General features: G+C 47.8%; 5 protein-coding genes and 1 pseudogene across 6 annotated transcripts; 4 read left to right on the plus strand and 2 right to left on the minus strand.

Annotated features, from left to right (window-relative positions):
- The first annotated feature begins 955 nt into the window (after positions 1–955).
- Wfdc8 (WAP four-disulfide core domain 8) lies at positions 956–14,798 on the plus strand. Its single transcript, XM_021156543.1, has 6 exons — positions 956–1,069; positions 1,166–1,283; positions 3,994–4,134; positions 6,904–7,071; positions 13,708–13,848; positions 14,659–14,798. Exons 1-6 carry the CDS (start codon positions 956–958, stop codon positions 14,796–14,798), a joined length of 822 nt encoding a protein of 273 aa, XP_021012202.1.
- On the minus strand, positions 12,020–12,091 carry LOC115030431 (U6 spliceosomal RNA; annotated as a pseudogene).
- Positions 14,799–23,003: 8,205 nt separating the features above from the next.
- Positions 23,004–28,105, plus strand: LOC147005735 (eppin). The gene is made up of 4 exons (XM_021155590.2): positions 23,004–23,162; positions 24,845–24,976; positions 27,159–27,326; positions 28,037–28,105. Exons 1-4 carry the CDS (start codon positions 23,072–23,074, stop codon positions 28,048–28,050), a joined length of 405 nt encoding a protein of 134 aa, XP_021011249.1. The 5' UTR covers positions 23,004–23,071; the 3' UTR covers positions 28,051–28,105.
- Positions 28,106–31,217: 3,112 nt separating this feature from the next.
- LOC110289401 (WAP four-disulfide core domain protein 6A) lies at positions 31,218–37,470 on the plus strand. Its single transcript, XM_021155589.2, has 4 exons — positions 31,218–31,375; positions 32,416–32,547; positions 36,613–36,780; positions 37,209–37,470. The coding sequence occupies exons 1-4, from the start codon at positions 31,255–31,257 to the stop codon at positions 37,226–37,228; spliced, it is 441 nt and encodes a 146-aa protein (XP_021011248.1). The 5' UTR covers positions 31,218–31,254; the 3' UTR covers positions 37,229–37,470.
- A 5,891-nt stretch (positions 37,471–43,361) lies between these two features.
- Positions 43,362–46,845, plus strand: Spint3 (serine peptidase inhibitor, Kunitz type 3). Of its 2 annotated transcripts, none has more exons than XM_085828897.1 (2): positions 43,362–43,441; positions 46,662–46,845. In XM_085828897.1, the coding sequence occupies exons 1-2, from the start codon at positions 43,362–43,364 to the stop codon at positions 46,843–46,845; spliced, it is 264 nt and encodes an 87-aa protein (XP_085685023.1). The 2 variants fall into 2 exon arrangements, with proteins under 2 accessions (XP_085685023.1, XP_021037661.1); XM_021182002.1 differs by having other exon boundaries at positions 43,362–43,437; positions 46,655–46,845.
- A 1,357-nt stretch (positions 46,846–48,202) lies between these two features.
- Positions 48,203–54,058, minus strand: Wfdc2 (WAP four-disulfide core domain 2). The gene is made up of 5 exons (XM_021156271.3): positions 53,908–54,058; positions 53,271–53,417; positions 52,519–52,674; positions 50,789–50,935; positions 48,203–48,363 (listed from the first exon to the last, which is right to left on the minus strand). Exons 1-4 carry the CDS (start codon positions 53,984–53,986, stop codon positions 50,790–50,792), a joined length of 528 nt encoding a protein of 175 aa, XP_021011930.1. The 5' UTR covers positions 53,987–54,058; the 3' UTR covers positions 48,203–48,363; position 50,789.
- Between the last annotated feature and the right edge of the window lie 15,270 nt (positions 54,059–69,328).

Below are 69,328 nucleotides of genomic sequence, written 5' to 3' on the forward strand. Positions count from 1 at the left end.
TCTGATGAATCCAGGTGCTGCTGTCTTTGGTGCCCATAGGACATCAAAAGGTGGAGAAGGGGGTGGCAGCTTCTATAGATTGTCATATGGTCGGAGGTCCAGGGGATATGCTCCAAGGCATGGCCATAGCTCCGTGGGCTCTGAAACTCTCCAGGAGGATTCATCCCAGCATATACTGCATGAGGACATCCTTCTTTCCCTCTCCTCCTTCTCACTGCTTCTGAAATGTATTTGCCTAAGGAAAGCTACAGACATCACAAGGTCATCTCATCTTGAAATAAAAAACAAACAAACAAATATGTGGAGGGCCTGGCTGAGCAGCTAAGGGCTCCTTCCTGAGTTCTACCCCTAGTATTCACAGTGGAAGGAGAGACATAACTCTCTCTCTCTCTCTCTCTCTCTCTCTCTCTCTCTCTCTCTCTCTCACACACACACACACACACACACACACATACACATACACACACACACACACACACACACACATTTAAAAACATATGTGGGACAGGAACAGTTTGTCTAGATGAATCATAAGATCATAGAGTTCTATGGAGCCGGAAGAAATTAGAAGAATCTCATTGTTAACAGGTCATGAGTGTGTTTGTGTGTGTGTGTGTGTGTGTGTGTGCATCTGTGTCTGCATATGTGTTTGTCTGTGTGTGTCTGTGTCTGTGTCTGGGTTTGGGTCTGGGTCTGTGTATGCATGTGTGCCTGGGTGATTCTGAAACACCAAAATCCTGTAATGTCTGCCCAGGTCTCCAGACAATCTCCATCCCTGTCATCAGTGGAGCAGAGCAAAGCCCCCACTGAATCATGTCTGCAGTTTCTTCAGACAGAAGCACAGGAAAGTCACCTGGGAACTGTTCCAAATGCAGCGCTGTGATGATTCAAGTGTGACCTCTTACCCAGGAGCGAGACAGTGGGGAAGTGACCAAGAAGGACCAGATGCAGCGCAATGGCCAAGTGTGGGGTGCCACAGAGAGTCCCGGGTAACTGCTTCAGACCTGTCTCAACTCACCACCGCGGGCAGATCCCTTCTTGCTTCTCCATCTGTTTCCTCACCCATGAAGTAAGGGGGCTGGGGACCCTCCCCGGGGCATCTGCTCAGACCGTGCTCCACCCCTCTGGATGAGCCTAACCGGGCCCCTGTCCTTGGCTCACATAGGCGCAGTCCCTCCACGCCCTCGCCCACTCCTGGTGGAGTGGAGCTCTGCTGCTGCTGCTGCTGTTTCTCATCCTCTCCTTGGAGCAGACCTCAACATCATACAATGCCAAGATCAAACGTGCGTCCACCCTGCTAAGCCATTCTTCCATGGCAGTGCTCTTGGGGACCGAGGGTTGCAGTGAGAGCCGAGGGTTAGGGGTTGGTTGGCGCTGCTGGGTCACAGAGAGCTACCTCTATTTACCAGTCGGTGGCTTCCTTCACCTGTTTACCCAAACTATTTCCCTAGCTTTCCTCAATATGTGCCTTCAAGGTTTTTTGACTTAACTATTCATTGGGCATCCAGAGAGAGGCGAGCAATGGTGGGAAGCCAGGCATTACTTGAAGGGAGTGGCAGCCGAGGGAGGGGAGAGAGAGAGAGAGAGAGAGAGAGAGAGAGAGAGAGAGAGAGAGAGAGAGAGAGAGAGAGAGAGAGAGAGAGAGAGAGGTGAAGGATGGAGGGGGGAGGGAGGGGGAGATTCAAGAAACAGAATTGACCCAAATCCTGGTTGAGTCGGAATCTGGGATTGTGGGGAGCAGAGAAAACCCGTTCTTCAGTGCTTTCCGTAACAGGACTGTCGCTAAGTTGAAGATCAGGATGAGGTCATAGGGTCAGGAAAGAGAACAGACAGTGGGAACATGCTCCTTAGACCTGGAAGATACTGGTTCTGTCTTAAACACATTGAAACAAAGGGCTCTTGAGAGCCTCTTGGATGGCTTTTCCTCAGGTAACTGTGAACAAAGGTCTTCAGCTCAGAGGAGAGGGTGGACTTGGGGGAGAGGCACCTGAACTAGTCAGAATCGTGGGAAAGGATGTGTGAAGCCAGAAAGAGTCCAGAAAGCTCAGGAGACACCTGAGACCAGGAAACGTGGACGAGTCCCTCGGTGTGTGCACAAAAGGTAAGTGGCTAAGACGAGCCATCCGTGGAGGAAGGAGGGCTCAAAGGGCAAGGTAACAAGGTGGGCAGGACACATGATAACAAACCCACACTGAGGTTGACGTGTCCCTGGGAAGCAGGAGGGAGACGAGTCAACAGTACTGAGAAGGGGGGCTGGACTTCATAATCTTGAAGCTTCCCTGTCTTGATCACTGTGAGGGGATCCCACGTTACCGGTTTAGCTTTTCTTGGCTTCAATGTAGCCTCCAGGTGCCTGCTTCAGAATTGCCTATGTTATCTCTAAAACACAGCAGCTCCTAGCCCTTACATTACAGAGATTCTGACTTAGTCATAGTCCACAGTTTCTGAATGATTCACAAATGATTTCAGTGTTCGCTCCAGATGAGAACCTGGCTGTCCTTGCTGGGTCCCTTCCAAAGTGGGACTGGGCTCCTGAAGTGGGAGCCTTGTAAACCCCAGACTCCACCTAATTCACTGTCTTATCCTGCCTGATCTAATTCCCTAAACTTACGAAGCCAGGAAGCTAGAACTGATATGTGGATCTTCTAAAGTTGCATAGTTCCAAAACCCAAGAAGAGCTGCACTCTGTGATTAAAGCCTGATTACATGTGCTCAGTTCAGAGCCATGGAGCACTGTATTATCTGCCTGCTGCTACAGAACCTCCATGAGGAGGTCAGAAATCTGGTGTGGTGCATCTAGATTTTCCCTTAAGATTCACACCAGGCTAAGAGCAAAGTGCCAGCCGGGGCTGCTGTTCTCATCTGGTTCCTCTTCTCAGATCACGTGTAGTATAATCATGTTTTTATAGTTTTAGGCCTGGGGCTCTCGTTTCTATAGTGATGCCAGATCCTAGAAGTCACCTCACTTCCTGGCTCTTGGCCATCTGCCATGGACAAAGCTGCAGAGACAGTCTGTTGGAACCTTCCCACAGTTTGAATCTCTCTAACTCCTCTACCAACCATGAAACCCTGCTTTTAAAGGACCCTGTTGATAGGGCTTGAATCATGCTTATGAGGTTCCTCTTAGCAGTGTCTCAATTAGTGCTTGGTTCAATAACAAGGACAGGAGTATTTAGGCACAACTTTAGAATTCTGGCCACCATAAAGGCTGAAAGTCATGTCTTGGGCTTAAAAGGGAGGATGTGACCTCATAACTGGCTTTGACCCTGTGCCCGGCACTGTAGGGTGTGTATTATAGGCATCGTCCCACAAAATTTCAACAAGCAGACACTTAAGACGGATTGACATTCTCACCTTACAGTTGGGAAACTTGTGAATCTGACAAAAAAATATTTTTTTCAAATATTATTTGTCTAGTTCCTGTTGGAGCCAGGCTAGCAAGACCAGATCTGTTGGACTGCACACCTCTGCCCCACACACCATGTCTTTCTCTGCCCCACACACCATGTCTTTCTCTCCTACCACTGCCAACTCAAAACCCTGTAACTGAACCCAGACTGGTCCTGAGGTCATGAAAGATGTCAGGGACCAAAGTCGGGACTCCTGGCTCCATTCCATTGCTTTTCCTCCACTGTTCTTCAATGTCCTCTGCTGACTGTGGTCCTGGAGGCAGAGGAGTTAAGACACTAAAGTCATCAGGTCACATGGAAATAGCTCTTCTGTTTAAGACAAACAGCATTGTCTCTGCCTAGTTATCTGCTTTGGAACCCAAGATGGCTTTCCTTTGGCTACCTGAGCTCGGATTCTAGATTGTGCTCCACTGGAAGGGATCAATCGTGCAGAGTGACAGATGTGGCCGCTAAGTATAAGCAAGGGAAGAATGGAGAGTCAGAGGTGGATGAAAAGGCAGAGATCCTCACCGCTCGCCTCTGCCGTGGAGGAAAGGGGCTGAAATGCTTAAGGATGTGAGCTTGGCTGTTTCTTTCTTTGCAGAAAAAGTGGGAGTGTGTCCTAGGCAGCGGTTGGAATGCAGAAACGAGAGTTTGAGCTCGTGCAAAACAGACTTCAACTGTAAGGAGCATTTCAAGTGCTGCCAGTTTGCCTGTGGGAGGAAATGCATGGATCCCTACGAAGGTACCGGCATAGAGGTGGGAGGAGGCAGGGGCACGTTTTGAGGTCACCCACGTCTTGCTACATCCAGAACTAGTTGAATAACCCTCTTAGAAGACCAGACCAAAGGGCCAGAGTTTATGCCTTCCTCATTCCATAATTCAACTCTCTGCCTTTAAGTCCAAGTCGTGAGTCCAGATGGAGTGGATCCAAGCAGTTGATATTGATGCTAGATTTTTTTTTTCCATTCGACCATTCACAAATACCTAGTGCCTACTCAATGTTCACTATGTGTAAGGCTCTTATTTGCAAAATTAAACTTCATTCAAATTGTAGTTTGAGAAATGAAGCCTCCCTCAATCCAGATGCTTGGATCATTTTGGACTCTTTGGCCTTTTTTGTTTGTTTGGTTTTTTGTTTTGTTTTTTGTTTTGTTTTTTGTTTTTCAAGACTGGGTTTTTCTGTGTAGCCCTGGCTGTCCTGGAACTCACTCTGTAGACCAGGCTGGCCTCAGACTCAGAAATCTGCCTGCCTCTGCCTCCCAAGTACTGGGATTAAAGGTGTGAGCCACCACTGCCTGGCTCTCTTTGGCCTTTAAAAGGGGTTTCCTAGAAACCCTAAGTATTCAGCATCCTGTATGTCAGGGACCAAACATTTAACAGAGAGTCATTCATTTCTTTCTTGATTTCATACTTAATTAATATATTAAGATAGGGGCCAGGTAGAGTGGCACGTGACTTTAATTCTAGCACTTGAGAGGCAAAGACAGGTGGATCTCTGTGATTTACAGGTCAGTTTGGTCTACATAGAGAGACTATGTCTCAAAAAAGCAACACACACACACACGGAGTGTTGACTGTATCTCAAAATTAAAAATACAAGGAGGACATGAGAGGAGACATGGAAGCAGAGGCTTGCTTGGACAGAGAGACCGTGAACCTGCTGTCTAGAAGGGTTCTGAGAGCCCAAACTCTCTGTTAACTCAGAGCCATGTGAGGTGAGGTTTTGCTTTCCTTGGCATGAGACTGACATTCCAGTTTATTGTTCATGGCCATCACAGAGACGACTCACCACAGACAACCACGAGGCATCTAGCTCAGTGAGAATCCGTTTGAGCCTGTGCTAGGATTCAGGTTTGTGTTGGCTGACTCAGAGAGGACCAGACAAGTAAGGGTTAGCCTTAAATTAGATGTTGTCCAAAAATGGATTCATTCTGTGGTTGAGCATCTATCGCAGTGACTCTTGTCTCTAACAAGGACATATAGGATTGTTGCGGCCTGCCCGCAGTCCACAACACGAACGGTTCAACTGAGAATGGCAGTTCGAACTGAAAAGAGAGGAATCTAGACGGGGCGGAAGAAACAATGGAGCCAAGACAACAAACATTCTGATCAAGGCTCAATTTTACTAATTCCAGACACTCAGTTATAAAGGAAGGGGGAGGGAACCCAATTTCCTGCCAAGTAACTCAGGGTCCAGTAGCAGGACGAACACGTGTGTGCCTCCAGGCAGCAAAGGCAGGTTCCAGCAGTAGGTAGGCGTGACAGGACGAATGAGCCGGTAGCTCCACCTTTGAGCAAGCAAGTTCCAGGCTGGGGGAAGGGAGGCCACATAGGATGAGAAGAAAGCCGTAGTCAGTGAAGGAATGTTAGCTACACACTTTAGCTAGAAGTTGGAAGCCTTTAGTATTCTTTGAGTTTCTGTTGTCTTGCTTTTGTCTCCCTTTATCATGATCTTAACGGCCCACCTATGTCTTTTTCCCACTGGCTTTTTCTGTGACGAAGAAGGCTTGTGGCTAGTAACAATGGTGTGAGTTGTCCTAGGAGGTGTGTGTGTGTGTGTGTGTGTGTGTGTGTGTGTGTGTGTGTGCTGAGTCGGGGAACAATGTGGTCTCCCTGTGTCATACTCAGCTTTAGACATCAAGGACTATGCTTGTTCTCCCTGTATCCCAGGTACTTTGTCGGGTACTCTGGCTACAGTTCCTGAGCACATCTTGCCCTCTCAAAGCTCAAGGCCATGTGGAAGAAAGATTTGCATCCAAGTGTTTCTGTGTGCTGTTCGTAATGCATTTTTGTAAGAAAGAGCAGTGCTCAGAAGAACTGCACAGCATCAAGCAGGGATGTAGAGCTAGAACTAGAACCTATGTCTTTTTAAAGATTTATTTATATTTTATCTGTGTGGTTGGCTTTCCTGCATGTAAGTATAAACACCATATTTGGCTGGTACCTGTCAAGGTGAGAAGAGAGTATCGAGTCCCCCAGAACTGGAGTTATAAACAGCTGTGTGCCTCCATGTGGATGCTGAGAATCAAGTCTATGTCTTTTAAAAGGAAAAACTGGCAGCCTGGAAAGATGGCTCAAGCAGTTGAAAGCACTTGCTCTTGCAGAGACCTGTGTTTGGTTCCAGGAGCTCTGACTTCCCTCTTCTGGCCTCAGATGGTACTGCACACACATAGTGCACAAACCCCGTGAAAGCAGACCACTCAGTCCATATAGAATACAGGGGGTGGGATTTTTTTTTCTTAAAAAAAACATTCTACATGTGTTTATTTTTATTTTGCTGGGACGCCTGCCATGGCATGCTTGTGGAAGTCACCTGACAATATACAGGAGTTGGTTTCTTCATTCCACTCTGTGGTCCTGGAGATCCAACTCGGGTCATTTGGGTGGGTGACAAATCCATCTCCACGGCCCACCTATGTCTTTTTCCCACTGGCTTTTTCTGTGATGAAGAAGGCTTGTGGCTAGGAACCTGACTTCCTCATTATACTCATGCTTTGCTCCCTCACCTCAGAACCCTGCATGCTACCCTCAGACAAAGGAAACTGCCAGGACATTTTGACGCACTGGTATTTCGACTCTCAGAAGCACCAGTGTAGAGCCTTTCTATACAGTGGATGTGGCGGGAATGCGAACAACTTCCTCACCAAGACTGACTGTAGAAACGCTTGCATGTTTATTGGTAAGACCTATATCCCAAGTACTGGGGGGTGGGGGTGGGGGCTTACATAACTACAAACAGTGTAATAGTAGAGTGATAGCTTTGAGGCTTTGAGACCAAACTGCCTTGGGTCCAAATCCTTGCTCTACGGTTGCTGCTTGAGAGGCCTTTGGGTAGCATTCATGACTTTTGGCTGGGCTATAAAATGAGGATGCTAACGGTGTTTCCTGATCGAGTTGTTGTGACTGGAAACTAAGCTAATGTAAAAAAATTAAGAGGCTGAGAAATGAGGAAGAGTTAGCAGACAGGAGGCCTCTGGAAATCAGGTGGTCCTGTGGGCTGCCCCTTCTTCCCATTCACTTTGGCATGCCTTCACAAGGAAGGCTTGAGGTCGGAGAATGGCAAGGAGGAGGCGTGGTCCTTCCTGCTCTGAGCCCAGGAGGTGACTCTCCAAGCTGTCTGCATCTTAATGCTTCCCCTCCCACCAGTATTCTGCAGCCTCCAGATAAACACCGAAACTCCTTGAACTTACGTCCCAGGCTATCCCTGGCCTCCAGGTAACACTGAGTAATCGCAGGGCTCTGGCCCCCTCCCCTCTTCTGAGCAACTGGGTACCCGCCTCACACTTTCTCTTCCCAACGATGGGCTTCCATACTGCTCTCCTGAACACTGGGATTCTCCTTGGCCCTTATTCGAGGATTCGATCCTACTCTTCCAGCTCTTGATTTTACACCCCAGCTGTGCTTGACTTCTTTATTCTTGAAGTCTCCCGCAACCCCCTGAAATGAGACAGTACACACAATGGATTCATAAACATTAGGCCCTGAGCCCGGGTCTAACTCTTTGGGGAAAGATGCTTCTCATTACATCAACCTGTTGAGCATCATCCTGAGGAACAATCTTTGAAGGAGGCCCACACAGGTCAGTTCTAGTAATTGTAGACCTGGGAGGTAGAGACTATGGTGAAGCCTATAGACTCTCTTCCTCTTCCTCCTCCTCCTCTTCTTCTTCTTCTCCTTCTTCTCCTCTTCTTCTCCTCCTCTTCCCCTCCTCCTCCTCTTCTCCTTCTTCTTCTCCTCCTCCTCCTCTTCTTCTTTTCTCCTCCTCCTCCTCTTCCTCCTCTTCTTCTTCTCTCCTCCCCCTCCCCTTCTTCTTCTTCTCCCTCTCTCTCCCTCCCCCTCCCCTCCCCTCTCTCTCCCCCCGTCCTCTTCCTCTTCCTCTTTAAATATGGAACGCTTCACAAATTTGTGTGTTATCTTTACACGGGGGCTATTGCCCACGCTTTTGTCCCCCCTGGTAAGAACACGCTCAGGGCAACCGGAATCTTCTGCAGCACAAGCTTTATTGCTTACCCCATCAGGAGCCAGTGGAGAAGAGAGCCAGAGAGAGAGAGAGAGAGAGAGAGAGAGAGAGAGAGAGAGAGAGAGAGAGAGAGAGAGAGAGAATGGCGGAAACCCATCCCTTTTATGGAGGACTGTCCTCCGCCTCAGACGTGTCGCTCCCTGATTGGCTGCAGCCCATTGACCGGAGTTGTCACAGGGAAGGCAGAGCACATGGGGTGGAAAACTACCCCGGCTCATGAGCAGATGGTTTGTTTACACGGGTGCCAGTGCCATCAGCGCCATCTTGTAATGGCGAATGTGAGGGCGGCTCCTTACATCTCCCCCTTTTCTTTTATTTAAGAGCAATAGGCCACCCATTTTAATGAGAGTGGAGATAGAGGTCAAATCCCCAGTGTGTAAAATAGGGGCTTTACACAAAACCTCTTCCCAGGCTCATCACCCGAAGGGGTCTTGGTTCGCTCCCGTGTCGTTTTTCCTGGGGGAAGGACACTTGGACACTCAACCTTCTTGAAAGATGACATGTCTCCCTAGAATAGGCTCATATATGCCGCAGAGCCCTTCTACTGCAGTGCTTAGCTGTGCAACTCTCTCGGGCTGCTGATGCACACTCACTCTATCCCGTGCAATGAGACTAGCCTCATGGGGTGCAAGAGCTGAGTGGCAGCGACCTATTGCTTAAGCATAGATAACCATATATCAGGGGAAGCACCATGTTCTAGTGCTGCAAGCGCCTGGGCAATAACCACCTTGTCTCTCCTAGTTTGGGCCTTAAGCTTACAGACCAACCAGAGAAGCAACACTAATCCACAGCAAAGAACAGCTCCAAATAATCCCACCCCCACCCATTCTTTAAAGAAGGAAAATGTTGGGGAGATAATCCTTGGTCAGGGACAGGTCCAAGTGTGTGGGGCAAGTCTCAATTTTCAAAGGGTCTGTTCAAATTTAGCTGTCCAATTCTGTATCTCCCAACGCTGCTCTCCCTTTGTTGTTGTCGCCCTGGACATCACCAAGACGAGGGACATCAGTATTCCCTTGGTCAGTCTGGATTTTTCGGGTGAGTCTTTCTGGTATCCAAAATGGGTTGTCTTCATCCTGTGGAAAAACACGAACAGCTCCCCTGGATCTTATTAAAATAGGATCCGGGCCTTTCCATTTGTTATTTAAAACATCTTTCCATTTAACCATCTCTTTGGGCCTATCTGGCTCTGAACAATGTTGTTCAGCCGCAGTATGGCCATGAGCATCAAGATTTAAAAAATTGAGTGTAAAGAGTGCCATAGACACAGACACTCTTGGTACTCGGGGTAGAGCCTCCTCGACTCCCCCTTTCTGTTTTATTAGATAGGATTTGAGGGTGCAGTGCGCCCGCTCAACAATACCCTGTCCTTGAGGGTTGTCAAGGATTTAAGGTAAACTTCCCTTGAGAAGCATTAATTAATAAAATACTTTCCACTTAGGAAACAATATACACTGAAAGATTAAAACTCTTGGCTTCTTGTATAGAAGCAGAAACAATAAAAATTTTTCTTACATAATGTAAAGCTATATTAGCCATACCTAGAGGCAAAATTTTCTAGTGATTACAACTAGAAGCAAAAATCTTTGAATTTAAGCATTATTAAACATCTGAATAGATTTGTAACACTCTTAAAAGGAAATTTTTTTGAACACAGGGAAAAACTTTTTCAGGCACTGTTTGCAAAACAAAAGAAAGGTCACAAGCTGCTCTGGGGCTGCCCAGAGCCCTGTATTGACTCAAACGTAAAATACCTTTTAATCTGAGCATCAATCTTAAATTTGCAATCAAACTGCAAGCTGTAGTCAATGGAACAATGGCAGTTTTTTTTTTTTTTAAAGATTTATTTATTTATTATATGTAAGTACACTGTAGCTGTCTTCAGACACTCCAGAAGAGGGCGCCAGATCTCGTTACAGATGGTTGTGAGCCACCATGTGGTTGCTGGGATTTGAACTCCTGACCTTCGGAAGAGCAGTCGGGTGCTCTTACCCACTGAGCCATCTCACCAGCCCCACAATGGCAGTTTTAACCATAATTTTTAAATTTCTTGTGCCTACAACCTTGTGAAAGCAAAAACCTAAGTTTAAAACAATTTATCATCTTTAAAATCAATATTAGAAGCATTACTATCATATTACGAAGTTTGGATGTCAATTAATACCTATGAATACCTATTAAAGCAAGCTTTAACGCTTTAATAAAGAGGCATTGCTTTAAATCTTATCTTAAATTTTACTATTTAGGATAGGAACCACATTAATCATTATTTAAATTAGAAATATCTTTAGAGACATTGGCCTGCCTTATGCCACGTGTCAGAAGGACTCTAAACTTGAATTATCAAATTTAACACTAACCATCTGTAGCAATGTAACAATATATACTCTACCAGAGCGTGAACACACCCACCCTCGGCTCGTTCAAAGACCGGAAATGCCTGTTGTATCTTCCTTTGTTTCTCTCTTGAAATGAGACACTACCTCTCTGCAGGGCTGACACACTACGCAGGGCGGGGACTCCGCATAGGGCAGAGGTGCACTATGACTTTGAAGCCGACTGCCTGGAGACCGAGCAGCAAGCTGGCCTTTGCCAGCCGCTTTTGGCTTTTTTTTTCTTGACCTATAAACTCGCATTTCTCTCTCATAACGAGCTGCTCCCTCCTCCAAGTCTGTTTTCTCAGAAGAGCTAATTTCTTTATCTGATTCACAGATACTAAGAACTGGCTCTTTAAACTCATCTCTTTTCTCCTCTTTCCTTCCAATCTCTCCCCAGGTATTCTTCCCTGACATTAACTTTTCCTTGGGTTCAAGACCCGTGGAAAGGCCTGTATACTTATTTGGCGTGCCATGCTTTCTCTTTTTTCCTGCTCTCTCTCCCCGCTTTACTTCTGATAGACTGTCTTGAATTTCGTTCAGAATTCTCCACCCTCCCTTAACCACTTGTTGACATGTGAAAAGAAATAAAAGGGCTTTTAACACTAGAGAAAGTTCAAGACCAGACATACCTTGTAAAGCTGTAACTTGCGTCCCGTCCCCACAGTTCTGGTTCCGCTCTATGTTCCCCAGCTGACGAGTTCTGAACCCACGCCGGATCCTTCTCAACAGTCTGTTTTGCGGGAACACTTCATTACCACAGTTCCCCAGCTGAAGAGTTCTGAACCCATGCTGGATCCTTCTCAACAGTCTGTTTTGCGGGAACACTTCATTAACCGCTCCTTCCCCGTGATGCAGTAGTTTGCGGGTTTCGGCGCCATTTATTGCCCGCGCTTTTGTCCCCCCTGGTAAGAACACGCTCAGGGCAACCGGAATCTTCTGCAGCACAAGCTTTATTGCTTACCCCATCAGGAGCCAGTGGAGAAGAGAGCCAGAGAGAGAGAGAGAGAGAGAGAGAGAGAGAGAGAATGGCGGAAACCCATCCCTTTTATGGAGGACTGTCCTCCGCCTCAGACGTGTCGCTCCCTGATTGGCTGCAGCCCATTGACCGGAGTTGTCACAGGGAAGGCAGAGCACATGGGGTGGAAAACTACCCCGGCTCATGCGCAGATGGTTTGTTTACACGGGTGCCAGTGCCATCAGCGCCATCTTGTAATGGCGAATGTGAGGGCGGCTCCTTACAAGGGGCCATGATAATCTTCTCTGTATCATTTCAATTTTAGTCTATGTGCTGCCGAAGCGAGCACTAGACTCATTCTTCAATGCAATGATCAGTGCCGATACTGCAGGGAGCCAGTGTGCTATGGGGTCTGTGCATCAACCTGGATTAAAATCCTACTCCCCTCTGTCCACTGCAAGTTTCATCAGCTTTCTGACTCTGGAAGAGCAAGCAGCTGAGTTGTTGGCAGGATTCTGTGCCATTGAAGATGTAAAGGGTGTGGCATGCTGGCTTTTCACACTGTGCTCATTAAGGACAAGTGAGAAGTGACTGAGGGTCTTCCGAATGCCTGTGTCAGCCCTGGGATAAATGTGCTTGGCTTAATGGCACTGTATTTCTGCCTTTAAGCTTCGTGAGGCAGGTTGAGAAATAGTCTATCATCAATACTTTATGGTTTTATTAGTTTGGTCGCATTCCATTGCCCAGGCCAACCAGGAACTTGCAGTAATTCTCCTGTCTCAGCCATCCATGATGTGAGCCACCATACCTGGCTCCATCACTAACGCTTTGCAGATGAGGAAGCAGAGTTACAATCCTCTTAGTTACCTAGGGATGGACAGCTGGTAGAGGGTGGAGCCCAAGTTTTAATTTCTCAGCCTTGCTGTGTCCAAATAGCAAAGACAGCTTCATGACCTGGCTTTGAAAAGCTAGCGCCATGTGCTTCCCTTTCTGGAGGGCACTAGAGAACCATGGAACCATAGACTCAAGAAAGTAGCTGTCAAACGCGTGAGGCATGTACACAGAACTTAGGGGGTGGAGGCAGAAGGGTTAAGAGTTCAAGGCTGGTGTTAGCTACACAATGGGCTGGAGACCAGCCTGGGCTACATTAGACTTTGTCTCAAAACACTAAAACAGAAACAAAATCAGGAATAAATTAGAAAAAAACCCCTCATGTCTGAATCTGACCTAAGAAAAAGAAAGGAAGGGAGGAGGGAGAAAGGAGAGAGGGAGGGAGGGAGGGAGGGAGGGAGGGAGAGAGAGAGAGAGAGAGAGAGAGAGAGAGAGAGAGAGAGAGAGAGAATGGATGATTGAACAGAAGTGGTCCCAGGGAGGTATGTATGGTGTTTTCTTCCATTTTAACTCAAAGGGAAATTTACACACAACGTCTGTGGCCCTTGATGGTTGTCAAATGTAACTAGAGGATGCCCTTACATTCATAGGCAGCCAGAACTCACACATGTCCCCTATCTAGGGTTAGGCTTTGGCCACAGTGACTATATGTCCATCACAAACCTGAAAATGACAGGTAGTTTCCTTTATTTCATAGAGAAACTGAACTTATTGAGAGACAGGACTGGGCCTTTTTGTTTGTTTGTTACACATACAACATTCTGCCTGCATGTATTCTGCAGGCCAGAAGAGGGCACCAGATCTCATTCTCGATGGTTGTGAGCCACCATGTGGTTGCTAGGAATTGAACTCAGAACCTCTGGAAGAGCAGCCAGTGCTCTTAACCTCTGAGCCATCTCTCCTAGGCCTGGGGCTTTGATGTGGTAAACTTCCAACATTAAGCCCACTCTATTGCATGGCGTACCCCATGTTTTTGTTTCTCCTCAGCCTACTGGCGATCACCCCTGAGGAGAAGAGCTTTCTGAAGGGCAGTGCGTGGTTAGGCTGTAAAACTCACCTCTGCTTTTGTTCCAGAGAAGAAAGGACAGTGCCCGCTGTTCCCTTTCCAAATGCGAATGGAGTGCCCAGCCTCCTGTAAGAACGACATGGATTGCCCGGAGAAGGAGAAATGCTGCGAGTCCAAGTGTGGCTTCATCTGTGCCCGAGCCTGGCTAGGTAAGGACTGTGGGCAAACCTCTCAGAGTCTATGGGCGTTTGCCACAGGTGTCACAGGGCATTTGTGACAGGGTGTTTGTCACACTTCTGTGGTGACATCAGTACCCCGTGGAATGGGTGAGGGCAGCAGCACAGAGCATGAACTCACTAGGTGGTCTAGCCTGGTCTAGATCTCACTATAGAATCAAGCTAACCTCAAACTTACCATCCTCCTGCCTCAGCCTCCTGAGTACAGCACCTGGCTGAGAGGTGAAGAAGTCCCTTGAGCCTCAAATGCCCCTTGCCCCAGTCTTTAAGGTTTCTGGGGAAACTTTTTAAAATGTCCAACCAGCACCCTCACATTGGACACATCTGGACACTTGTGGTGATCTTCAAAGCCTCTCATGAATGCAGTCATCCTCTGTGAATGTGGAAAAAAAAAAAACTTACTTGGGTGGTGGTGATGCACACCTTTAATCCCAGCACTCAGGAGACAGAGGCAGGCTGATCTCTGTAAGTTCGAGGCTAGGCTGGTCTACAGAGTGAGTTTCAAGACAGCCAGGAAACCAGAGAAACTCTGTCTTGGGGGAAAAAACCAAAAATCAAAACCCAACAACCAAAACCCTTGTTTGTTCTCTGTCTTCATTCTTCAGTGACCACAAATTGATGGTGTCTTGTGCTAAGTATGCACATATGCATACAGGTGTACACACACACACACACAAACACCCATAAAGAAAGAAAAAATAGAACATTATTGGGGTTTCCAAATTTGTGTCAGATTATTTCCAAGTATTTCAAAACCAATTGGTCTTATTTTACTTCACTAAGTCAAAACAGGTTTCTGCCCGCGGAAGCCCATAGTGTGCTCTAAGATTGATAAACCCAAGTGCCTGCAGGACATTGACTGCCCCCTGGATGAGAAGTGCTGCACCCGCTGTGGACTGAAGTGCTTGGAACCCAGATATTGAACAGTGAGTGGAGAAAATTTGTCACAGTGGTGCATTATGGGTAGCATAAACTAAGGCTCTCACTTCTGTCTTATACCCCATACCCAACTACAGTCACAAATGATGTTGCCAACTAGTCACTATGACACTTCTAGGCCTGCTGTGCTACACACACACACACACACACACACTTACTTGTATTTATGTAATTGTGTGTGTATAGATGTGTGCTTGTATGTGTGCCTTTGGAGGCTAGCAGAGGGCACCAGATTCCCTGGTACTGGATTTAGAGAGGATTATGAGCCACCTGCTGTGGGTGGTGGGAACCAAACTTGCCGTGCAAGCATCAGGACCTAAGCTTGATCCCCAGGACCTATGTAAAACTGTAAGGTGTGGAAGAGGGTGCTTATAATCTCACAGCTGGGAAGACAGGGAGGGGAGGCGCTATGGGACCGCTGACTAGCGTGATCAGTGAGCTCCAGGCCAATGAGAGACCCTGTCTCAAAAACAAGATGGATGATACCTGAAGAACCTCACCCAAGTGTGACATCTGCCCTTCATACCTGTGTGCACTCATGCACACACACACCAGCATACACAGATGTACCTGCACACACATGTACCCACATATATATGTACACCCCCCGACACACACACACGAAATATATCACATCCTGTTAACTAAAAAAGATTCAGGATCCTATCAGCTGGGCTTGATGGCACACATATTTTGCCACTCAGAAGACTGAGGCAGGAGGATTGTAAGGCAACCCAGTAGGAGAAAAGGAGTCCCAAAAGCAGTCATAGGTGTCAGAAACAGCCCCTGTTCCCTCTGTTAGGAGTCCTTGCAAAAACACCAAGCTACAGAACTATAAAACATAGGCAGAGGACCTACGTTAGACCCATGCAGGCTCCCTGATTGTCGGTTGTCTCTGTGAGGCCCTGCAAGCTCAGGTTTGTGGATGTTACAGGTTTTCTTGTGGTGTGCTTGATCACAGCTCTCAAGAGGCAGAAGCCCACACACCTATATGAGTTCCAGGCTAGCCTGGTCTATATGGCAAGATCCAGGCCAGCTAGATATACATAATGAGAGCTTGTTCCAAAACACAAACCAAACAAGAGGGAGAGAAGAGAGAGAGGAGAGAGAGAGAGGAGAGAGAGGGAGGGGGAGGCTTTACTTAAAAGACTAAGTTCCTATCCCTCTTTTTACGCAGTTTCCTGCTCTCGGCCTGGACAGCAACCAGGAAGAATTATTTCCCTGATAGACAAGAGAGACCCTTTCATCTTTTCAGTCACCTTTGGGGTGAGGTGCAGATGGTCATCCACACACTCGGTGACACAACTGTCTAGCTGCCACTTCACAGGATGCTCCTCCCACTGCATCCATGGAATCTTTGGCTTTGTCCCTGCGATGCATGGTGTGCCTGTCCAGAGGGTCCCGGGACTCACTGGTCACCATGGACTGGGCTTGAGCCATGAGCACAGGGCAATGCCTGGCACACAGCCACGCCTCTCCTCACTTCTCACCTCACAGACGCATGCCAGTCTTCACAGCTGCAGACTCTGTACCAGAACATGCGGCGAAGCCCCGCCTCATCGTGCGCCCAGAGCCCCCCCCCCCCCACCCCGGGGCTTCCTCAGCACCACTAACACACCCCTGGACCTGATGCACATTGTGTCCGCACCCCCTTGCCACTGGGTCTGGATTACTGCCAATCAATTCCTCACCTTATTGCCCGTGCACTCTTCCTGCCCTTCCTCGGATGTATTTCAGTCTTGAATAATTTTCTAAAGCTGATCCGTTTTTTCTGTATATTTCAAATGTATTAACGCTGAGGACCAGCTCAGCATCCAGGTAAACCGAGGAAGGCAGCCAGGTGTGGCATCTCAGGGGTCAAAACCTGATGATGATGACGGTTGTCTATTTAATTCTCTCTTGGTGTTCTTGGGCCAAAAGCTGAAGGCTTCTGGCAATTACCCCTGCTGATAGTAGCAGGGGATTAAGAAAACAAAAGTATCCCTCTAAAATCAGGGACTAGACAAGGCTGTCCACTTTCTCCATACCTATTCAACATTGTACTTGAAGTCCTAGCCAGAGCAATTCGACAACAAAAGGAGATCAAAGGGATACAAATTGGAAAAGATGAAGTCAAAATATCACTCTTTGCAGATGATATGATAGTATATATAAGTGACCCTAAAAATTCCACCAGAGAACTCCTAAGCCTGATAAACAGCTTCGGTGAAGTAGCTGGATATAAAATTAACTCAAACAAATCAATGGCCTTTCTCTACACAAAGAATAAACAGGCTGAGAAAGAAATTAGGGAAACAACACCCTTCTCAATAGTCACAAATAATATAAAATATCTTGGCGTGACTCTAACTAAGGAAGTGAAAGATCTGTATAATAAAAACTTCAAGTCTCTGAAGAAAGAAATTATAGAAGATCTCAGAAGATGGAAAGATCTCCCATGCTCATGGATTGGCAGGATCAACATTGTAAAAATGGCTATCTTGCCAAAAGCAATCTACAGATTCAATGCAATCCCCATCAAAATTCCAACTCAATTCTTCAACGAATTAGAAAGTGCAATCTGCAAATTCATCTGGAATAACAAAAAACCTAGGATAGCAAAAACTCTTCTCAAGGATAAAAGAACCTCTGGTGGAATCACCATGCCGGACCTAAAGCTCTACTACAGAGCAATTGTGATAAAAACTGCATGGTACTGGTATAGTGACAGACAAATAGACCAATGGAATAGAATTGAAGACCCAGAAATGAACCCACACACCTATGGTCACTTGATCTTCGACAAGGGAGCTAAAAACATCCAGTGGAAGAAAGACAGCATTTTCAACAAATGGTGCTGGCACAACTGGTTGTTAACATGTAGAAGAATGCAAATCGATCCATTCCTATCTCCTTGTACTAAGGTCAAGTCTAAGTGGATCAAGGAACTTCACATAAAACCAGAGACACTGAAACTTATAGAGGAGAAAGTGGGGAAAAGCCTTGAAGATATGGGCACAGGGGAAAAATTCCTGAATAGAACAGTAATGGCTTGTGCTGTAAGATCGAGAATTGACAAGTGGGACCTCATGAAACTACAAAGCTTCTGCAAGGCTAAAGACACCATCAATAAGACAAAAAAACCACCAACAGATTGGGAAAGGATCTTCACCTATCCTAAATCAGATAAGGGACTAATATCCAATATATATAAAGAACTCAAGAAGGTGGACTCCAGAAAGTCAAATAACCCCATTAAAAAATGGGGCTCAGAACTGAACAAAGAATTCTCACCTGAGGAATACCGAATGGCAGAGAAGCACCTGAAAAAATGTTCAACATCCTTAATCATCAGGGAAATGCAAATCAAAACAACCCTGAGATTCCACCTCACACCAGTCAGAATGGCTAAGATCAAAAATTCAGGTGACAGCAGATACTGGCGAGGATGTGGAGAAAGAGGAACACTTCTCCATTGTTGGTGGGATTGCAAGCTTGTACAACCACTCTGGAAATCAGTCTGGCGGTTCCTCAGAAAATTGGACATAGTACTACCGGAGGATCCAGCAATACCTCTCCTGGGCATATATCCAGAAGATGTCCCAACCGGTAAAAAGGACACATGCTCCACTATGTTCATAGCAGCCCTATTTATAATAGCCAGAAGCTGGAAAGAACCCAGATGTCCCTCAACAGAGGAATGGATACAGAAATTATGGTACATTTACACAATGGAGTACTACTCAGCTATTAAAAAGAATGAATTTATGAAATTCCTAGCCAAATGGATGGACCTGGAGGGCATCATCTTGAGTGAAGTAACACAATCACAAAAGAACTCACACAATATGTATTCACTGATAAGTGGATATTAGCCCAAAACTTAGGATACCCAAGATATAAGATACAATTTGCTAAACGCATGAAACTCAAGAAGAATGAAGACCAAAGTGTGGACACTGTGCCCCTTCTTAGAATTGGGAACAAAACACCCAGGGAAGGAGTTACAGAGACAAAGTTCGTAGCTGTGATGAAAGGATGGACCATTTAGAGACTGCTGTATCCAGGGATCCCTCCCATAATCAGCTTCTAAACGCTGACACCATTGCATACACTAGCAAGATTTTGCTGAAAGGACCCAAATATAGCTGTCTCTTGTGAGACGATGCCGGGGCCTAGCAAACACAGGAGTGGATGTTCACAGTCAGCTATTGGATGTATCACAGGGCTCCCAATGGAGAAGCTAGAGAAAGTAACCAAGGAGCTAAAGGGATCTGCAACCCTATTGTTGGAACAACATGATGTACTAACCAGAACCCCGGAGCTCTTGTCTCTAGCGGCATATGTATCGAAAGATGGCCTAGTCGGCCATCAATGGAAAGAGAGGCCCATTGGACTTGCAAACTTTATATGCTCCAATATAGGGGAATGCCAGGGCCAAAAGAATGGGAATGGGTGGGTAGGGAAGTGGGGGGCGCTATGGGGGACTTTTGGGATAGCATTGGAAATGTAATTGAGGAAAATATGTAATAAAAATATTAAAAATTAAAAAAAAAAAAAGAAAACAAAAGTAGTTGGGCTCTTTACTCTTTGACTCATGGGCCTCTTACTGGCCAGGCCAGGCTCTGCTCTGAGTTCGTTAACTTTTCATGAGCCAGAAAGAAAAGGAGAGAGGAGGAGCAGGGAGGGGAAGGGGGAGGGGGAGAGGGAGGGGGAGGGGAGGGGGAAGGGAAGGGGAGTGGGAGAAGCAGGAAAGGGCTACATCTTTACTGTTGTGTTTTTCTGAAGCACTTCGCTGTTGTTCTTCTCCCTTCTCAGGAGAGTGAATCGCACAGCCTTTGAAGCACTTTTACATCCCATAAGTTCATAGCAAGTTTAAGTTTATGTCATAGGTTTATGTCATAAGTTTATGTCATAGGTTGATAAGGTTTAGGGAGTTATAGCAGAATCCATTACATGTCATCCCGTTAAGACGAGTACCTGACTGAACATTCATTATCTATTTTCTAACTCCATAAGTTTGTTTTAAGTTTAAAGCAATAGTTTCTATGTCACAAGTTAGCACAGTTTCATCAAGAGGCAAATCGTCTGCTTTGTGCCATATTATTTTGAAGTCTTGCATAGATAAACTAGTCGATCCCTTATTTTTTTTTTGTCCTTGCACTTAAAATAAATTGTCCATTCCCAGTTTATGACCTTTAGTTACTAAAGAGTGGCCTCACTCCTAACCTAGGAGGAATGTTCTCCTGGATTGTAATTTTGTTTTGGTTTTGGTTTTTGGTTTGTTTTTTCAAGACAAGGTTTCTCTGTATAGCTCTGGCTGTCCTGGGACTCACTTTGTAGACCAGGCTGGCCTAGAACTCAGAAATCCACCTGCCTCTGCCTCTGGAGTGCTGGGATTAAAGGTGTGCGCCACCACGCCCGGCTTTAACTGTAAATTTGTTCTAAGCTTCCTTTCTTTTCCTAGTGCAATTAGCCTGTGATGCATGAGAGTTTACAGAGCTCTATTTGCAGCTTTTATTCTACGGGAGGGGGTGAAATTACTTGTTTCAATTTAAGAGGTCTATGAAATCATTATCAGGGATTATGAAATCATCAATTTGAAGTATACAGCATTACCACATAAGAAAACATCTTCATGTTGACCTGCAGGAAATTTGACCAATAGGGTGGTGGGCTGGTGCCCAGGAATCACTAGGCTATGTAACAGCGGCAGGAAAGGTGTATCAGCATCGAGAAGCAATCCTGAGATGAAGTCTCTGGGGACTTTGCCTCCAGAGCACACCCATCGCACCCATGCCAAATGGAGGGGCATCTCCAGAAAATTCACTTGTTTGCCGTAGCCTTTCCTTGTCCTATTAACTTTGTGTAATATAAATTACAATATATAATTTCACATCTTCCAAATACCCCCATGCTCCTCTCCTCTTTTGACCCACCCAGTATCTTCCCAACCATCACTCGACTAGCCACACCCCTGTGTGTCTGCTTATATACCTCCCAGTCATCCTACCTGCCTTGCTCAAATAGAGAGATATACTGAGAGTTTATCTTAACCCTGTCCTGCTTTAAGGACCAGTTGCTAGACAGTGACCTGCTGGATGGCTCTCAGAGCCTGTCTGGGAGAGCAGATGTCCAAGTTAGCAATGCAGTCAGATGCACTAGGAGCAGTGCTGGGAGCCATCCACACAACAGGGCCTGGTCTGATGGAGAAGCATGAGTTGCCACATACAGGTCAGTGCATTCTGGTTCTCCCTAAATCACTCATTCTGAGCAGATTTCTCCTAGATCGAAGGTATACGAAGGCTATGACCTTCTGTGAAAGAAAGAAGAAAAGGAAGGCAAGGACCAGCTGAGTGTGTCCTAACCAGCTTGTTCCATGAATTAAGTTAAGTGTTAGAAGGAGCCCAAACCCAAGATACATCCTAGGCCCTAAAGACATACATTTCATGTCAGCTGCTTGGAAAATGACATGCACGTGTACTGACATGCAACTCAGACAGGTCAAACAGAATGTGGTGGAATAACCTGGACATGTTAACATCTTTTTCTCCCTGAGAGAGTTTAAGGAAGAAGGCAGATTTAGCCTTCAGGGGTCATCAGGAAGTGTTTTAACTGTAGTCCTTCAGCCTGTCTCTACTGGCATGGGCTACTTTTGTTCCCTTCAGATTAGGGTTACAATTCTTTCCTTCAAGTCTACGATAAATTAGATCCCCATCACCAGCCAGAAGACTCCGTAGTGGCCTGAGGTGGAGAATCACAGACTCGGTGCCCTGGAATCCTGTCTCGCACAGACTCCCTAGTGGCCTGAGGTGGAGAATCACAGACTCTGTGCCCTGGAATCCTGTCTCGCACAGACTCCCTAGTGGCCTGAGGTAGAGAATCACAGACTCGGTGCCCTGGAATCCTGTCTCGCACACTCACTGGCTGGATGACACTTGTTAGAATCCTTTCTGCTCTGGGTCACGTAATCCCTGTTGCAAGATAAAATACCTCATGGCCTTCCAGATTAGAAACACCAAGTTTTCACCTGCTAGCTGTCTTTGAGAGAATACAGAAGTCCAAGAAGATCAGGCTGTTTAGTGGAAATTCTATTTCTAAGACCTGAGATGTAGGTCCATGGGAGAGTGTTTCCCAGCCTATGCAGATCTGGGCTTAATCCCCAGCAAAATTATTTTAGCATTTTTGTGAAATAATCCTTAAGTGACATTGCAAATCTGCTGATATGGGATTTCCATGGGGGTTCTGCCTCTGATCCCGAACTTCGTGGTCATTTCATCACTTAATGATGAGGCTGTGTGCTTAACTATCACATAAAACAAGTTGAGAACAATGACGTGCACAACATGTTACCAGCACAGTGAAAGAAAGTAGAATCTGGCTGTTAATATTTTCCCTTCGCAGAGAGCCTCTCTGCCTTCTAGCCCAGGGTTGAGCAGCTGGTACTGTAGATTCACAGCTAGGAGGGGGCTGCTCACGTCTGCACCCTTCTTCTGACAGCACACTTAGTATCCAGCAGCTCTGCAGTGTTGTCCTTGATTCAGCTGTAGTCTCTCAGACCCTCAGTGTCTCCTCAGGCAACACTCTGTCACGTGGTGGAGGCTCCCTGCGGTCTGCAACATTCAACAACACTGTGACAAATGCTATCTAAAGACTCTGTTATCCACCTGGTTTTTCCCCAGCCCTGTGCTCTCTTTGGCAACTCTTTACTCTTTGGCTTTCATTAAAAAAAAAAAGTGTCCCTGAGAGATGATAAACAGGAAAATGGTGGGAAGAAACTGTAGGAGAGGGAGAAGGGAACACAGAGACCTTGGACCTACCATGGGAATAAACATTAGATACTGGCATGAAGAGATATTAAGACAATAGTGTGCTTATCGGAGTGAGTGTTTTTTTAAAAAGTGGTAAATTAATGGTAAAGAGGGCAGTCCATATTAACTGAGTTATCAAGATGAAGGCCTGAGAGGACAGCATTGACCCTTAATGCAGCATGGATGGTGTAAAGTACACTTTGGGCACTACCCTGGTTGACCAGAAGGCTAGCCTTATGCAGTCCAAGCAGAAAGTGAGATGTGGGCTTTCTCCATAGATGTGGGCTGTGAATGTCATTAGCTCCACTTATGATCTCGAGAACTTGGTGTTCCCAGCAAGATAGTAGGTGACTGGCTTTTCTCCAGCTCTTCCAGCCAAGGTACAGCCTATTGAGAGAATCGGTTGGGCGAAGGCAGCAGACATTTCCGTGTTCTAGAACTAGCAGGCAGGCCAGCCCCTCACCAGAATGAAGCTTTCTGGATTTGTGAGCATTCTTGTGCTATTTGGCCTGCTTGCAAAAGTCCAGGGACCCAGTCTAGCTGACTTGCTGACTCCGAGTAAGTACTGCTTTTTCTGGTGTTGTCTGGGAGAAAGGGAAGTTTACTGGAAAGAAGAGACAAAGAACAACTCCTCAGGTGTGGGTCACCTTTCTACAGCTTCTTCCTGGGTGTGGCTCAGGAGAAGAGAGAGATACTTATAAGGTCTCTTAGTGTTACAGTGTCCTCTGTGTTGATACAGGGACAGGGGTCTGGGGAAACACCTTCAAAGTCCCTTTAAAAGGGGGAGGTGGGGAAGGATTATGGTTCCAACATAAATGGGAAGACCTTTCACCTCTTAAAGAAGCAGACAGACATCTTTGTCTGGGGGCTCTGGGGTCAGGGTTGGCAGGTTGTACAGAGTTGGTAGCCCGGTGATCTTGAGCAAAATATTTCATTTCCACGTGTCCTCTCTGGAACTTGATTTCTTCATTTTAAATGAATTTTGGCCCTACAGCTTTGTGGTGAAGAAACAGGACAGAGTAAAGCTTCCCCACGGTGACCGCTCGGCAGGTATTAGCTAACATTTGTTTGTGTTCACTATCTCATTTAATCCTCACAAGAACTCTACGAGAGGAAGTCCAATCGACACTCCTATTTTATTCTTTTAATTTAAAATTTTGGAATTTTAAACATTAAAATATAATTTTCCCTTCCTTTTCCTCCCTCCAATTCCTTTTACATACCTGCTCCCACTCCGTCTGAAACTACGGCCTCTTTGTCTTTAATTGTTGCTGTTATATGTGTATCTGTGTGTGTGTGAGTGAGAGAGGGAGAGAGAGAGAGAGAGAGAGAGAGAGAGAGAGAGAGAGAGAGAGCGCCTAAATAAATAAATACAGCCTGCTGTCTCTGTTTATTATTTTCTGTATGTATATGATTTCAGGGCTGACCATTTGGTATTGGATAAGCAATTAAATTAGGGGGAAATCTTCCCTGGGAAAGAGTATTTCTCCTGGACTCAGCATCCCTTAGTTGTATATAGCTCTTTGTCCATAAACTTCCCTCTTTGAAACTAGAGGACACAGAATTTAAAGAATTTGCCCACCATCACAAGGCTACCAGCATTCAACCAACTAAAATTTTTTCTAAGATAATACCTGTATTAATCCGTTGAGAATTGTATTCAATGTGTTTAGGATCCTGTCTCTCCTCCACAGCGCACACACTCCCAGCAGTTAGGATTCCAAAACCCAGCAGCAGGTGGGGTAGGAATCACTGTGCAATGTTGCCCTCTAGAGGAAAACATCGACACAGCATAACTGAATAGCTAGCATAACTGAAAAGCTGACCCTTGCCTGCCCAACAGATTGTAGGGGCAAGAGTCTACTCCCAAGGAGGCATTCCCAGGGTCTGGAGAGAGTCTGGATTGTTAGGAGATGGATGGAGTGCCCAGGATGTCTAGTACATGAGGCCAAGGTGGCTGTTAAAGGTCCCACAAAGCACAGGGCAGCTCCCATGGCCAACAGGTGATTGTCACCTGTGTCACCTAAATGTCACCAGTATTGAAAAGTTCTGCCCCAGCGGCTGGGGGTATCAGGGATGGAGGGAAGAAGGTTTGGGGGAGTGTTGAAGAGGTTAGAGGGGGTAGTGATGGAAACAGGAGCAAAGAAAAGGCTTCCTTCACGGTGAGCAAACTTGAACATAAGCTTCCCTGCACTCTCAAATCTGAAGGCCTTGAGGCTGAAGGACCGTTTCTTCCCTAGGGAGATGCCCCAGATTCAGAGAGGAGTGTGAACACAAAGAGAAGGACCTTTGTACCAGGGACAGGGACTGCCCGAAGAGAGAGAAGTGCTGTATCTTCAACTGTGGAAAGAAATGCCTAAATCCCCAACAAGGTAATAATACCAAGGGCTTTGGAATAGCACAAGCCCTTTACCATGCCTCCTCTTCTGCCAACCTGGACTGCCAGTGCCCCATGGGTCACTGGGGGTGGGGGGTGGGGCTCTGGGTAAGCTTGCTGCCTTCGGGGTCCTGTGGGATAGATCTATTACAGTTCCTGGTGAGGTTGTGGCAGTGATGTTCTTATCCCAGCAGGTAATTATGAGCCTCAGTTTCCCCAAAATAAATGTTGGGTGCATGGATGCAGTCGAGTCAGACTGTTTCTTGACTGTTTTTCACTGCCACGATTTTCTGAGTCCCACAAGTGGCCATTGTTGTGCTAACAAATGTTATCGGTGACAAGTGAGGTGATTTATCCTCCCAAGCTTCTGATGACTAAGCAATTGCCTCTCTGCCCATATGAACTCGACTCTGTATTAGGAAACCTGCCCTAACATTCCAAACCAGAGCTGCGATCTCAACTCTATTCCTGCCCGCTCTGGATTCCCTAAAGGCTATCTGACATTCTCCATTCGTTTAGAAAGATTTGCTGAGCGTTTCTGACACCCACTTCTTTTCTGAGTTCACTTTGCTCTAACAAAATATATGAGACAGGTTAATTATAAAGAAAAAGGTTTATATAGATGAGGTGTTGAGTCTGGGACTAAATATGATGAGTAGACACCGGCATGGACCCCAGAGGATGATGATGGGTGGGTCACATGATCAACAGAAGCCAAGAGGAGCTGGGGTCCTACAGTCCCTTTGGAGGACATGTTCCAGGTGATCTAGGAGTCTCCCAACAGATCTCACCTCTTGAAGGTACTACAACCTTGTGGACCAGGACTCCAAATCATGAGCCTTGAGTGGGACACACTGTAACCATATCCAAACCATACCCCCTATAATAGCACCTGACTTGTTCTCTGAGGTCAGGGCCAATGAGAAAGGTCTCTAGGCAACTAAACTCAGAGTTGAGTTCAGAGTCAAAGGTAAAAGTGAGGATGAAAAGGCTCACCCAGCAAGAAAATGACTCCAAGAGACCTCAGCGGGGAGTCCAGGGAGACAGAGAGCGAGCATGATGCTTGTCATTATCGGAAAAGGCCCTTAGGACCACAGAGTCCCAGTCTGATGGGCTAGAAGAAGGACTCTTGTCTTAATCCTAAGGACCACGGGCTCAAAGGCAAAGAGAAAGCATGGTCTTTGCTATTTAGTGAGGCCGTGACATGACCAACATGTGTGGTCCTCCAGAACGTGAGGGTGATGGAGGGGGAGGGGACTGGACTTATGTTGGAGGACTTCCAGGACAAGGGAGGTGATGGTGATGGTGATAGCTTCAGCTGGAGACATGGCTCAGAGCAAGGAAGGGTGGGTGGCAGTTGAAAAGTATTGGGGAGCACGGAGTGTGACAGTGGAGCAAGAGTGACAGCCAGGTGACATGCCAGGGGTCTGACACCAGACTTCTGAAATCTGAGTCTCTGGTCCAGTTTTTAAGCATCTTTTAAAAATCTTAACCAAATTAATATTTTTTCTATGCGCTTCCACTTCATGTGATGCTAAAGGCCCTTGGAGCACATCTTACTTCACCTTTACCACCTCTTAAAACTCAATCCTATGCTAGGCGTCAGAAGCCCAAAATGAATCCAGACACAATACCTGCCCGCTGGAGGTTCACAATCCCAGGAACAAGACTGGAGGCATTTTTAAAATAAACAAACAAACAAACAAACAAACACATAAGCGTCAGAAACAAGATGGGAAAATGCAGGCTCGATTCAGGCCACTGGCATGGTGTGAGATAAGGAGCGGAGTTAAGATAGACTTCCCAGAGGAACTGATTTTTAAGAAAGGTTTTGAAAGGAAGAATAAACATTCTGCTATCACGCAGTGGTGCGTGTGGGTGTGCAAAGGTGCAATGGAGCGTGCTGTGCTGAACTGAAAATCGCCACAGTGTGGGGCTTAAAGAGATTCCATTCCATAACCACCCCGTGGATCCTACCTCCAGGGATGCAGATAGTCACCTTAACATCCTCCAGCAAGTGCACGCGCGCCATGTTTGGGGTGTTGAACCGCTGGAGCGTGAGGGGAAAAAAAAATGAGTTCCAACTTCACTTATGGTGGCTCTCAGAGGAAGGAAAGGCATTGTTTTGTTTCGGGCTGCGCACTCTTGAGTTCTCAACTCTGGGGGTCCCTCTGCAGATATCTGCAGCCTGCCGAAAGACTCCGGTTACTGCATGGCTTACTTTCGTCGTTGGTGGTTTAATAAAGAAAATAGCACGTGCCAAGTCTTCATCTATGGTGGCTGCCAAGGAAACAATAACAACTTCCAATCCCAAAGTATATGCCAGAACGCCTGCGAAAAAAAAAGTGAGTCTTGGATGCAAGCTCCCCAATCCCCACACCACGCATGTCCTGCGCATGCCCTGCCCCGCTCTTGCGACCTCCCACCCCATCCCTCCCACACACACACACACACTCCCCCCCCCCCCCCCCCCCCCCGGCATCTAACATCCTCACCAAGGCTGTCCCGGGAAATGTGGGTGTGGGTGTGTGGGTTGGCCTGTCCCAAAGCAGCTGTGTCTTTCTCTGACCTGACAGAGCTACATCTGATCAGGGAAAGAGACAGGACCTCCTGGAAACTGAAGCTGGAAAGATATGGGGGAGTTGGCAAACAAGAATGGATTTAGGAGGGGTGAAGGGGGATGTAGAAAGGTCCCCAAGACAGACTGCAAAATGGTCAAAGAGCGTCCAGACCCTCCCAGGCACTCCTTCCAAAGAACCATCCCAAGCATCAACTTCTTCACTTCTTTTGCCACCAAGCCAATTCTATCCATTTCTCTTCAAAAGAACAGACTGACTTTTGTCTTCATGTTCTTTGAGTGAGCATAGATAATAACAAGCTTCACTATATTTTCACGCCTAGATGGTTGCACTTTTCTCATATTTAACTCAACTCCCGTTGACCAACCCCACTTTGAGTCTCCTCCTAGGATAAGAAGTAGAAACATAACTCCAGGCTCCAGAAACACACCCAGCCCGAGATGCTCAGCTCTGTCTTATCTCTGTGTTCTCAACAGGCAATCTCACCTGAACAGAGGACACGCTGGGAAAATCATCAGGATTTGGTTTCTGCTCCAAGCTCTGTGTGCCTGCTGGGTGCTCCAGACTGGCTTCTGGGGAGCACTTTGAGCACTGCAAGGCCTTGGGTCTTCCCAGTTATGGGATCCTAGGATACCTCCCCTCCCACCATGCCAGTTGCTATCCATAACACCTCCTCTTGGGGTCCCCATCACTAGCTAAGCCTCAGCTGCTCAGCGCCACTGTCAAAAGCTCCCAGTTAATTTCCATGTAGCTCTCGACTTCGTCCAGTAAAGTCTTTGGCTTCACCCTGTGTCTGTGAGACTGAGTGGTCCGCACATCTGCAGTACAGGGAGAGTGATGCCTCTGGTGACGCCAATCAAGGACGTTTACGGAGACATCCTCGAAACCTGGGAAGCCAAGGGAAGATTTTTCTCCTTCCTCTGGGCAACGCCTTGCTTTCAATGCCCCAGAGACTGACTCGGGAAGAAAGAAAGGGGTTCAGGTGGCTTACTTGGGAAATCCCCCCAAGACACGCAAGGTGGAGGAGTAGTGGGTAGAGTGTAGCAGGGACTGTTGTTGCCATGCCTCAACATATTTGATTCCCACCCATTTCACTTACAACAGCAAGAATGTGTCCCAGCACACACACACACACACACACACACACACACACACTTTTTTTTTTAAATCTTTTTCTTTTTTTAATTGAAGTGGTTTCTGAGTTAGTTACTGCTGGGGGAATTGTAACATACTCCTACCAATAAAACGTGCCTCTGAATTTTCTTCATCTATCTCCAGTGACAGGAAAGCTGAGACACTGGTCCAGAGTTTCCTATCCTTCCCAGCCCCCGGATGCTTGAAATATTAAACTCATCTCAGCCCAGAATGTTCCACATTCAAGCTGAGTAGGCTCTAAGGGACCAAAACCCAGAGAGTAAAACTCTGGCATGTGACAGGATGCTATACAGCCACAAACCCCAGGAACCAACACAGGGCTCTGCTGTGGATGCATGTACACTGGTGGCTGGGAACATGGCTAAGGGAGTAAAGAGCTTGCCACACAGGCATGAAGACCTGAGTTCAAATCCCCAAGACCCATGTAAAGCCAGGCAGGGTAGCTCATATCTGTAATTACAGTGCTCCTACATTGAGATGGGATGAAAAACAAACAAACAAAAAAACATAAAAAACAGAAGAATCCCAAGAAATGTGTGCACCAACTAACCTGGGGGATACAGCAGATTATGGTGTGGGAATGGAGACCCCACCTCAAACAAGGTAGAAGAAGAGATCCCATATCAGAGATGGTCCTCTGACTTCCACATGTGAACCATGGAAACCTCAACACACACACACATGCACAGACACACACACACACAGACACACACACACACACACACACATGCTCTACCTGGGCAAGTTAGTCAAATCCTGTGTCGATTCTTTAAAAGGGGTGTGGAGTGAGGTGGGGGGAGGGCTAGAGATGTAGCTCGGAGTGAGTGAGGCCCAGGACTGAACTCATCACCAGCAAAGAAAAAGACAGCAGGAGAATCTGTAAGGTGGGAGGCAGTCTCCGGGGCGGGAGCAGCTGGGAGGCAGTCTGGGGGGGGGGGCGGGGCAGCTGGGAGGCCAGAGAGTGACAGATAGTTCATGAGTCAGGGTTTGCAGCTGGAGAGAAAAACATTTCCGAACCAGTAGATATGACACACAATCTGGGTTGGTTTGCTGTTGTTTTTGTTTTGTTTTGTTTTGTTTTGTATTGTTTTGAGACAGGGTTTCTCCGTGTAACAAAGCCCTGTCCTAGACTCACTTTGTAGACCAGGCTAGCCTTAAACTCAGAGAGATCTGGCTACTTCTGCCTCCTCAGTGTTGAGATTAAAGGCATGCATGACCATAACTGGCAACGATACACAATCTTATGAATGTACTAAGAAGACAGATTCCATGTTCTTGACCTGAAAATGGTCGGTTTTCTCTGGGGGAATTCTAGCACGGTTTGTCAAGGTGGATGCTGTGGAGTTGTCTCTTGCAGTTGCAGATGGGTGCATCAAGTGCATGTGGCTGCTGCCAGCAGTCCCTGCCTCAGTTTACCCCTGCATGGCTCACATTGTGACCCAGGCAGAGAGACATTGAAAGGAGACAAAGGAGACACAAGGTCAAAGCCACAGATAATTAACCCAGAGATGAGAAGAATCAGCGGCCAGGACAGTATGCAGCTCAACTGATCGTTGCTTGCCCAGCATGCGTGAAGAGCTGATTTCACCCCCAGCCCCACACACATTCACTGGGTGAGGTGATGCAGACCTGCGATCCCAGTCCTGTGGAGGTGGATGCAGACAGATCAGTAACTTCTACTACACAGCAAGTTTGAGACCAGCCTGGGAGAGGAAACAAGGGGAGAGGGAGAGAAGGGGTGAGAATGGAAGGAAGGAAAGATGAAACAAAGGGAGGCATGAGGGGGGAGGGTCGCAGAACAGGAACAGAAAAGCAAGATGAGAATTTGGCAAGAAGGGGAAAGGTGAAATTACAAAGAGGGGACTTGGGTATGGTGGGTGGGGATCTTGGGTGTCAACGGCACAACTGAGAAGACGTCACCTCAGTTAAAGAGTTGCCTCCAGATTGGCCTGTGGACATGCATGCCTGTGGGGAATTTTCTGGATTGCTAGTTAATGGTGGGAGTGCTAGCTTTCGGTGAGCAGTGCCGCACGGAGCGGGGGATCCTGGACTGGGCAGGCCAGAGGAAGCAAGCAGTAAGGACCGTACTTCCAAGGCCTCGGCTTCAGGTCCCACGACCAAGTCCTACCTTGGCTGCCTTTCACGATGGGCTGGAACTGTAAGCTGAAATAAACCTTTCCCTCCCTATGTTGCTTTTCCTTAGTGTTTCATCTCGGCAGCAGAAAAGCAGCCCAGAAAACTTCCAGCCTCCAATTTGCCCCTGGGAAAGGTAAGATTCTGGAATTCATATAACTTTTGAAAAGATTCTAGAAGAACTTTAAGCAAGTGCATCCCTCTCCTGAGTAGCCAGAGACTCTCAGCTTGCGGAGGCCCAGACCAGCCTGTCAGATCCCTTACTCCCACAGTTTGCACTGTGGGTACAGCTAGTCCACTGATAGCCTCTGGGGAGGGAATGTACTGGCTCCTGCCCAGAGATGCTTCCTGGACTGTTGGGGCACGCAGCAGAGGCCAGAGCCACTGACAAACTCCTCCTGGTTTAATGCCTCCAAACAGGCTACTGCTTCCTAAAATGAGACTCTGGGGACTTCTGCCATTCCTGGTCCCCTTCGTCCTCCTGTGGAGCATCCAGGAACCTGAGCTGGCAGACGGGTTCTTTATCAGTGAGTACTGGGTCCAGTTCTTAGCACGGAGAGAAGAAACTTGATGGGGTTAGAGAACAAAACACGCTGCAGGTGACAGTGTCTCCCTCACCTCAGCCCCTGGCCCTGGTGGGGTGATGTTTGGTGTCAGTGTTTCCCCATATCCTGGAAAGATGGCCTGGCTGGACACAGCTCTTTGGTCTGTGGTGGTTAACTGCCCACCATTATAAAGAATACTTCCTGGAAGTGCTGGGACTAGTGTGCATTAAATGGACCTGGGGATTAACTAGCCAAAGGGATTTCCACTGAAGGCCCAGCCTCTTCCTAGCACCACCCCATCAGCTCCCAAACCTGCCCACTGCAGCTCCCCAAAGCTTTCCTGTGTCACAGAGGACCTTCCCTGTGTGCTAAAGTGCAGCCCCCAGGAGTCCCTTAGCGTGATGATGCATGGAGATTCTGAGCACTGAAGGCAGTGGTGGAAAGTGGATGCTTAGGAGGTCACGTGAATTCTGAGACCACTTCTCAGGAGCCGTGTGGCTCTGCATGAGTCCATGGAGCCTCCCAGTGCTCTAGGTCCTCTGTTCTGTGTGTGCAACACTGTCCAGGCCCACTCATAATTGTGTAGTGAGGAGTGAGGAGCGAGAAGAACAGACAAGTGCCCGGAAGTACTTCATCAGTATGACCCACTGTTCATTTAACCCTGGTACCTTGCTTGACCAAGGCTTTCCAAACTCTGTCACATTAACCTTCAAAATGACAATCTGGGCAAACAGTGAGAGCAACAGGGGCCAACCAAGGACAAAGCTCAGGATAGTTCTAAAGGGCTGGGTCTCTCCCTGGAAAATCGTAGATAGAGAAGGTCCTGGGACTAGATGCTGAGTTCTTACAGCTGAAGATGTGGCCAGTGTTGTGAAAACCCTGAGCTGCTGAGGGTTGCCTCCTCCTAGTGACAGGTGAGGGACAAACAAGCTTCCTGAACTCTGCAGGCATGCCCTGGGACTGGGAAAGAAGAACAATGTTTCCTTCAACTCCTCACAGGACCACATCTTCTCCTCATATAGGAACATGCCCAAGAGTCAGAGTGAAGTGTGAGGTTGAAGAAAGAAATGAGTGTACAAGGCACCGACAGTGTCCAAACAAGAAGAGGTGTTGCCTGTTCAGCTGTGGGAAGAAATGCATGGACCTCAGGCAAGGTACCTCTCTGGTCCCTGACAGCACTGTCCTCCTGCCCTCACATTGTCCCGCCCCTCTCCTGAATGACTGAAATCCAGTGCTTCTCAAATATGCTCCTGGCATTGTCTACTTGATGCAACTCTTGTAGGTGCTGGGCGGGGACTCCTGTCACCTGTGCTGTAAGGGGTTTCCTCTAGCTCAGCAAACAATGGCATTGGTGGCATGTTTCCTCTCTGAACCTCAGTTTTCCTTCCCTAACATGGATGTAGGTACTGGGTCCTACATCCATGTGATCCCTTGGCTGCCCTGTGGTGCTGTTCTGAGATACTCAGAGGCTATGAAAGACTCATCAAACACCAACAGTGTGTCTGACTGTAGGACAGTATGAGACAGGTGTGTGTGTAACATGGGGCAGGTGTGTGTGTAACATGGGGAAGGTGTGGGTGTAACATAAGGCAGGAATGTATGTAACATGGGGAAGGTGTGGGTATAACATGGGGCAGGTGTGGGTGTAACATGGGTCAAGTGTGGGTGTAACATGGGTCAAGTGTGGGTGTAACATGAGGCAGGTGTAGGTGTAACATGGGACAGGTGTGTGTGTAACATGGGGAAGGTGTGGGTGTAACATGGGGCAGATGTGTGTATGACATGAGGCAGGTGTGTGTAACATGGGGAAGGTATGGCTGTAACATGGGGAAGGAATGTGTGTGTAACATGAGGTAGGTGTGTGTGTAACATGGGGCAGGTGTGTGTGCAACATGAGGCAGATATGGGTGTAACATGGGGCAGGTGTGTGTGACATGGGGCAGGTGTGTGTAACATGGGGCAGGTGTGGGTGTAACATGAGGCAGGTGTGGGTGTAACATGGGACAGGTATGGGTGTAACATGAAACAGGTGTGGATGTGACATGGGGCAGGTGAGTGTGTAACATGGGACAGGTGTGGGGTCTCCTGGCTTCTCTGTCCAGGCCTCTGTCCTCTCTATCACTTCTGGCCTTCTATACTCTGTTCTCTCTGTCACATCCTTGAGTCCTACAAACGACCATCAAAATCATTCCCCCAGTGTTACCAGTCAGCAAATACTCGGGGTGCTCATGACACCCTTGAGGGCTCCACCTGCTCACCGTGGGCAGGAAAGCTTTTCCTGGGGAAGGCATACAGGCCTTGGAAACCGAAGGATGGGTAGTGTGCAGGCAGATGTGGGGAGGGAGAGCTTGACAGACACCAGCAAGTGCTCATGGGAAGGCCCTGGGTTAGGAGACAGGATCAGGACTGGAAATGCTGGCAAGGGGAGAGGGTGAAGCTAGATGAAGAAGGGAACTTGGAGGGTTGGCCTTGAGCCTCCCAGTGATCCAACCGCTGGCTGTGGTCTGCTTGGGTTCTGGTTGTTGAATGAGGGAATCACCTGGAGGCCAGGCTGACCTCAACCTTGTCATCCTCCTGCCTCCGCTTCCTGCTGTCTGGGATTCTAAGTGTGCACCAGCACACCTGCTGTGTCACCTACATTTAATTCCCTCACCAGCTATGACATCAGGAGAGTCATGTCACCTCTCCAAGCCTGTGTTCCTCAACTGCATAATGAGAACATTAAGAGGTCTGCCCCAAGATGAGCTCTCGGCATGTGGGAATGCTAAACTTTGTGGCCAGAACTTTAATAGCTAAGTGTGTAGGCTTTGCTGTGGTATTTAATAGTGTGGACATCAGCTGCCCACTAAATGCGTAAGGATGGGATCTTTCTTTCTTTCTGAGAACGTTCCTGAAACATTCATGCAAATGAGAAGCTCAGGACTGCTGTGCCAGGGTACGGCTCCATGTTCTGAAGCAATCAGAAAATATGAACAAACTCAGGATAAACCTACATTCCAGACATTAAAAAGCCCACGTGGAAATCATGGAGTAGAGTGGACCTGGGAAGCATCAGAAAGGCATTGACACCTGGGAAGGTTTGGATATTGGCGGAGCTTCCATATAGCTCAGGGCAGCCTTGAAATTACTGCAATCCTCCTGCCTCAGCCTCCTAAGTGCTGGCATGTCAGGCAAATGCCACCATGGCTGGCTATAGAAAGAGCTTTGAAGAATAAATAGCAGTGTGCCTTGTTAGCAAGGGAAGCTCAGGCATTGAGCAGGTGTGAGGACATGGAGACGAGAGGACCTGCAGACAGGAGGACATGGAGATGGGAGGACCTGCAGATAGGAGGACATGGAGACAGGAGGACATGCAGACAGGAGGACATGGAGACGGGAGGACCTGCAGACAGGAGGACATGGAGACGGGAGGACATGCAGACAGGAGGACATGCAGACGGGAGGGAGGACCTGTAGACAGGAGGACATGCAGACGGGAGGACATGCAGACAGGAGGACATGCAGACGAGAGGACATGGAGATGGGAGGACCTGCAGACAGGAGGACATGGAGACGGGAGGACATGCAGACAGGAGGACATGCAGACAGGAGGACATGCAGACGGGAGGGAGGACCTGTAGACAGGAGGACATGCAGACGGGAGGACATGCAGACAGGAGGACATGCAGACGAGAGGACATGGAGACGGGAGGACCTGCAGACAGGAGGACATGGAGACGGGAGGACATGGAGACGGGAGGACATGCAGACAGGAGGACATGCAGACAGGAGGACATGGAGACAGGAGGACCTGCAGACGGGAGGACATGCAGACGGGAGGACCTGCAGACAGGAGGACATGTGTAGGACCATGAAAGGCAGCCTGTTTTCTGGTTGAGTTAGGTTTAAACCCTGGAGACCCTGCTGGTGTTCTTGCAAGGAATGGAAGGTGTTTGTTACACTCCCAGATACCAGGCTCCTGACACTAGGCCTCAGCTCTCCATAATTCTGTGGCTATCAGTCATGTAGGGCAACACCCTAAGCCCCTGGTATTCTGTCTGGACTCCACCCCAACAGTTACCTGGCAACAGCCAAGTAAGCTCCTCTCCGCAGTTACATGGCAACAGCCAGGTAGGCCTGGCCCACTATAAAAGGGGCTGCTTGCCCCCTCCCCCTCTCTTACTCTTGCCTCTCTCTCTCTTGCCCTCTTGCTCCCCCCCCCTGCATTCTCTTCCCCCCTCTCTCCACGTGGCCGGCCTCTACTTCTCTACGCTCTCCCTCTCTCTGCCTTTCTCTGCCTCTACTACACTCTTAGCTTCCCTTCCTAGACACTCCTCCCTGCAAAAGGTATTTAACCTCAGGCCCGCCCTGAGACAGGGGGTATGACTTCATTCATCACCACTCTCTTCCATGACAATAAATGCCTTAAAACCATGGACTGCCTCTTCTTATCGGGGTCCGCTATGCTGGAGCAATGGAGCAGGTCTTCCTCTAAAGAGCTGTGCCTACAGAGTGAGTTCCAGGACAGCCAGGGCTGTACTAAAAAGCACTGTCTCGAAAGAAAACAAAACAAAAAAAGCTGCACCTAATCTCAAGCAGGAAGGAGGACTCTCTTCATTTCTCAGCCAAGGTCACCACCAAACCAAGCCACCGCTGAGCAAGCCTTGGACACTCTCTTCCCCTGGGGAACCAGCCAGAGCTCTCTCCCCCAACCCGCACCCTTTTCCCTTCATACCTGGGCCAGAACCAGCCCTGCAGGCCCACGCTCCATTCTCAGCTCTTCCATGGCATCCAGTGCGTCTGCGGTGCCCAAGAGTGAGAACCTGCCGTCCCTGGCCTCCAAGCAGCCCAGGGACCCAGAGCTGGCTCTTCCTTGGTACCCAGTGACCTGTGAGAGTCTGAGCCAACTGTGGCTTCTCACAGCCAGATGCTCGCCTGCTGTGAGGTGCGAGCAGCCCTGGACAGGATGAGTGACACCATTTTAACCCACAGACATGTAGACAGGAGGACAAGCAGATGGGAGGCCCTGGTGACTTTCAGACATGAGTTTGCAAGGATGCAACAAGCAAGGTGGTTCTTCGTGTTACCATCCTGCAGATGAGAAAACCAAGACCAAAGCGGTTCACAGTTCTCATGGAACTGGGAGCACAGCTCTGAGCTAAAAAGAGTAGTGAAAGGGGTGGGGTTGTCCCTTAGGGATACAGGCATCCAAGTATCTGTCTCCTGTGATTTCCCCACAGATGTATGCAGTCTGCCCCAGGACCCTGGTCCCTGCTTGGCCTACCTTCCACGCTGGTGGTATAACCAAGACACTGACCTCTGTACCGAATTCATCTATGGTGGTTGTCAAGGGAACCCTAACAACTTCCCATCTGAAGGTATCTGCACCGTTGTCTGCAAAAAGAAACGTAAGTGCTAAAGATCCCCTCACAGCCATGTTCACCAATTACAAATCGAGATTTGAGCACTGGTCCTTTCCCAGAGCAGGGCAGTAGGAAGGACCTGGGGTGGAGGGAACAGCAGGGAAGCAGTAGGCAGAGGGAACCTGCACATCTGAGGTGAGTCACAGGAGTGCAAAGTTGACAGGAGTGGGGAGCACCCAGAGCAACTCAGAGGAGAAGCACAAGGCCCACCAGGGTCACCACACTGAAGCAACAGGTATACAGTGGCAATCAGAAGGCGTGGTCACGCCGAGCCCAGCACTCACACCTCCTCTGGCTTCCCTGCTTGCCAGAGGCTGTGGAGAGGATCCCATGCCCCCTTCCATTAGCTGAAAGATCTGTGTCCTAAGGTGACTGAAGCCAAGCATGCCCATCTGTATCCTTGTGTCTTGCAGAAATGTCTTCCTGGATATGAGAAGGAGGAGCTGGAGGAAGCTCCAGGTCTTGGCTCCTAATCTGAGGCTTTCTTCCGGGGAACCCAACGCATGCTCCTGATTGGCTGCCAGTGGCCAAGTCTTAGCCACTGAGACTTTGGCTCTTCCCAAAACCAGAACCCTAGACTTTGCTTATTCCCTTCCCCCAACCCCAGCTTCTCTTCAAATGTCATGACCTTCGACCTTTGACCCCCTTCTCAGCCTGGGACTCTCATCACCTCAACTTTCAGGGCTCCGATTTATTCCTATGAAACCTTGTTCTTCCTATTAAAGGATTCTGTGAGTTCTGGTGTCTCAGAGTCTGAGTAACGCATCTGCTGTCTGCAGGGTTCACAGCTGTTCGCAGTCCTCTGCATGCAGGTTTCCCCATCTTCACAGCCCTTTGTGTGCAGATGTTCACATCTGTCCATTGTCCTGTGTATGCAGATTTTCACATATGTCCACATCCCTCTGTATGCATATTTGCATGTTACTATATAGAGACAAGCTTAAAAATTACACACACACACACACACACACACAGAAAGAGAGAGAGATACAAAGAGGATATTCATTAAAGTTTCAGAGTAAAAATTGAATAGTTAAAAGTCTGTGGTGATTTCACAAACTAATAAAGTTACACAACATAGAAATTTAGAAAATGATCATATTTCATCAGTAACAGCAAAAAACCATAGTTCTTCAAAGCAGCCAAAGGGTAAAGTTTGTGTACACCAAAAGTCACTAAGTATCGATGAAGAAATTTAAAAAATAAAAACAAACTGGTATGTGAAGGATATCCTAGGTTCATAAAGAAAAAGAATTCATATTGTCAAAGTGTCCAAACTACTTTCAACTATGTGTACATGCCACACAATACAAGCATTTTAATGGAAAGAAGCTTCCTAAAATTCACACAGATCCACAAAAGACTTTAAATACCCAAAGCCATCTCTAGAAAAAAAGAAGGATGTGACAGTATCTCATCTCTTGACTTTAACTTTTATTCCAAAGCAAAATCAGCATCATAGCGTTGTTCACATGAGTCAAATACCGACTAAAGGACTACATCAGAGAGCCAACCGTTAAAACCACAGCTTTACAGACAGCTGATCTTTGACAGAGTGCCAAGGACACACAATCGAGAGAAGCTCCTCTCTCCAACAGCTTGCACCCAGAAAGCCAACAAGTATCCAGTAGTAAAAGAAAGGAACTGGACTCCTCTCTCACTGAAGGTACAAAAGACACCTTGAGAGGATTAACATCTTTTGAATGAGCTAAATGGATTCGTGAAAGAGAGATTGGTGACCCACGACCACTGCAGATGTATAACTAATCTAAATGACCATCGACAGACAAATGGGCGAGCACACTAGGGCGGTGACAGTGGAGGGATGGGGTGTTCCTCAGCCTTGACAAAGAAGGAAATACTCACTGAAACAAGCCAGACCGGGAAAGACAAAATTTTCACACTCTCACTCTGCGTGGAATCTGGAACACAACTGTCACACTTACAACAGAGCAGAGATGATCTCCAGTGAGATGTTGGTGAACAAAGTTTGGGTTGTGCAAAATACGTGAATGCTGGAGCTCTAATATACAATGTTGTAACTATAATTTATAGTAGTATTTATAATAGTATATTATCCTTGAAATTTTCTAAGAGGATAAATCTCACCAAAAGCAGAGAGTGGCTGTGTAAAGTGAGGGACATGTTGATGACTCAGGAGGTGACAATATGTATACGTTCCAAATGCACCTTGCATTTGTGCCATTTTCATGTGAATGGTATTTTAATATACCTGTTAGAAAACATTTACAGTGAAGCCCAAATAGTTTCCATCAAAATAAAGTTTGCTGCAAGTGTTAGAAAATAGGGCATTCTTTTAAAATAACCGACACTGGCTGGATGGCTCGGGGGCTGAGCATTTGCCACAGTTTGTCCTACAGAGCACATAAGATGCCAGATGTGGTAGCACACATCTGTATTGCAAGCACTCCTGTGGTGAGAAGGGAGTGAACACAGGAGTCACTCAGAAGCTCATGGGTCAGCTGGGCTGAAGAACACAGGAAAGCAGAAACGGTGTGACCTTGCTTCAGTGAGGTAGAAGGAGAGAACTGATTCCAAAATGCTGCTCTCCGACCCACAAGTCCACTGTGGCAGACATGAATATGAATATTCTCTCTCTCTCTCTCTCTCTCTCTCTCTCTCTCTCTCTCTCTCCCTCCCTCCCTCCCTCCATCCCTCCCTCTCCCCCTCTCTCACAGGCACACACACTCACACACCATTTCTCACACACACACACACATACACACACACACACACTCACTCTCACTCTCACACACACACATACACATACACTAACACACCATTCACACACACATATACACACTTGTCTTAGTCAGGGTTTCTATTCCTGCACAAACATCATGACCAAGAAGCAGTTGGGGAGGAAAGGGTTTATTCAGCTTACACTTCCATACTGTTGTTCATCACCAAGGCAGTCAGGACTGGAACTCAAGCAGGTCAGGAAGCAGGAGCTGATGCAGAAGCCATAGAGGGATGTTCTTTACTGGCTTGCTTCCCCTGGCTTGCTCAGCCTGCTCTCTTATAGAACCAAGACTACCAGCCCAGAGATGGTCCCACCTACTAATTGAGAAAATGCCTTACAGTTGGATCTCATGGAGGCATTTCCTCAATGGAAGCTCCTTTCTCTGTGATAACTCCAGCTGTGTCAAGTTGACACAAAACTAGCCAGTACAACACTCATACAAACACACTCACACACATACACTTACGTAGTACACACATACACTTACACACACATACACACAACACTCACACCCATGTACCCACTCATTCAGGCACACACTCACAAATTTTTCCAGAGAGTCTGTTCAATTCCCAGGATCCATATAGTGAGTCACAACATCTGTAGCTCTGTTCCAGGAGATCAACAACTTCTTCTGGCTTTCTCTGCATACACACGGTGCACAGACATACAAGAAAGAAACACACATATTAAAAATAAAGAAAGAAAGAAAGTACAAAAGAAATTAGAGGAACTATAAAATCACTGAGGTGGGTGGGAGAAGTAGGCTGGGTCACAGTGATGTGGTGTGGTGGCCATGGCCCGGGAAACATTACTGGCTGTGTAGCCCTGGGGTGTTTGCCTGTGTTTGCCTCTTTGTTCTCAGCTCTGCATGTTCGGTTCTCCTAGGAAGCCTACCTCAGCTCTGTGCATCTTTACAATCCAGTAGCTACGATGGGTTTGTATTATGTTGAGAAGGCACATGTGTGAGACTCAGAATTTAAACATCATTGTTGCCCCCCTAGAAACAGCCTAGTTCACCACAGTATCCACCCTAGCTGGGACAGAATAGTGTGGAGGGATCCCCTTCTCAGGGCCTGTTTCTCATCCATAATAGGTAAGTGATTGGCTAATTGATGTCAAATCATATTTCCACTGCTGAGAAAACATGGCGTTGAAGGAGTGTTGCCAGATCTGATAAACACTTACCTCTCAGAATCTTTACACCCTTCAGCCCTGATAACGTTTGATATACATGAATGACTGGAACAAACTGTCCCTGCCCCTGCAGCAAGGGGAGCCTTAGAAGTGGCTAGTGTGTGCTGTGTGCTGATAACATCTGCTCACAATGAACAGTAATACCCTGACTCAGAAATAAATAAAAATAAGTAATAAAATATGTGTTATTTAAATTAAATTAAAATATTCATATATGACAAATAATAAAATAATAAATGAAAATAATACATAAGTAAATAATAAAATCATAGCCAGACATCGTGGTACAGACCTTTGACCACAGCACTCGGGAGGCAGCAGGAGGCAGAACTTTGAGTTCTAGGCCAGCCTGTTTTATACAGTGAGACCCTACCCAAAAAATAAATAAAGACAATAACTTGTATCAATAGTAGCTACTATTATGATATATTAAGAACTCCTGAAATTCAATAACACAAAAATAATACAGTAAAAAAAAATTTGCAAGAGACATGGCTGAGAATATAATTCAGGTGGCAGAATGCAGGAGACCTGGATTTAATTGCCCGTGCCACAAATCAAAGGAAACAAAAAATAGTGAAGGAAAGGAAAGGAAAAATGGGCAAAGACCCCAAAAGGCATTTTTCCCTAAAATTTAGGAGCTAGAGGGAGGGCTCTGCAGTTAAGAGTGCACACAGCTTTTACACAGGACCCGAGTTCAGTTCCCAGCCTTCAGGTTGGAGTCTCACAATCACGTGTAACTAACTCCAGGGGAACCAATGGCTCTAGCCTACACAGACACCCATATTCATATGCACATGTCTCCCAACACATGCACATATACAAAATTAAAAATAATAAAATAAACATTTGTTTTACAAAAGGATGCACTGATTTAAAAAAAAAAAAAACTTCTGGGGTCTGGAATTCTTTTATTTCTTTTAAAAAAGAAATCACCAGGGTTTTCTATCACCCAGGCTGACCTTTAACCTACAACTTAGCCAAGAATGACCTTGAACTTGGGATCTTCCTGCCCCAACTACCAAGTACCAGGATTGCATAAATCACACCTTGTTCTTATTCTGAGCTTTTGTTATTTCAGCTTACATACACTGAATCTGCCCCTTTTCCAACCAGGTGACAGTTCCTAACTTTTAGCCCAAGTGTGTGTTGTTCCCATAATTCCCTGGAAGCTGTGCAGACAGCTTCTGCCAGTAAGTCAAGCTCCGTGTAAGAGACTTGAGAAAGGTCTCTTTATTAAATGCCTGGCATGAATCACTAGAACTGAACAGACCAGAGACACAGCCACGGCTCTGAAACTTGCCCTCCACATGACTGTGGTCACAGTAGTTTAACCTCCTTGCTTCATGGAGTGCTTCTGCATATTTTCTGTTGCTATAACAAAATGCCTGAGACTGGATACCTTATTTTAAGAAGAGGTTTACTTAGTTTAGAAAAAAAAAAATTGTAGGAGGGTGAAAGCCCAAGAGGAGGTGGCCCATCAGCTTAACTTTCAATGAGAACCCCACCTCCACTCCAATCAACTGTCACAGGATGGCTGGTGACATTGTGCAAGGGGTATTTTGAAAAGAAAGAGAACATATAGCAAGATAGAAAGTCAGAGAAGCTTAGGTTGGCTATTTTCAAGGGTTTATTTTACTTTAAAATGTGTGAAGGCGGGGGCTGTTCACGTGTATATGGGAACCCACAGAGGCTCTTTCAGAACTGGAGTTACAGGAAATGTGGACTGCCCAGCTTGGATGCTAAGAACCCAAGTCAGGCCCTCTGCAAGAACAGTAGACACTCATGGAGGCAGGAGAGAGACTCAGAGGTCAAAAGCACTGGCTGTTCTTCCAAAGGGACTAGGTTCAATTCCTAGCACCCACATGGCAGTCTGCAACCATCTGTAATCCTGGTCCTAGGGGATCCAGTACCTGCCTCTGGCTTCCGTGGGTACCAGGCAGGCATGGGCTACAGGCATACGTGCAGGGGAAACACTCATTCACATAGAAACTTAAACAACAATAACAAAAAACCAAAACAGTCTATGCTCTTAACTGCTGAGTGATCCCTTCAGCCCCATGGCTTCCTCTTTTTATACCAGTTCACTCTCAGGAGAACTAACTGGGGTCTCGAGAGAACATTAGTCTCTTTCAAGAACAGCGCCTCCAGAGTACCTTGCACTGAGTTCCACCTCTTGAAGATTCAACCATCTCTCTACAGTGCCACCTTGGGGACCAAGTTTCCAAGACTTGGACCCCCTTGTTGACACCCTCCCATCACATCCAAATCTTCCTGGGCTTCTGTGTAAACTTCATAGACAAACAGTGTGTGAAGTGTATTCTGTGTGGTGCTTGGGAACACAAAGGCACACAGTCAGTAGTAACTGCTGTTCCGTTCCTGTTGCAGGGTCTTCTGTAATGAAACGGTGGTGGGTTGGCTTTGGAGGCCAGATCAGATAGATATGTCCAGGAGGAACGAGACTGGACTGATCCAGAAGAAGCCAGCCTGGTGTGCACCAGCAGTTAGGGGTGAGTGAGCAAGGTTTGGGGTCAGCCCCTCCTCTTAGTCTCTTGTCTCTCTCTAAATAAGACAGCCCCAGGCTGGGCCACTGCTGGCTGACACCATGCAACTCCAGGCCTCCTTCTTCTTATTCCTGATCCTCATCTTCTGCCCAGAGCTTTGCGCAGAACCAAATAACGGTAGGTATGGAATGGAGGTCTCAGTGTAGAGAGACCCTGCGGTCAGGGTCTGGTTCTGATCTAGCAGGATGGGGAGCCAGTTCAAGTCATCGACAGACACGGTCAGGTATCTGCTATGTGCCAGGCACCGTTCTAGGAGCTGAGTTACAGCCAACAGCCAAAGACACCACCTTTACAGAGTTTAAATTCTAGTGGGGGACTAAAGGCATTTAGCATCTGTGATTGCATAGTAGACAATGAGGGAGCCAGAGCTAAAAAAGAAAAGACCTCGTGGGGAAATGGGCTTTAAAGTTTAGATTTGTGAAATGGTCAAAGTTAGACGAGGAGGGAGAGATATAAGCTCACATTTGATATTGAGAGAATTAGCTCAGTCGGACCTCCCTCCAGGGTCAGGCTCCTTCCTGGGCTTTCTCATCTGTAGCTTGAAAGGTGGCTGTTGGATGATGAGCTCAGTGGGGAAGCACTTAGCACGTGCAAGCCCTAGGCTCCCAAATCAGGGGCATCAGGGTTCCGATGTTGGCCCCACTACTTAGAAGCCCCAGGTGTGTTGTTTGGTCTCTCTCCGAATCTCAGTTTCTTCCTCTAAAAGATAAGAGTAATGGTTGTGTCTGCTTTCTTGATCAAATCTGATGTGTATAAATGTGTTCGTGTAACAGTTCTCAGTGGCTCCACATGAAAGACTCTAGTCACATTTAGAACACACACGGTTACACACAAAAGTAAATGATTAAGTGGTTTCCTCTTGGCTTTAATAGAATCGCCGAGGAAAACCAGGACTGAGAAATTCAAAAGCAGGTGGGACTTCACCTCCTGTTGCGTCCCCTGGGGTTAAGGAGGATGCTACTGTGACCAAGATGTCCTAGGAACACGCCAGCCTCCCCCCTACACACACACACACACACACACACACACATCTGTTTCCATCCTGACTGGATAAGCTCTTTGGCTCTTTTCCCTTATCTTTTGTCTCTCTTTCCCTTATCTTGTAAGGCAGGAGAGAGCCTAAACCTTCACCCTGACTAGGCTGCTGCCAAAATTCCACCAAAGACGTGTTCAGTAAGGGAGACAGGATGAGAATCTGCAGACCTTTGCTATGGACTGTGCTGGCTTTGTGTGTTGGTACCCACCCCTGGCAGTGGGCTGCTCTTTCTTCACATAGCATTCTTCACTGCAGCTGCAGGGAAGAGATCCAGCGGTGCAGTGCAGAGGCAGAGCACTTGCTCAGTACACACACACACACACACACACACACACACACACACACACACTAGAGGCAGGCCCTTGGCATCTTCCACTTGCCCCAAAGTTACTGTGAAGAGTAATTGCAGGGACTGAGGAGATAAACCATTCTGTAACGTGCTTTCCTTGAAAGCACAAAGATTTGATCTGCAGAACCTATGCCAAAAAAAAAAAAAAAAGAAAGGAAGGAAGAAAGAAAGAAAAGAAAGAAAGAAAAAAGAAAAAAAGAAAGGAAAGGAAAAGAAGAGAAGAGAAAAGAAAAGAAAGAAGAAAAGAAAAGAAAAGAAAAGAAAAGAAAAGAAAAGAAAAGAAAAGAAAAGAAAAGAAAAGAAAAGAAAAGAAAAGAAAAGAAAAGAAAAGAAAAGAAAAGAAAAAAGAGAGCCATGATGGCATGTTTGCAATCCCAGAGCTGGGGAGACAGAGACAGGGGTTTCACTGTCCAGCCAGCCTCGCCTATTTGGTGAGCCCCAGACTAGTGAGTGACTTTGACAAAAGAAAGAAAGAAAGAGGGCTGGCGAGATGGCTCAGCGGGTAAGAGCACTGACTGCTCTTCCAAAGGTCCTGAGTTCAAATCCCAGCAACCACATGGTGGCTCACAACCACCCATAATGAGATCTAATGCCCTCTTCTGAAGCCAGCTACAGTGTACTTACATATAATAAAGAAAGAAAGAAGGAAATAAAAGAAGGAGAGAGAGAGAGAGAGAGAGAGAGAGAGAGAGAAGGGGGGCTAGGCAGTGGTGGTGCACGCCTTTAATCCCAGCACTTGGGAGGCAGAGGCAGGCCTGGTCTACAGAGTGAGTTCCAGGACAGCCAGGACTACACAGAGAAACCCGAAAGAAGGAAGGAAGGAAGGAAGGAAGGAAGGAAGGAAGGAAGGAAGGAAGGAAGGAAGGAAGGAAGGAAGGAAGGAAGGAAGGAAGGAAGGACAGAAGGAATGACGGAAGGAAGGAAGCAAGCAGACTGGTCTGAATAAAGACTCCTAAGCTTTCACTTTTGACCTTCTCTAGTACACACACACACACACACACACACACACACGCATACACAGACAAAAATAATAATTATGAAGATAAAACACATAGCGACTACGTCTTTGTTGAGTGCTTGCTGTGGGCAGAGGCTGGCCTGTGCTGGGGGCTAGGGCTGCAGGTTAGTGAGCAGGTCTGTGTTGCTGGGTCTCATTGCCTGAGAATGAAAGAGTTCACTGTTATCCACTGACTTCTGAGCTGTTGGATTTCCTGGTGCTTTCTATCAGTTGTTTTTGTTTGGTTTTGTTCCCTGTGTGTTGCAGTGGTGGTGGTGTTTTGTTGAGAGGGCTCTCACTGTATAGTTCTGCCTGGCCCGGCGCTCTCTACATAGACTAGGCTGGTCTCCAACCCACAGAAATCCTCCTGCCTCTGCCTCTCCTGAATGCTGGGATTAAAAGTGTATTCCAGCACACTCCACCTTTATTAGTTACCTTTAAACTCTCAATTAGCCCCAAAGTGTGAACATTAGACTCCATTTGACAGTGAAGAAAACTGAAGGGATAGGTCCTTTGTTCAAGCATTGAACAAGTCTATCTGTTCTGGAACAGACTGTGGGATGGGAGGCAGAAACCTATGGGGTCTGACTATGGAAAATCAAATCTGAGGGGGCAAAGGAGACAGACACAGTACTCTGTTCCTTGTGTCAGAGACAGCAAACTGGAGACATCCAGAAGTGAAGAGATGTCTCCAGTCTCATGCAGTAGTGGGTGGCAAAGCTAGATGTGAATCTGTCTGAGTTGGGAATTTAGGTAAGGGAGTCTCGCCACTTCCAGAAGCACAGACCTTGGCTTCTGTAGAGCTGGATAAGGCTGGATGGGAAGGGGTGGCTGTCGTGGGTGACCTCAACCTTGAACCTTGTGGCTATGGAAACCTCCAGAAAAGGAGAGAGCAGCCGAGGGGACGGGTCGGGGATGGGTTTGGTCTCCTTAACCACTCTTCTACTTCCAGTGCCCAGGAAGTCCTTACCGCCTATGTGCATCCTTCCTAAGGACACGGGCGGATGCCGAGCTGTGTTTGTGAGATGGTACTATAACTCCAAAGCTGGCAAGTGTGAGTGGTTCCGCTATGGAGGCTGCAAAGGCAACGAGAACAACTTCCCGAGCAGAAGTCAGTGCCAGGCAGTCTGCACCAACACCTGACTTGTCAAGCCAAGCCAGCCCTCTATGGAGTCAAGCTCCCTGGGGACCCCTGAAGGGTTTTGTTTGTGAATAATAATAATAATAATAATAATAATAATAATAATAATAATAATAATAATAATAAAGTGCATTTCCCTAAATACATTTCCCTAAGATTCTGTCTATCTCCGAAATTGTACAGATGTTGCCATCATGTTTAAAAATCCTTCCTTACGGAGTACACATATTGAAGTACATTGGGAAAATTTAGAAGCACCACTCACTTCTTAGTATGAGTTACTCATTTTACCCACCCGAAGAAAAATGCTTCAACGTGAGGGGGCGAGCTGGAAGTCAAAGGACCTAAACCGGACTCAAAAAATGACCCTGGGTGTAACGGATGTTGGTGCCAGGCCCACGCTAAGCAGAAACAGGAAGAAAGGGGGAGAAGGCACGGGAAAAAACTGAAGATTTTAAGACCGTTCTTAATGTTTAAAATAGGGAGGTCTTACCTATTACTAAAGTCAAGCCATGTCTTTTTGTCACACGGAAGAGAGCTGAAGAGCCTTGATCCCAGGGTCATCTGGTTTTCCTTAAGCAGCAATTATTACCCTCTGAAGGAAGAGGAGGGTGGCATGGAGCTGGACTACTGTTATTTCAAGGATGCACAGGTACAAAGATAGGCAGGGACTTCTTTTTAAACCACAGGGTGGGGCCGTAGGTAAGGGTGCTTGCCACCAAGTCTGACCACCTGACCATGACCCCTGAACACTCACGTAACGGAAAGAAGGGAACCATTTCCTGCAAGTGGTCTCTTCCTGAACCCAGTATTTGTCGTTTGGCTAGCCTGGCTGGCCAAGAAGATCTGGGAGTTAGCCTGTCTCCAGCTCCACCCCCAGGTATTCTGTTGCACATAGTTGTTTTATACACGTGTGCTGGAGATTGGACTCAGGTCCTCTTGCTTGTACAGCGGGCACTTAGCTGACAGCAAGCGCTCTCGCCAGCCCCCTGGGTTGCTATGAATTGCCCTGAGGGCTCTGAGTGTGTCTCTCAGCACTATGGCTGGCACATAGACGTGCAACACACGGAGCAGTGGGTCTGAGTGATTTCAGAAGCATTCCCACACCTCTCTGAGGCTGCGTTGTCTCCATGACCCTTGGAGAATAACCAGCCTCACAGGCCTGGTGTAAGGACCCACTGGGGAAATCCTAACACCGCAGAGGCACACCTGAATTATGGTTCACAACTTCAGAACCAATCCCTTCCTGGATTTTGTACCTTGATGGCCCAGTTGTCCCGTACTGTCCCACCCATCTAACCCAAGTCAAGAGAAACAGAAGAAAGTGAGGTGAGGCGAGCAGGTGTTATAGCTTCTCCATTGCTGAAAGTGATCACTTTATTGGTTAGAAAAAGGAGATGCTTTTGTCGGGCCAGGAAGAAATGCAAAGACCAGAGAGAAAAGAGGCCACAGGACGACTCCAGATGCACAGTCCGGCAGAAACAACCTCTCTCCATTCCTCAGGCTGCTGGTGGCTGAAGCTGGAGGGAGAGACCATGGCACTGTCATCAATAACATGTCATACTAGACCCAAGGGTCAGCCAGCTCCCACCTAGCCTGTCACACTTGCACACACAGCAAAGCACTACCTTCTTGCAGCCTCTGTCTGCATCTCCCAGCAAGTTCCAGGCTTGCCCCTTATGCTTCAAATCAAACCTGTTCCAGGACCCACTTGGATATACAATGGTCCTAAATGACCGTTGTGGCCTCTCTGGAGACCCATAAATATTTATTTCCCTAAGAATCTTCCTTCTATCACCAAAAAGGCCCACCATGCCTTCATTCCTTAGATCGAGCTGAGTTAAATTGACCAAATAGATGCTCTTTATCCCCATACTGAAAGCACATAACTGTGGGCAAGGAGATAAAGAGGCTAGGTAAGGGTCAGAGCTGAAGTCTGAATTGTGGTCATCCTATTTGCAATGCCCACTGTGCAGTTTGGCATTCATGGAGATAAGAGACCATTAGCCTCATAGCAGAGTTCAGGAAAACTATAGCTCTCTCCTACCCATTGAAAAGCATATCAGGTATGAAATAACAGGCATGAGGCCTTGGGCACACTCCCCCTCTTTGGGTTTCAGTTATCTCTGTGTGCACTAAGGGAGTCCAGCACTCTGTGTTTGCAACCAAAGTCTTGTCCAAGTTCTTGCTCAACCTGCCCCCTCAGCCTCAAACAGCATCCCCGCCCTGAATCTCACCAAACCAACAATCATTGCCTCAAACTTTGATCCCAGCTCACAATCACCTCGCCCCCCCCCCCCCCCCCCCCGCCGGGGAGGCTTTCTCTGGCTGCTTCTACTCCATCCTCCCTCGATCAAGCCTGGGTGACATTTCCTGATCTGTTTCCCACAGTAGTGGGCACTGATGAGTGATACAGAGCGTGTCACCAATCACTGCACTGCAAGCTGGGGGGGGGGGGGGGGGATGGAGAGGAGTGGTCACCTTTCTGTCCTAGGAACTCAGACAGTCACACTGCATGATCACCTAATGGGACAACCAAGTATCTGTCTCAGTTTCTCCCTTTTTAACACTTACCGTGTGGCATAATTCCTATTCTGTGGTTATTCTCAGTGAATGTGTGTTTTTCCTGTGTGTATCTGTGGGTACCTCATGTGTATGCAGTACCCTTGGAAACCAGCAGAGGGCATCTGAGCCCCTCAACGGGAGTTAGAGATGGTTGTCAGCCACCGGGTGGGTACTGGGAACCAAACCTGTGTCCTCTGCAAGAGCAGTAAGTGTTTTTAAACACCCACATCACCTCTCTAGCCCAACTTAACAGTATTTTAGTATTTAGTTTAATCACGTACAAAGTGAAGGGTGACTCACAAATTTCTCCTTTTAGTGCCTGAGACACTAAAGGTACTGAATTTAGTCCTAGCTATCTCAGATTAAATGCTTAGCCCATTAGCAGACACAACTAATAAATGCAACCAACATTAGCAACCTTGACCACATTTGTCCACACAGGTGGGCCTTTGGAGGAAATGCAGATCAGCCCTTCTGTCTCTCACTCACTTTGCAAAGGGATACCATCTCAACTCCACCAGCCATTGTCCCCTCCCCTAGGACACAGCTACCCACTACCAAATCGTAACTTATTCAAGTCCTGTTAAACAAAAAGGGAGTTCTGATACTTATCAGCAAACCCCCACTGCTCATCATGAAATGGTGAACGGGCCACCCCTCTTCCCTGCCTCCATCCTGGGCAGGATCCTCTCATCTGTCCATTCTCGGGTGAGTCTGGGAATCTTCTCCTGTCCTCTACAGTCTAGCTACATGGTAGCATACTCTAGGAGAGTCCTTTGGAAACATTGGGACCAGTGTCTTTCTAAGGACTCACCTCTCTGGGTGTGCCTCGAGACAATGACCTCTAAGGCTCTAAGATGAACGGTCCCAGGCCCCAGATACCTTTGATTTCCTTTCACGCATCTATCCAGCCTTCCTGTTCTTCCTTAAATGCCCCAGCGATGCTCTTGACTTCATCTCGATCGCTGCCTCCTCGGCCTGAGTGTGCTCACGTTCCTTCTCTTGCTTCACACCTTCTTGGTGAGGCTTCACCCACTGTCCCACGTACAAGTTACAGTGATGCCCCTTTTGTCCCCCTGCCCTGGGTACACTTCACTCCTGTTCTCCTGTCCCACAGCATGCACCTTCCTGTGACATGCTACAGAAACAGCTTGCTTCTTTCTCTCCTCACCACTAGACAAGAAAACCTAGCAGCCAGCCTCTCTTGTCTGCTTCGTTAGCTTGCACATTATCCACATAGTGTAGATAAATAGTAGTTAAATTAATGAAGTGAGTGGACAGGTCTGTTATCACCGTGTTTTTCAGCCTCTTCCTTTTCAACTTACTGTAAGGACCCCCACACCTAGGTGTTTCTGAACCTTCTCTCCTGTTCCCACCTACCTCAGAATTTGGGTGTGGTGCAGGCCATCTTCCCACATCCATTGCGGCAGCATTTCATGTTGCCAGAACACTGGCTGTCCACCTGGCACTGGTCCTCACAGAGGCCGAGCTTGGGTAAGTCCACACTGGGGCAGCTCCCCTGCTTTTCTAGGTAGACAAGGGAGTAAGGGGAAACTGAGGGATCCAGGGAGACAACCAGCAAAGCCCGGCTGAGCACCACCCTGGTTCACCAACAGCAGAGCTGCCTATCTGAGTTCATCATGGGACCCTGAGCTGCTCTCAGGGGTTCTGGGGAGATTATCTACAAACCTCTATTCCTGCTCCAAGATAACTTTGAAATCACAGAACCTCAGTTTGAGTCCCACCTCAGCCATTTTCTATCTTGGTGGCTTAGAGTACAAATCTCCCAGAGCAGCAGTCTTTAGATGTCGCATGGAATCTCTGTCAGCACACTGTGGGGTTGTCACAAAAGCAATTGCCCCCCACACACACACACAGCCCACCCAGAAAGATCAAACTCCTTGGTATGAGTAATCATAAGCGCCCCCACCTAACCAGCTCCTGTGGTGAGCCAGACACCGTTGAGGCCCAAGTCCATCCAGTTCGCCCAAGAATCTTAAAACAGCTAATGGTTCTGCTAATACTTCCTTCTATTGTGGCTGGAAACGGAAGCAGTAGAGGGTTAAGTGTTTTGCCTAAGGCCATGGAGGACTGAGGCAGGATTTGAACCACAGGAGATCTGGCTCCAGGGTGTATGCATTTGCCACCAGGCTCTGTGCTACTTTATAAGCTATAAAGTGCAGTGCCCATGAGAGAGGTGACACCCATTCCCCACAATGACTCCTATAAGTCCACTGCCAGGTACACTCACTCTGAGCCACGGCCCTCCATACGTACATGGTCACCCATGCAAATACAAAAACCACCACCACACACCACACACACCAACCCCACACCATGTTCCATTCAACAGAAGTACCAGGTGGGAGGCAGGCCCAGCGAAAGGAAAGATGCAGACAGTGAAGTGTGTAGGCAGGTAAAGGAGAGGTGGACAGCATCCTGGCCTTGCTAGTACAGGTGCTCTTGGTGGCTACCCTGAGACAGAATGAGAATAACCAGGAGAGGGTGTAGTACGGAAGGAAGCAAGCTATCTTGTGCAGAATGCCCACTCTTTTGAGAACCTTTGCATCTTGAGCATCATTACATTTAGCCCCCACACCTACAGATGGGTACTAACGTGCCCACTTTGCAGATGAGCAGGCAGAGTTTCGAAGAGCAAATTATTCAGGCTCACACACTTAGGAAATGGCTATGATTCAAGCCTCCAGGCTCCTCCAGGGCTCAGGAGACCATCTGGCCTGTCCATCTGACACAAGGAAACAATATCTTTATCCACCTGACAGCTGGATGTGCCAGTTGGCTCAACTCCATCTTTCCTGGTCCCTCCTTGTCCAGGTCCATCCATAGCACATCCACAGCCAAAATCTGCCCTCCGTGGGCAAGTCTCACTTCCCCCTTCCACCTTCCTGTTCATAGCACCTTAGGACTCCTAAGTATAAATTGCTTCCAGTCATTCCTAGCATCTTTGGGGAAAATAGTAAAGGCAAAAGAGGGGCAGGGGCTGTAGCCCCCCAAAAGACCAGAAATTACAAACTTTGGTTTCTGTTCCCCCACCCCACCTCCTAGCCTCAGCTTTTCCCTCTTGGAAATAAGATGCTTAGATTCCATACCTTGGACACCTAAGCTTTCCCTGGTCACAGCCGGTGGCTTCGTGGAGACTTGACCTCCCAATGGTGAAGTAGTGTGGTCAAGGCCTGCTGATTGAGTAGTAGTGTCAGTCTCTGAGAGTTTAGTATCTGTCCCCGAGAGCTCTCCTTCGCTCGGTCCTAAAAGTTGTGGAAATAAAGATACAAGAGGAAAACCCAGTGTCAAAGAAAGAAACGGAACCTCTGCCAGCCACAGGATGGCGGTGTAACTTTGTGCGAGAACATTTATTTTGGCGGCTCACTTCCACAACCTTAGGATGTGGCAAAAGATTTCTCCCTCCCTCAGGTACAAATCTTAAGTCTTGCTAGGCCAGACCGTTGAGGGCCTGCGGGAAGAACCCCAAGAGGCAACAGGTCCCTAAGGCTCGGGTCCCGGCACTGACGCCACCCAGGGTTTGCCCTCCAACTCCAGCCTAGGAAGCCACTGCTCTCAGGTCTCGGAACAAAGTCTCGCTGTGCGTGCCCGGAAGCCCTTCGTGCACCAGAGAATCGAGTCCAGCCAGGAATGGGGGGACCTCCTCCCCCTGGGCCGCGCCTCTGTGACGCCTTTGTCCCTCGCATTTACCCCAAGCCAGACAAGGGAGGCACGTGTGGATCGGGTTTCCACCGCTTCTCGGGGTCCCTGGATCTGGGATGCCCTTCGCCAAACCCAAACCCTTGTGCTCCCGCCTCTCACAACCCCGCCCTGTCCCCGCCAGGTCACCCCGGGGCTATACCATTAGGCTTGGAGCAGACAGAGCTGCAGCCCGCCTGGCAGCACTTGCGGTTGTCCGCACAGTCCTTGTCCAAAGTGCACTCCAACACACAGTCCGTAATTGGTTCGAGCTGGGGGCACACGCCGGGTTTCTCTGCTTCATCGGTGCCTTGGGATGGGTGGGTGGGGAGCAGACTTGTCAGGGAAACCCGAGCCCAATCCCACCCGCATAACCTCTCCCTGCTCCGAGATCCCCAAGGATTTTGGATCCTTTGGCCCAGGGGCCCCCATAATATCATCCCAGAGAGCCTCACCCCCGAGCCAGGGGGTCTGACACTAGAGAGCTCCCCAGTGCTTGGCTTCAAAGTCCCCAGTCCTCTGGGACTTGAGCCTCTGCTTGGAAGCTTCGGCCATCCCGTGAGTTTCCCCGCTCCTCTTCATCAGGTCTCTGCTTTCAGCGCAGAGAAAGCCCCGGCCCCTCCAACTTTAAGCCTTCATTGATTCCCCCTCCCCCCTTCCCAGTACATTCCCCGGACCCTAAGCTTCAAGGATAACTAGCTATAGGCCCCAGAGTTGCAAAAATTAAATTTTCACTGGCCTCCCACCTTAGTCCCAGAACCCCGGAGTTCTGAGACTCCGGCACTCTGGGCTGCACTCACCTGTGGCTGAGAGGGGGGTGAACAGTAGCAGCCCTAGTAGGAGGCCAGCGGCCAGCAGGCAGAGGCGACAGGCAGGCATGGTGCAGGTGTGACCTGCAGCCAGGATGGAGGGGTTTTAAGCACTCGCGCGGGGAGGGGGCGGGGCCGAGTGAGGGGTGCAGGAGGCGGGTAGGAAGCACAGCGGGCAGCGCGGGCGCCCTGCCACCTCACGCCATTTCACAATCCCCCTGGATCAGGTGTCACTCTTGGCTCTGGTGGGAACCAGGAACCGAGACAGCTTCCAAGCCGGCTGCAGCCGGACACTTGTCCACCCCTCCCTCTCTTCCTACCTTTCTAAGGCCTGAGGGCAAGGCAGGGCAGCGAGAGCTGAAAGCCCAGACCCAGAGTCCCTGGGCTCAGTTTTTAGAGTCTGTTGTCCTCCCCGGAATGACTAGAGTCCAAGATTAAGGAGGAAACGGCCAGACTGCAGTGATGGAGCCAAAAGGAGGCAAAAGATGCTGGGGATTAAATGGCTGAGATTGGGGCCAGATAAACCAATCAGCATGCAGAGCCCTATTCAAGAATTAGTAGAGGTCGGTGTAGCAGAGGCTACAGAAATAAGACTCATTAACAAAGGAAACCAGCTGACAAGGAACACGTCCAGGAAGGAGCAACACCTGTGCAATTTCCAGCTCTCTCGGGCATTTCTTTTGCCTTTTCTTACCCCAGTCCATTGGGGCAGGATGGGGTATTTCACTACTATGACTAGAGAGTGATGCACAGGCTGGACCACTTCAGAGGCTTGTCCCCAACCGAAGTTCCAGGCTAAAGCTGTTCGGGCAAGATTTTGGATCTCCATTTCTTCCTCCAGGCTCTGTTTCCTCCAGATGCCTAACAAATGACACATAACAGAGAGAGTGTGATGGTGGTGACTATGCAACGCTGGCACCTTCAGGATATCCTTCCCTTTATTATCAGGTAAAACTTAGCAGTGCAAACTGGGTGTCTTAGCGTTTTACTGCTGTGAACAGACACCATGACCAAGGCAATTTTCCTAAGGACAACATTTAACTGGGACTGGCTTACAGGTTCAGAGGTTCAATCCATTATCATCAGGGTGGGAGCATGGCAGCATCCAGGCAGGCATGGTGCAGGAGGAACTGAGAGTTCTACATCTTCATCTGAAGGCTGCTAAGAGAAGACTAACTTCCAGAAAGCTAGGGAGAAAGACATAAAGCCCACTCCCTCAGTGACACACTTCCTCCAACAAGGCTACTCCTCCAGATAGTGCCACTCCCTGGGCCAAGCATATTCAAACCACCATACTGGGCATGTGCAGGAATGGACTTTTCTCTAAGAACCTCCCCGTTCGGATTTGTATAGGCTTCCATAATAAATTCCTCACCCTTTCTAGCCTTCCTTTGTTGCTTAATAGTAGACTCCTTGTGGAGTCCACTATCGTGTGCTCCTGGCCTCACATGATGTGAACCACCATATCCGGTTGCCATACTCAAAAGGGGGCTGGGGGATGTGTCTCAGTGGACATGGCATTTGCCTGGTGTGTGTGAGGCCCTAGGTTCAATTCTCAGGGCTACAGGGAGAGGAAAAGAATGACAATTAAAGTCATGCTCCTGCCAGAAACAACCGTGAACTCCATAGTTGTTGACATAGGAACCCCAGGGCCTGGCGTGTGACTACCACATACAGAGCCACGAGTCCCCCAACAAACAATAAATGCCCACTGTTACAAAGGAGCCTGATGAGTGTAGCCTACCTTCTATGTTCCTGAGCCCCATGTCCTTGGATTCAACCGACCTCTGGTGGAAAATATTTGGGGATAAAACTGCACCTGGACCGAGCATATGCTGGCTCTCATTCTTCTTGATGTTCCTTAAACAATACAGTGCCCAGTCTTTATGGCGGAGGGTTTCACAAGATTGAAAGCACACCAGAATACACATGTGCTGTAGGCAAACACCGCAGATTTTTATTTAATACATTTTATCTCGAACCCCACCCCCCCAAAAAAACATTTTATTTTTCTAAACGTACAGCCCACTGAACCTGTCCGTGCATCTTTGCCAGTGGCTGGGACTTCTCTATACTTTGTGTTTCTGGTATAAATTACTGGGGTTCAGTGTTTTGAAGCAGTTTGATAAGACCTTTATTAAATTGTTCCTGAAGGGCTTCCTGACCAGGGAACCCCAAGATTAGCATCTCAAAACCATAAACTTGTAGTCAGGACCTTTCTTACAGAGCTCTGTTGCTGTTGGACTAGGTCACGCTGAGCACATCCTGACCTGGATTTGGGCTCCTTGTCAGTCTTGCCCCAGGATCTGTTTCTGTGACTTCATCTTTCTTGGCCAGCTCTCTGGCATCTTTCTCTTGCCATCCTTGGGCAGTATGACACAGCTGTGAGAGTAGTGATACCCAAGGTCACCTCACTAAGAGGCAATGACAGACAGAGGTGACAGATGACTCCCAGGGGGCAGAATCTTCCAGATGTAACGTGTATCATCTGATTCGAGTAAGAACTCACAGGAGCCGGGGCAGCAGAAGCAACACCTGCACAGATTCACAGCAGACAAAATCCCTGTGCTGAGAAAGGAAGTGAGCATCGAGTCCCAGCCCTAACTAAGAAGCTAGTTGAGCTATCTGCCATAAGCATCTGCAGAGAGAGAGAGAGAGAGATAGAGACAGAGACAGAGACAGAGACAGAGACAGAGGGAGACAGAGACAGAGAGACAGAGACAGAGACAGAGGGAGACAGAGACAGAGAGACAGAGACAGAGGGGGACAGAGACAGAGACAGAGAGACAGAGACAGAGGGAGACAGAGACATAGAGAGACAGAGACACACAGAGAGAGAGAGAGAGAGAGAGAGAGAGAGAGAGAGAGTTTTTTCCAATGCAGTATTGCTGGCTGGCTATATCAACCATACTCCGGGACAGGCTCCATGCCAGGGGATAGTGGGCCAACACAAAATGAACTCTTTTGTGTGTGTGTGTTCTTTTTGTTTTGTTTCGGTATTTTATGTCTCTCTCAGTTTTTTTGTTTGATTTGATTTTCAATTTTTTTTCGGGGGGGGAGGGTGGTGAGAGAGAAAGAACAGGAAGTTGGGTGGGTAGGAAGATAGTGTGGAGGGTCAGGAAGTCGGGGGAGGGGGAGAATGTGATAAAGATATATATATTTTTTTAAATTAGAACATTAACAAAAAAAATTAAACAAAAAAATTAAAACAAGTATTGCCAGGAGAAAATGTCAGGTAGGATGTGAGGGCCCACTCTGCTTTATAACAGGGGACTTGGGCCTGCAAATGCCAGAACAATGACTAAAGGAGTTACACAAGAAGCACCTGTAAGTAGCTTCTAGCTCCTGGGATCTGAGAGTCTGTAAGGCCCTGGAGGATTCTGCTGCTGGAGACGAGAGACTTCTGGACCATTAAAAACTGTAAGTCAGATGGGTAGCCTTTGCTGACATGAGTGCATCCAACCGCTGAGCTAAAGAAGGACGTTGGTAAAGTGGCCGAAAAGGTCTCCTCGAGGCAGCTTTGCAGGCCCAGGCGGGGACTGGAGACATGCCATTGCTGGGAGGGGCTGAGGTTATTTACTCTGAGCTCAGAGAAAGTCAACCGAAAGGAAGGTAAGAGCTAGGTGGGGTCACGGTTGGTTGTAGGCAGGCGACTGAAACCCAGGGCACACAGAGGACACTCTGGTGAACAACTGGTTTAGCCTGTGGACCAAATGGCTACTGAATGTTTATTCCTGGGCACGGCCGCACACGAATTTCTTCCAGCTTCCTTGGACTGGGTATCATCAGGTCCAACCCCTCCCAGACTCTCATAGGATCCCTGGCTAACTGGCCCCTCTCTTACCGGAATGTGGATTAGTGTGAGGCGGGAGGGGAAGGCAGGTAGAAGATGGGAATGAAGGTTCTTAAGGTCAGGTTTATTTTGGGGTGACAGATTCTGAGCTGGGTCGGCCTATTATTTATTTCTCTTCTGCATACACAAGAAGAGCAGGGGCACCAGCACAGGCATGCGAGTGAGGAGTGAATGGCTTCTGGAGTGTGGCTCAGAGCAGTTCTCACCTTCAGGATCTACAATGTCTTCCACAAAGCGAGCATCATTGCAACATCTTGTAGGACTGACTGTTCAGAGGATGAAAGAGAAGAGCAGAAAGCTGGGGGTGGCAGATCCAGCTGGAGCCCGTATATTATTAGCTCACACGGTTCGTTTCGAAATTTTGAACTAGTTGCCAATGTTTAAAAATGGAGTTTCACATAAAGAAAAGAACCTTCTCAATTCTCTCAGAAATAGTATTGGATCTGGCAGCAAGTCCTAAGATTCATAAAGCAATCATCACTCAGAACACAGCTCTCAGAACTGGGCCTGCACCATAGTCACCTGGAGGGCTTGTTGGGGTGTATCTTGTGGGGAACTAGGATTATAACACAGTTGGTAGATTGCTTGCCAATCATACAGGAAGCCCTGGGTTCCATCTCCAGAGCTCCATAAAGTGGGCCTGGTGGTACATACCAGGAGGCAGGAGCATCCCGGTGGTACTTACCTGGAGGCAGGAGCATCCTGTTGGTACACATCTGGAGGGAGGCAGGAGCATCCCAGTGGTACACACCTGGAGGGAGGCAGGAGCATCCCAGTGGTACACACCTGGAGGGAGGCAGGAGCATCCCAGTGGTACACACCTGGAAGGAGGCAGGAGTCTCCAACATTCAAACTCATCCTTGACACCATAGCAAGTTTGAAGCCAACCTGGGCTACATGAGATTACCTCCAGAACTGGTCTGAGTGGAATCTGAGAGTACACACTTCTAACAGGATTCCAGATGCTGCTGGAGAAGCAGCCACATTCAGGATGCTGTGTCGTAGAGCTAAGCTGGCATGTTTTCACCTTATGAGAGAAGCCATCATTCCTTGTCCCATGTGTTCTACTGCCCCGTTTGTTCCTAGTAACCACCAGTCCCAGTACATTTAAATCTGTGCTCTGTGGAGTGGGCAGGCTGCGGAGCTCACTAGAAAGTAGCTTGCAGTTATTTAGCAGTACTATGGGTTCAGAAACATCCTATTCTGCAGATTAAAAACCTGTGGTTTGGTAAGGCAGAGTGACTAGCTGGCGGGAGCCCAGCCCATCAATCAAAAGACACTTGACGGTACCTTTTGTTCCTATGGCTTCAGTTATTTCAATATTAAACCCACCCACCCCATTCCACACATACTCCTGAGTTTTTAAGAAAAAAGAATCGCACGTTATTGTGAGGCATGCCTTTAATGCCAGAGTTTAAGAAGTAGAGGCAGGCAGATCTGTTGAGTTTGAAGTCAGCCCAGGCAAGCCAGGGCTACAAGGTGAGAACCTGTTTCAATTAATTAATTAATTAATTAATTAGTTAATTAATTAATTTAAAAAATAAAAGTTAATGTATTGGGTTTCTGAGATGGCTCAGAGGGTTATAGGCACTTAAAATCGCTTGCCCTACAAGCCCTGGCAACCTGAGTTCAAGCCCCAGAGACCACGGGATGCAGAGAGAAGCAGCTCTGCCAAGGTGTCCTCTGACCTCCAGCCATGACACGTGCACACACACCCCAGTCACACACAAACAGTGTCCAGAATTCTGGGCACCGCTCCGTGAGTATGGAAGAATATTCATAAGAGAAGGAAATAGAAAGGATGAGAGGGAAAGAGAGAGAGACAGGGAGAGAGAGAGACAGGGAGAGAGAGAGGGAGGGGAGAGAGAGAGAGAGAGAGAGAGAGAGAGAATGCACTCTAAAATGCTGTGACCGTGTTCACTGTGAAGGTTTGAGAAGTTCCAAGAGCAGCCAGGCTGTCTGGACCACATAGTGGGGCCACTCCTCCTGAACTAATGAACACTACTAAACTTCCCTTCAGTTCATGAAAATATCTCCTTCTGGACGTATTGGTTATTTTGTTTGATCACCCACCATGCGTCTATCTCTCTTCTGATGAAGCGCCTTGATTTATTTGGGTTAGGAATGTTCTTCCTACATCAGGCTAGCTGGCAGGATGGTCATGCAAAGCGCCTTCTCTACCCAGACAAAAGATAGGGAAGAGGGCAGCCAACTGGGCAGGAAGAACAAGGGCACAGAGATTCCTTTGTAGGGAAATTTAGAGAGTTCAGGATAGTGACAAGGACCATTTCACCAGGAAGATGGAGAGAAGAATGCACAAGCTTAGTCAGAGTATCTGAAAGGTAAGGGCCTGGCCATGTCTTGACGCGTATCTTGAGGAGCTCCTGGGTTAGAAGCACTCATGCAGCCTAGATGCAGGCAGAAGGAGATGTTGCATGTCTCAGACCTCTGTGGCTGCTTGAGAAGTGTGGGGTTCCTGTGTTGAAGTTATGCCGGGTTCTGTCTCCCAGCCCCATGTTCCCAGAAATAGGACTCAGACTCAAATTATACTTACGAATATCCTGGCCACATAGCTAGGCTCTTCTCTGACTAGAATCATAATTTAAGAAAACCCACTTATTTTAACCTACATCCTGCCACATAGCTCTTTACCTGTGCTCAGGTACCAGACATGTGTCTCCTCACATCTTCTGGACTGATCTCCCTGCACCTGGCTGTATCCCAGAATTCTTTCTCCTCCTGGATGTCCCACCTTCTATTTCCTGTCTAAGCCATAGGCCATGGGTTTTGTTTTGGTTTGGTTTGGTTTTTAGTAAGTTTTTTTATATATATGAGGACACTGTAGCTAGCTGTCTTCAGACACACCAGAAGAGTGCATCGGATGCCATTACAGATGGTTATGAGCCACCATGTAGTTGCTGAGAAAACTCAGGACCTCTGGAAGAGCAGTCAGTGCTCTTAACTGTTGAGCTGTCTCTCCAGGCCAGCCATAGGCTTTCTAGTTGACAGGTGATGCATTCATACAATACATAAGACATCCTCTCTACAGTCCTGTCTCCAAAAGACCTTATAACCCATGGGGAACACGCTCTTCATGCTGCTTTCGGACATTTCCCACTTCGATTTCACACCGTCTCACAATGGCTGGAGTTGCTTTCTGGCTAGCAACCAATGTTACCTGGCACCAGGGTGGACACCAAGGCCCCCATTTGTTTCTACAACTGCCGGATTTTTCTCAATCTCCCTCCTTGTAGGCTCACAGACAGTGCCTGCCCTCATGGCATAAATACAATAATACTCAAGACAGATCCTTTATATAAAAGTCAACTTTCTCCACATAGTTTCAGTGTGAATGTCCACAAGAAACACAGCATCTGTTTTGAAGCCTCTTGACTTCTCTGACTGGGTCTTCAGGATTCTTAAAAGACATGACTTCAAGCATCACTTGAGAGGCAGAGGCAGGCAGATCTCTGTGGGTTTAAGGCCAGCCAGGTCTAACAAGTTCCAGGATAGCCAGGACTCTACATCGAGATTCTGTCTCAAAAAAGCAACAACAAAACAAGCAAACAAAAGCAGAAATGATTTTATTTTTAAAGCTTTTTCTTCACAGGACAGGGCCTGAATCGTGGTCTTGAAGTTGAATCTTTTATCAGTTTACTTTTTTTGTTCCTTTGAAAGAAAACCCAGGAGCTGGAGAGATGGCTCAGTGGTTAAGAGCACTGACTGCTCTTCCGAAGGTTCTGAGTTCAAATCCCAGCAACCACATGATGAGTTACAACCATCCTTAATGATATCTGACTCCCTCTCCTGGTGTGTCTGAAGACAGCTACAGTGTACTTACATATAAAATAAATAATAAATAAATCTAAAAAAAAAAAAAAGGCATGCACCACCACTGCCCAGCTTATTTAAAAAAAAAAAAAAGAAAGAAAGAAAACCCAACCAAGCAATTTTAGGAAGGAAGGGTTGATTGGACTCAATGTTGAGGCTACACCATATCACAAAGAGGAAGGCATGGTGGGAACCTCTGGATACTCAGCCTCCACTGTGTGGAAGCAGAGTATGGTGAATAATGATGCTCAACTCACTTTCCCCTTTGTCCTCACTCCAGGACCTCAGCCCATGAAATGGCTCCACCCACATTTAGGATGAATCTTTCTACTTTAGCTGACCCAATCTAGAAACTCCCTCACAGGCTCACCCTGAAGTTTGTTCCCATGGTGATCTGACAAACTATCAAGCCAGCACTCAGTATTGACCACCAAGGACGCCAACTCCACCATCATTGCCTACACCCCCCTGGAAACTTTGCTCACCCTACCAACTCTGCCTTGCTTGACTCTCACATGGGGACCAAACTCCTCAGACTTTTGGAGTTTGCCACAAAATACAGACCCAATAAGTGGGAGTAGGTCTTTGTCCCTGTCTTCATCTTGAAGATTCTCATTGGCTCGGTGGCCTTCACCATTGCCCCAGGACAGGAAGACTACTCCGCCGCTATGTGCCGTTGGTGGTGTCCAGGAGTCGCCTCACCTTCTCTGCGTCTGTTATCTCACATGTAAATAAAACTATAACACCCTCCCTAGCGGTGCCTTTTCCATTTGCTTGTTTGTTTTACCTACATATGTGCCTGTCTACTACACGTGTACCTGGTGCCCAAGGAGGCCAGAAGAGAGTGACAGATCCCCTGCAATTGCCATTGTGGGTGGTTGTGAGCCACCAGGTGGTTGCTGGGAATCAAATCTGGGTCCTCTGGAAAAGTGGTCAATGCTCTCACCCACTGCACCATCTCTCCAGCCCCTGGAGTCACCTTTAAAGAGTTGCTTGTGACCATCCCTGTGAGGCACCCACATTGTGTCAGGCACATGGTGAATGGAGTCCCCACTGCTTTACATCCCCTACCCCTCCTCAGAGTCTGTGGGACTCACTCTTGTTCTCTCTCTCTCTCTCTTTCTCTCTCTCTCTCTCTCTCTCTCTCTCTCTCTCTCTCTCTCTCTCTCTCTCTCTCTCTCTCTCTCTCTCCACCAGTTGTCTATTGTCCAAAGCCTCATGGGTTGAAAGCTTGGTCTCCCAGAGGTGACATTAATGGGGAGGTGACAGGATCATGACGTTATCAATGGATGGTTTAATGGCTGAACAGGCTTTTAGCAAGTGGAGCCTCCTGGAGGAAGCAGGTCGCAGGGAACATGCATTTGAAAGGCATATCTTGTTCCTGAACACCCCTGCCCCTCTCTTGGCTTCCTGGCTGACTGGGGTGAGCAGCTTTCATCCTTGTCACCTTTCCACCACAGGCCCCAGAGTAATGAAGCCACCTCTGAAGCCATGAGCCACAGCAACCCCTCCTCTGCGTTGTTCCTCTCAGGCATCTTGTCTCAGTCCCAGAAGGCTGAGGGGCAGTCTCATGCCAACACCCCCAGTCAAGGCAGCCGAGATCCCTCTAACACTGTCCAGTCTCCCTTTTCCTCCTTGCCCACCTTGCCAAGCTCAGTCTTCCTTCTAACTCCTCTCACGACACTCTTCTTCCCATTGCCTCCTGTGCCACGCAGGCCCTTTTTACCCAAAGCTTAGATGACAACCTGCCCCTGTATCCCCCTCAACGCCCTGCCATTGTACGACCACTGTGCATCCCAAATGTGGGAAGTCACATGTGCCATTGCAGAGTGGCACAGGCTTCTGCTGGCCACCACGCATACATAGGCAGGAAAGTTTTTTGCCAAGATGAGGTTTTGAGAATTAACCAAAATTGACCAATCAGATGAGAGAGAAATTGACCAATCAGATGAGAGATAAATTGACCAATCAGAAGAGAGAGAAGTTAACCAATCAGATGTAGGAATGCAAATGAGGTGGTAAGCATCAACCAAACACAACACAATCCAGGTGTGAGACACGCCTCTCCTAGGCCTATATAAAGCAGCACCAGGGCTGGGCTCAGGGTCTATTCACCTCTACAATCAAGCTCTCCCAATAAACGTGTGCAGAAGGATCCTGTTGCAGCGTCGTTCTTGCTGGTCGAGTCGGATGCGTGCAAGACCCAAATACACAACCAAAATCACATGATAAATGTCTTTTTTCATTTTTATGTAGGCTTGTGATGTGTGTGTGTGTGTGTGTGTGTGTGTGTGTGTGTGTGTGTGAATCATCTCCAATTTCTCTTCTACCTTATTCAATGAAGCACATCTCTCAAGTACATCCAGAGCTCACAAATACAGCTAGTCTCACTAGCCAGCTTGCTCTGCGGATCTCTCATGTCTACCTCTGTAGGCTGGAGTTACAGGCAGATAACCCTGCCCACCTGGCACATATGCAGCTTCTGGGGAATCCAAACGCTGATCCCTACATTGGTGGGGCAGATGCTGTAACCACTGAGTCATCTCCCCAGACCCCTAAGTCATGTTCTTGATCCCCACCACTTTAACCTGCCTATCCTGTCTCCCAGGAACTGAAGCCAAAGGCCTGGTGGGCATCCTCAGTTGCTACCGGATCAGCCCAGGTTCTCCTGCAGAACTCAAGATAGGAGTGATGAAGGAAGAAACAACTCCAGTTGAGCAAGGCTTTCCAGGGCCTATGCTTGAGCACAGAGGAGCAGAGTCTGGGAGAGTCTGGGAGATGGAGGGGGCGGGGAGGGGGGGCAGTCTAATCCACATTATATGAGTGAGCCTCCGACAGTCTGACAGATGTGGTACGGAGTAGCTTGCTCTTAGCTCTTGGGACTGCACTAGGCATGGTGATCTGCTCATGCATAGTGGGCTCGTGTGTATTCATCTTGCAGACAGACAGTAGAGGGATCATTCCTACCGTCTTGGGAAGGTCATAAAGTGGTCAGAAACAGGTATTCTGCTCCTATAAATGTGTTAGGACATGTAGATATAAATTTTTTGCAACTTACTTTTAATAAGGGTCCAATCTCTCCTCTCGCCCACCACCCAGCAGAGGTTGTGGAAGAGAAAAGTTGTTAGGATCTGAGGGAAGTGGACCTGTTCAGCTGTAGTTCTTTGGGGGCAAGCTTGATCTTCTTGGGCAGCAGTTCAGTCCCATAGCAAACACCAAATACGATTCAGTCGCTGCAGACCAGTCCTCTAGGCAGGCAGACAGCAGACATGAACCAGCAGCTATAGTCCAGTCCTTGCTACAGGCAGACACGAGGCAGCTGTAATTCAATCCTGAAGAAACCACCACGCTGGCCAACTGGCCTGAGGCGAGGCTACTGAAGTGGCAAGCTGCCCCAGTAACCTCACGTCCTTTCAAATGCACTCCAGACCAGCGCTCCTCAGCTCCCACCGCAAGTAAGAGCCAGAGCCTGTGGTGGCCCATCCCGCCAGCTTCCAGTCTCCTCTTCTGCTGCTTCTCCTTCCAGCGCTGTCTAGCAGGGCTGGATAAACCGATCTCCTTGAAGCCTGCCGGCTCGCTCCCGCCTCAGTGCTCTGGACTCCTTGGTTCCCTTCTGCCCAAAGCTCCAGCCCCTCCCCCACCTCAGAGGCTGTCAACACTTGTTCAGCATCCTCGGTGAGACACTTTTTGATGGTTCCATTTAAGATCACAGCTCCCCCTGCTCTGATGTCTATACACCTGTGGTTCTCTCCCCTGGCTACTCTTACCAGGTGAGAAGCCATGAGTGCTGTTCATGCTTGCTTATCTGGCTGTATTTCACTATGCAATATAAAGTCTAGGAAGCCAAGAGTTTGCTTGTTTTGTTGACAGCTATACCCTAGGTTCTGGGCTGGGGGTGCTTGGGGGTGGGGGGCGCGGAAGCACAGGGCTGAAGATGTTGCTCAATTGGTAGAGTGCTTGTCTAGTGCGCAGTCAGCCCTCTCTGTCCATCCCCAGCACTGCATAAACCAGTCACATGCCTGTAACCTCAGCATGTGGGAGGTAGAAGCTGGAGGATTAGAAATTCAAGATCATCCCCAGCAGCCTAGAGAGGCCATCCTGGGGAGAGGTGAAGGTGCAAGAGACCCTGGCTCAAAGAAACAAAAAGGAACCATCAAAAGGGAGGAGAGGGGAGGGGAGGGGAGGGGAAAGGGGAGGGGAGGGGAGGGGAAAGGGGAGGGGAGGGGAGGGGAAAGGGGAGGAGGGGAAGGGGAGGGGAGGGAGGATACAGGGCAGGAGAGGACAGAATAGAGCAGAAGAGGAGAGAAGAGGGGAGGGGAGGGGTGGGAGGGGAGAGGACAGGACAGGACAAGAGAGAGCAAAGAGCACTGAGTAGGGCTTAGTAGCAGGGAATACTGGACATGGCCTCCCATAAGATATTACAGTGCCCTCCCTCCTGAGGGTCTGCTCCCCACAAGGCAGTGGGGGCTGTCACCAGGTTATGCTGCTTTGCTGCTTAAATTTCCCAGTGGCTGCCCACCACCTGTAGAATAAAATCCTAAATGCTAAAGTGAGCTCCCAGACTCTGCCTCACTTGATCCCTGTCCCCTTCTGAGCCTGGGTTTCCCAGCCTTCTCCCTCTGCCCTCCACACTGTTTGCCCTGGGGTCTCCGTGCCTATCACTTCCTCTGCCTGGCATTCGCTCTCACCAAAAAGCCACCAGCTTACATCTTCCCTATGTTCTGGGCTCAGCCCAATGCAGTTTCCTCTAGAGCCCTTGGCAGATGGCTGCATGGAAAACAGAGCCACACCCCCCCTCCCCACTCAGCTTTCCCACCCTCCATGGCACTCGCCACCAGTGGCTACACTGTGTTTATGGACTCACTGTGAGTCGCCTCTCCCTTGTAGGTCATCAGGAATGCTTTGGGTTCTCTGGCATCTCCTTAAGCCTTTGCCAGGTGCATTGTGGTCATAAGCACTTGAGCAATATTTGTTGAATGGATAAATGGAATAACTCATTCTAAAAATAACTTTCATTGTACCCACTTCCTGGCTATCACGCTTTTCAGAACCTGTCTCTTAACCTTTAGAACAGTTCTTCCAGGTGATTATTCTTGGCTGCTCTGGGAACTGAAGACAAGGAAGAGGAAGACCTAGCTCTGTTATCCATCAGACTTTATACCCTTCCTGTATTGGTTCCAATCCATAGCAAGAAACCACCCTTGAACAGGTAAGGATTCTCTGTGTGGATTCCCTGTGTGTAAACTTTGCTGACCCTCTGTTGCCATAAGAAAAACACTGGCCTCGTTAGTCTGGTTTCATTTTTATTTTAAATGAGTTTAAACATTATATATGTATGAGTTTTTTACCTGTAGGTGTGTCTGTGCACCAAGTGCATGCTGGGTGCCCAAAGAGGCCAGGGAAGGATGTCAGATCCCCTGGGACTAGAGCTCATGGCAGTTGTGAGACATTAGCTCTGTGAGGTCAAAGGCTGGGAGTCAAACTGGAGTCCTCTCGAAGAACAGCCAGTGCTCTTAACCCCTAAGGTACCTCTCCAGTCTAATGAGTTGTGTCCTTCTGGCCTTAGTCCTAGCCATAGCCTTTGCTCTGCAAGGCACAGACCTCCCCCAAGACACTGTCCTATCACAGGTCCCCTAATCCAGCTGGCACCTGAGTCTTCCTTTGCAAAGGTCCCCAGAGGCTGTTTCATAGCTACAGTCAGATTATCCCTCGGTACAGAATCTCTGCTACATGCCACAGTGAAGTTGTGGGTTTTGTTTGTTTGTTTGTTTGTTTTCTCTAACCCTGAAAATCAGGATTAAGAAAGTAAAATTGTTTTTGCCAAAGATTGTAAAGAGTTCTTTGTTTGTTTATCGGGCCAAATTTTCACCACGGAGACTCTGCATTTAGCTAGAGCTTCATTTTTATACCAAAGATTAACAGCAAATGAATTATAAAAAGGTTTCTATAGAAAATAGAAAAAAAAATAAAGTAAAAGTGCTTCAAACCTATGTAATTAGTATTATCTTGTGGGTTTTTCCTCCCCATTTAATTCACTCATTAAACAAATATTTGTTGTATCCGTAACACCGCTGATACAAGAAGGGATGTTGAAACTGCAACATGCAAGACTGTTTTCTAAAGACTGTGGCAACAATGTCTCCCTTCCATATTTCTTCTACAGTATGACCTAGCTATTCCCCCTTTATGAGGTGCAACTGGGGCTACTGGGGTGGCTCAGTGGATAAAGGTGCTTGCTGCAAGCCATGAAGATCTGAGTTCTATCCCCGGGACTCACATGGCGAAACTCTTGCAAGTTGTCCTCTTAACTGTCATCTCAATGGCACATGCTTGCACACAAACCCTCACAGAGGAATAACTGTAAAAACATTTTTTTAAAGAAAACATGTGGTTGTTTGTTTGTTTGATAAGTGAAATTGACTTCCCCATTCACTTGAACCCTGGTGGATCTTCCAACTGTTCCCACTCAGAGAATAGAGCAGTAGGTCTGGAGGTATAGCACAGTGGTAAAGCACTTCCCTGGCATATTCAAGGCCACATGGTTGAGCTTTGACATTGGAAAAAAAATACCAAAAGTCTAATTCATTGAGTGTTCAAGGCTTGATTGCTGGGGATTAGCAATCCATAGCTCTCTGACATAACTACATGTTAGAGTCATCACCTCATCAGCATCTATGGCCTCTTATTTACAAGAAGTGAGAAACCAACCAGGCATGGTGTAGCACAGCTTTAATTCCAGTACTTGGGATGCAGAGGCAGGTAGAATTTGAGGCCAGCCTGGTCTACAGAGCAAGTTCCAGGACAGCCAGGACTACACGGAGAAACCCTGTCTTGAAAAACCAAAAGAGAAGAAGCAAGAGACCAGCAGCATGGAGAACCTGGAAATGGAGATGTTCCGCTGGTCAGGGGCTACCACAGGTGAGTTGCTTGTTGACGGAACTCTCTCTGGTCAAAGCTCCAACAGTAAAACCACGCAGCCATGGTGACGGAGTGCTGAGATTATTACCGTGCACAGGGAAATCATGAAAACCATCACTAATGGAAACCTAACTTCACCAAAGGAGTCCTTGAGAAATACAGCCACCATGACAGGAAATCTATTGGATGAAACTGGAAGGAGAGAAGCCAGAAAAAGAAAGACCAAAGCTTTGCTCCTGTAGGCAGGCACCAGGAAGCACGGCTACTCTACTGATGTCTGTAAGGGTAGAATAGCCCCAGGTACAATTCTCATTAGAGCGAATCGGAAGTGTGAGGCAGATTCAGCCATTGCTTTGGCTCTAACATCTGTCATCGTAACTGGCGGCTACTTGTCATCCATATGGTACCTCGGCTTAAGACAAGTGGGACCAATGTCATCTTGAGTCTCTCCTTTATTTTGACTGGTTTATTTGGGTCTGAGGACAGAGACATTGGTTTTAAGGAAGAAGGTAACTTGGAGAAATAAAACATAAAGTCGTTTGAAGGGATGAGATGATGACTCCGTGGGTAAAGGCATCCAGCCATGCAAACGTGAGGGCCAGAGTCCTGATCCTCGGCATCCCTGTGAATGCTGGCCCTTGTGTCTCTAATCTCTAGAGATGGAGACAGAGGCTCCTAGGGTAAGCTGGCCAGCTAAACTAGACATATTGGCAAGCTCTAGGCTCAAGCAAGAGACCCTGCTTCAATATTCAAGGTGGGCAAGAGTTGAGGAAGATTCTGAAAATGAACATGTATCCCTAGACAGACATG

The sequence above is a fragment of the Mus caroli genome, unplaced genomic scaffold (assembly GCF_978045245.1).
Source record: "Mus caroli unplaced genomic scaffold, Mus_caroli_1 scaffold_2, whole genome shotgun sequence".
Classification (NCBI taxonomy): Eukaryota; Metazoa; Chordata; class Mammalia; order Rodentia; family Muridae; genus Mus; species Mus caroli.

Excerpts from the sequence above, each read along its gene's own strand:
- Wfdc8 (XM_021156543.1), top strand. The coding sequence starts at position 956 with ATGGCCAAGTGTGGGGTGCCACAGAGAGTCCCGGGTAACTGCTTCAGA. Across the intron at positions 4,135-6,903 it reads ATGCATGGATCCCTACGAAG|AACCCTGCATGCTACCCTCA; the intron begins GTACCGGCATAG and ends CCCTCACCTCAG. Across the intron at positions 13,849-14,658 it reads CTGTGCCCGAGCCTGGCTAG|TCAAAACAGGTTTCTGCCCG; the intron begins GTAAGGACTGTG and ends TACTTCACTAAG.
- LOC110289401 (XM_021155589.2), top strand. The coding sequence starts at position 31,255 with ATGCCTCCAAACAGGCTACTGCTTCCTAAAATGAGACTCTGGGGACTT. Across the intron at positions 31,376-32,415 it reads GGCAGACGGGTTCTTTATCA|GAACATGCCCAAGAGTCAGA; the intron begins GTGAGTACTGGG and ends CTCCTCATATAG. Across the intron at positions 36,781-37,208 it reads CGTTGTCTGCAAAAAGAAAC|AAATGTCTTCCTGGATATGA; the intron begins GTAAGTGCTAAA and ends TGTGTCTTGCAG.
- Spint3 (XM_021182002.1), top strand. The coding sequence starts at position 43,362 with ATGCAACTCCAGGCCTCCTTCTTCTTATTCCTGATCCTCATCTTCTGC. Across the intron at positions 43,438-46,654 it reads TTGCGCAGAACCAAATAACG|TGCCCAGGAAGTCCTTACCG; the intron begins GTAGGTATGGAA and ends TTCTACTTCCAG.
- Wfdc2 (XM_021156271.3), bottom strand. The coding sequence starts at position 53,986 with ATGCCTGCCTGTCGCCTCTGCCTGCTGGCCGCTGGCCTCCTACTAGGG. Across the intron at positions 53,418-53,907 it reads CACCCCCCTCTCAGCCACAG|GCACCGATGAAGCAGAGAAA; the intron begins GTGAGTGCAGCC and ends ACCCATCCCAAG. Across the intron at positions 52,675-53,270 it reads TGTCTGCTCCAAGCCTAATG|GACCGAGCGAAGGAGAGCTC; the intron begins GTATAGCCCCGG and ends CACAACTTTTAG.
- LOC147005735 (XM_021155590.2), top strand. The coding sequence starts at position 23,072 with ATGAAGCTTTCTGGATTTGTGAGCATTCTTGTGCTATTTGGCCTGCTT. Across the intron at positions 23,163-24,844 it reads AGCTGACTTGCTGACTCCGA|GGAGATGCCCCAGATTCAGA; the intron begins GTAAGTACTGCT and ends TTTCTTCCCTAG. Across the intron at positions 24,977-27,158 it reads ATGCCTAAATCCCCAACAAG|ATATCTGCAGCCTGCCGAAA; the intron begins GTAATAATACCA and ends GTCCCTCTGCAG.